Source organism: Eriocheir sinensis, chromosome 57 (assembly GCF_024679095.1).
Source record: "Eriocheir sinensis breed Jianghai 21 chromosome 57, ASM2467909v1, whole genome shotgun sequence".
Lineage (NCBI taxonomy): Eukaryota > Metazoa > Arthropoda > Malacostraca > Decapoda > Varunidae > Eriocheir > Eriocheir sinensis.
In genome coordinates this window covers 3,774,472-3,846,560 of record NC_066565.1, presented here as the reverse complement: position 1 = coordinate 3,846,560, position 72,089 = coordinate 3,774,472, and the positions used below count along the sequence as shown (strand labels likewise).

General features: G+C 45.5%; 1 protein-coding gene, 2 long non-coding RNA genes and 2 other non-coding genes across 8 annotated transcripts in view; 1 reads left to right on the top strand and 4 right to left on the bottom strand.

The window, feature by feature from the left end:
- The window catches only part of LOC126984340 (liprin-alpha-1-like), a 152,547-nt gene extending 141,784 nt beyond the window's left edge, over nt 1-10,763 (bottom strand). The window contains exon 1 of the mRNA XM_050837952.1: nt 9,741-10,763. Coding sequence (XP_050693909.1) covers nt 9,741-9,989 — 249 coding nt within the window. The 5' untranslated portion in view covers nt 9,990-10,763. The remainder of the gene's footprint in view (nt 1-9,740) is intronic.
- An 11,267-nt stretch (nt 10,764-22,030) lies between these two features.
- LOC126984627 (uncharacterized) lies at nt 22,031-40,640 on the top strand. Of its 4 annotated transcripts, XR_007737155.1 has the most exons (5): nt 22,031-22,398; nt 25,274-25,715; nt 26,093-26,231; nt 38,344-38,519; nt 39,884-40,030. It is a non-coding gene; the product is annotated as an uncharacterized LOC126984627 (long non-coding RNA). The 4 variants fall into 4 exon arrangements; XR_007737154.1 differs by having other exon boundaries at nt 25,494-26,231; XR_007737152.1 differs by having other exon boundaries at nt 25,274-26,231.
- A 23,486-nt stretch (nt 40,641-64,126) lies between these two features.
- Nucleotides 64,127-71,283, bottom strand: LOC126984626 (uncharacterized). The gene is made up of 2 exons (XR_007737151.1): nt 66,220-71,283; nt 64,127-65,628 (listed from the first exon to the last, which is right to left on the bottom strand). It is a non-coding gene; the product is annotated as an uncharacterized LOC126984626 (long non-coding RNA).
- LOC126984897 (small nucleolar RNA U3) lies at nt 67,369-67,566 on the bottom strand. The gene has a single exon (XR_007738199.1). It is a non-coding gene; the product is annotated as a small nucleolar RNA U3 (small nucleolar RNA).
- LOC126984933 (U2 spliceosomal RNA) lies at nt 70,152-70,344 on the bottom strand. Its single transcript, XR_007738233.1, has one exon. It is a non-coding gene; the product is annotated as a U2 spliceosomal RNA (small nuclear RNA).
- Nucleotides 71,284-72,089: the final 806 nt, after the last annotated feature.

The window sequence follows — 72,089 nt, the reverse complement described above, 5'->3', positions numbered from 1 at the left end:
TAAGGCTTCCCCTCGGAGTGCAAGGAACCCTACTCATGGCCCCAGCTGATGGTACTAACTTGTTGCCACTAAAATAGTTACATACCTGCTAGGAATAGTAACCTACCACCACTAAAATTGTAACCTCTCACCACCATGAACTGAACACTCAATGAGAAACCAGAACATTATTTTCTTTGATGTAGCGATGCCATTCTAATGAAGTCTAAAGATACTTGGGCCAAGTGTTGTTTTGGCCATGAGGTGATATGATCATTTGCCTGTTGATTCATTATGGCCTAAATGACTTACATAACAAAAGACCAAGGTCATCCACGAGCCAGCCATTGCTCAGGCAGCCCTAAGCCGCCTTGCTGATGGCAAGCCCAAGGGGCAGCTGACGTACAAATTCAAAGAAACATTTGGGGCAGGCACCTGCAAACCTGAGATGACTCAAGATCTTTGTTCATGGGTATAAAAACAAAGTTTCACAGTCTAAGTCTCCCCTTTGGTTTGTGTTGAGGAAGGCACGAGTAACTGCATCCAAGGCCTGCAGTGTAGTCACTGCTTCACTGCAGCCTGGCAGAACCATTGTTAAGCAGTAATTGGTGATGCAAACATTGTGGACCCAGCAACAAAACATTAAATAACAAACTATACACATTTCCAGGTGGCTGCCCTTCCCATGCCAAGCCCCTCTAGGTAGGATGGATCAACCTGCCCCAGACAGGAGTTACATGGGTGTGCCCATTTAGCTCAGCAGTAAAGGCTTGTGCACGCGGCCAGGAAAAGGATTGCCACATTTTGTGTTGCTGACCCCACTTTGAAAAACAGCTCATGATGAAATGCTTGTTTTGAGGGGCAGACAGTGTTGAACTCTACAGATTATAGGATTGTGAGGACAGAGGGAAGTACTGTTTCCTAAGAAATATCAAGGCATGTCATAGAAGTTACTCATGGATATTCAAATTTTAAAATTATGTTCCTTTAAGTTTTCCTGACCTACAATCCAGTTTTGTAAGTAAAGAGATCCTCAGTATAAAAACAATTAAATCAACAACAGAAGGAATGAACAATCATTCTGATGAGTATAAAATATTATTTTATATAAATATTCATATAATGCAAACAGCAGAGGTTTAAAAGTGTTTACATAAAGCAATAAAGCTTTTCAGTGACAACCAGTGCATATTTGTATAGTGTTGTGCCATCAAGATGCAATAATAAATGTGGTGTAAAGTTTATTAATATCAAAATAACTTTGGCAGCAGTGACCTAACGATGGACACTATAGTCAATCCAGGAGGAACTGGCGGATTGGGGGGTGAGAGGTGCGGGTCAGCCCTGTGAGAGGGTCATTCCAGCCGCACACCTTGCCACATACTCTCAACACTTCTTCGCTTCTTCCTATATGTCATATATTTACTACCTTTAAATGAATTTAATAAAATAATTGGATAATCCAATAAGGTCATATAGCGTTAAGATTGTTTCGTTTTTAAGATAATAACAAATATTTTGTATAAATACCACGACACTTGACAACGTTGTATTCCAACACATCCAGAGCCCAGGTCACTTCTCTCAAGGTCATGGAAGGGTCAGCATGTGGACCCATGGGTGGCCCGCTCCCGCCTCTCTCCCTCTCCCTCCTCCCCTGCCTCTCTCGTCATTCGCGCTGCAACAGCGAGAAAGAATTCATTTACAATGTAAACAAGTACTTTTTAGACGAAAAAAACAACAAAGGATTTATCATACCACTCACAAGAGTAACTGAAAGAACAGCGAGAGCCACTAATGTTAGTGAAAGAACTATTGAAAGAGTCTGCGGCAAACTGGATCATGAGTGCATGATGAACAGGTCACCAAGACAGCCTGCTTATAGCTGTGGCTGTAAGCAAGTGTTTGGCCGTATGTAACCCTCTTTATTTAGCTATAGGCAACTCTGGTTGTAAGGCAGGAAACCTCTGCATGAACACATCACCCTAAGCTCAGGGCAGCCGCGCACCTGTGCACCACACATCGCTGGGGTTAAGCGTAGGCCCAGTCCAGGGCATGGCACCTGTGCACCACACATCGGCTAGGGGTTAAGAGCATGTCAAAACTTTGCACCGATTTCCTTGAGCTTTCTACGGGGTAACCTGCTGTGACATGTTGTTAGCCAGGTCACATGCTTTCTGCTAGTTAGGTACTTAATTAATAGTGCATCTTTCTGAACTAGATGATACTGGACCCCCTAGATATAGTACTCAGCCTATATTCAACCATCTTAGAGAATTAGGCACCTGGTCCCCTCCTTTTTAAAATGGATATTATAAAAGATGTGGGCATCAGGAGGCGCCACCCCTCTCACCACATTATCTCAGCAACCACCAGACACATCGCTGCCATCACATATACACCTTCTGAGAGTGGTAGACTTGACCGATACTGACCCCTGTGAAGGTTCCCTTGATGCCAAGAACTGGGAGAGCTGGCAGTGGACCAGTAACATGGGTATCACAGGAATTTTCCACTTTCAGTAGTGTCAAAGTCAGTGTTACTCACTTGTAGGGTTAAAGCACTACCACACACCTCACAAACAACAGTTAGGAAGAGCTCCTTCATTGCACTGTTCCTTAACATGAAGAAATAAACTTCCTCACATTCTGGCAGAGGAGAGAGAAAGGGGAAGAAGGGGAAGATGACTCAATTTCTGTTAGGTGAGAGTTGTGTTGTGGTGGGCGGCTGATACTCTGAGGTTGAACAGGTTACTGGAGGTTCTACAAACATCACAGTGACGATGCTTAGGGACATATTCTTAAACTTTTCAGTGCCCAAGCATATTTGATGCAGTTTTCATAGCAGGTGTGGGCATTTCCAGGGGTACGTAGTTGTATGACTCTGGTGGTAGTTTAATGGGTAGTTGCATAACCCTGGTGGTAGTTTGACAAAGTTTCTGTAGTACTATAAGTGTGAAAGAACATTCCTGAGAACCTGATTAGTCTCCTTCTGGCCTGTGGAAATACTTAGTTGAAGTGAGAGACGAAAGTGTCTGAGAATAGCAACCTTAGTATCTCCATCCTCGCCATTAGACCACGATGCTTTTTAAAGACTTTAGGCATCCTACCGTGCGTGTGTGTGGCATTCACACCACTTCAGATAAAAGTTCCATTTTGAAAATTTCTACAAGCCGTCACTAATGTAAAGGAGTTTCATATAATGACAAAGTTTGTGAAGAAAATTGCAGTACTCACGAAAATAGCATGCGCTAACCGTGGACATTTAAATTCAGCCTACGTTTGTTTGATTAGCATTTATAAAGCCTTTGTTCATGCTCAGATTAGTTTACCTTGACAGAGGTCTACGCTTCAACTTTCCTTAAGGTGAGTGATTAGAAACGTATTTTTTGAGGTAAACTCATACAACAATATCTATAATGATATACCGTATTTGACGGCTTATAAGATGCACCCCCAACTTTGGCTGTCATTTGAAAAAAATAAAATAAATGGATTTAAACTACGAGTTTCTGGTGAAGATTTTTGCCTGACATTCATTGTCCTCACCACTAACAGGTCATTTTTAAAGTTGCATATGCATTCTGATCCTTACTAAGGGCCGCCTTTCACACTCACTTTTGTTTGTTTTGATCGTTAGTTTTATTAGTTACCAATGAGCCGCCATCGCCGCTATAGTATTTTCACGTGAAACTGGCCGATGGGGTAGTGGTGGCTGCAGAGGAAGCGAGAGGTGTTGGGTGCGTGGCAAGGTGCGTGGCAGGGTTAATCCCACAGCCGCCACTACCTCGCTGGCCAGTTTCACGTGGAAATACTATAGCAGCGATCGCCGCTCAATGGTAACGATCAAAACAAAGAAAAGTGACTGTGAAAACGGCCCTAAATCCAAATTTTACATTTAAAATGCTTGATAGTTACTGGGACCTGCCACAACTGGTCCTTCTTAGAGACTTGAGGCTACTGCTTTGAGGAGTAAACAAACATGGCGGAGACTGCAGCAGTGCCTGAGGGTTAACGGGTAAAGTTTGTACGGGCGTACCGCCGGGAACAGCAACAAATGGACCTTCCAAGGGCCTAGCAAATGTCACGCCCCGAGAGCTTATTTTCTATTTCCTCTATTTTCCCGCATGACCTCCGCGTGTATCAAACAACACACGAGAAATTAATCAACACCAGGAGAGGGTATTCGCCAGCTGCCTGGGCTGGGATTGAACCCGCGACCAGCGTTACGAGAGAGCCACTCCCTACCGAGTCAGCCAAAGAGGTACCCCACTGGCTAAGTGGGTTATGGGAGGCTTGTTCATCAGGCATAGTCTCCGCACTAAACAAACACTGAAATTAATTAATAACATATTGGATGTATATGGATATACATATATATATTAACACAAAGGGGAGAGACGAGAATTCATTAATACTTGATGGCGGGGTGGAAGATGAGCAGCACAGCGCTCTTACCTTTCAAGGGCCCAATAAACACTGATGCCACGGGCTGAGCGCCAAACTATCGTACAGGTAACTCTTGATTTACGCGAGTATTATGTCCTTGAAGAGGTCGTGTAAATCAAAAACAATGTAAATCAAACAAGAGGTAGGTTTCTATCAAAAAATAAATATTCACTTCATTCAGTGGAGAGAGAGAGAGAGAATATCCTTATCACCGAGATATCCACTCAGGCACTCAGTCTCAGCCTCACTCGTGTGAGGAAGAAATGAGGGACACCATGAGCGACTGGCTAGTAGTGGTACTGGTACCGAGCAGTCTGGTACCGGTACCGTACCGTATAGCTGGTGCCGTTAGTACCGGTACTGGTGCCGGTAGCTGCCCACCCCTACTATTGAGTAGTGTGGCAGCGTGGGTACTGTATTGTTGTTCAAGTGGCACGCGGGAAGAACTGAGCTCAGCTGTGTGGCTGCAGCACCGTGTGAGTCCAGTTGCGTGAGCCATCTGGTGGCCACTCCTTAAAATATCGCGTATAAGTGGAAAAACGTGTAAATTAAACATCTATTTTGATTTTGGACCCCGCGTTATTGCAAAAACGCGTAAACCAAACTCGCGCAAATCGAGAGTTACCTATACTCATCATTGCATTGCATTTTTTTGTAGTTTCTGACTGATAACCGCAGCAAAAAACAAAGAAATAGCAATGAATAAGTCTTAACACTACCTCTTTTAATTTTCCATCGTTATTTGTGTAGGTTACGAGAGTCTGACGCTTAAGAATGGTAAATACGATGTCCAGTACGATAATTCAGCATCACTGGCTGAGCGGGATGGAGCCGTCCACTAATTTGTTACATACAAGCGTGGTTAAGCATCGTCACTAAATTTTCTTCCTGACTGTTGTTAATTTATATGAAGTAGCAGTAAGTACTATTGTTATACATAGTTACTTTAGAAAAAGTTGCCGTTGTTTACGTAGTAGTGATCGCAGCTTTGTTTACGTTTGCGGAGAGGTTTGAACAAACATCCACTTTAATTTAAGTGCCGGTGTACCACTAAAACTTCACTAGCCAGTATTTCTGGGTCTTTTTTTCTGGAAAAAAGTGTGTCTTATAAGCCGTCAAATATAGTAAGTTTGCAAAATTTTACTTTTTATTCCTTTTTATTTGTTGTTATTGTTAGAGGAAATTGGTAAACTTTACTTTGCCAATATGGACTGGCTATTAATTGAAAAGTGTGTGGTGTTGATCGTGCCGGCACTATTCTATGGCAATAGGTTACTAAAGGTTACTCCTGAGGGAGAGGCTCATAGCCTGTCCAACCCCATAAGGGAAAATAAGGACACTATATGAAAAAAAGAAATAGGTTACTATCCATTAGGTTAGGGCAGAGCCACAGAGTTCAGTAGTCTATAAATAGTTTTAACCAGGTGGATGGGTTACTACTGGTGACCTCCACATTCAAGGATTCATTAACATGTGAATTATCCATAGATGATAAAGATTTTCTCGGCCGTATATTTGCAGCCACTGTGCTGGCCCCACCAACTCAAGGAGTCAGCCGCAGCATCAGCTGTTTCCCGCACAACACCAATTTCGCCAGCCACACCCCAACCACTTACAGCCGTACCCATTATAAACTTTCACTAATATTTTGTGTTGCATAGGCTGTTTTTAATGGTTTAGCATGGACTGAGATGTTGAAATGGGTTCCAGTCATTTCCAGGGGTCATTTAGGCTGTGTCTGTGGCCTGCATAATTATTGGCATAAAACCAACACTTGCGCTAGGGTCCCCTAACCTCACCAAATGTGGAGGGTCACCTGTATGAACTACACTCTAGGTAACCACAAAACACTTAACAGATTACTATCCAACACACAGCAGGTAACTATCCCACATGCTGTAGGTTATCAGCCAGCACTGAGAGGATCACTATCCAACATGCAGTAGGCTACCATCAAACACGTGTAGCTACATGTAATCCTCAAGTTACAACAGAATTTGGTTTTGACGGAAAGGTCTAAATCAAATTGGTCGGTAGTAGATGTTTGCATTAAAAAAAATCAAATACTAATCAAATATCCTGCTGCATCTCCTACCCCCTACCCCCTACTCACTTTCCTCACCCTAGCCTTGCATTGTTGATTCATTTGTCATGCCCCAGGATTTTCTTTTTCTATTTCCTCTATTTCCCAACACGTCCTCTGCGTGTATCGAAACACACGAGAAATTCATCAAGATCAGGGTATTCGTCGGCTGCCTGGGATTGAACCCGCGACCAGCGTGACGGGAGAGCCACTCCTTCCCGAGTCGGCCAAAGAGGTACCCCCCTGGCTAAGTGGGTTATGGGAGGCTTGTTCATCAGGCATAGTCGCCACACTACACATTAGCCATGCAGGGTTGTGCAATGTTATGCAAAAAAATATGCAGAAACAAACAATTTACATTGGAAATGGTTATAAAGAAAAATTCTGAATACCATGATAAGATCTATCAGAAAACACTGGAGCTGTTGAGTGATAAATACGGTACGTACATTTTTTGGATTGGGTCATCCTCCTATTTTGATGACAAAATTATCATTCCTGATGGTTTTTGATGGGTTTCAAATTCTGACATTTGTTTTCCTGCAGATCACTAGTTCTCCCCTCCCCCTTCCAAAAACTATGGTAGTGATTTCTGATAAATAGTTGTGTAATGCGGATCAATAGCAAACAAAGCAAAACTCATCAAAATAAATTTAGTCCTCACAATATATAAATTATGAAAACAAGCCCTTGAGGCCTCACAAAACAATGAAGATGGCAGACAACTGCTGACAACAGCACAACAGTGCAGTGCAGGGACTATCACACTTATATATTTATTAAAAACCATTAAAATTAACTAATCTAATCAAACTAAATCTAACATAACCTAACCTGACCTAGTATAATATACTAAATCTAACTAAACTTAACCTAACCTGACCTGTCCCACGACCAAAATGCAATGCAGAAATAAGTCCCTAATTCTATTACTATCAATCACTGAACGAGACAATGAGACAGGTAAGAACTGTCTAGTTCAAGGATGACCTCAGCCAAAATGAGATATTTCTTTTATCACCATTTCCTATTTTTTTTTTTTTTCCATTTGATCATTTAGAAGCTCTTTTGAGTGTTTTGAGATATCAATTGAAGTGCAAATGAATAATAGCCATAATATGACCATGTCAAATATACCATAGATACATAGGTTAGGTTAGGTAAGTTAGGTTAGATTTAGCTTGGGAAGATTTGTTAATGTTTTTACAATAAATCTGTGTGATAGGCTTCAAGCTGCTGTTGTTGTTGCTGGCAGCAAAGTAGGCCGTGGGAGTCCGTACACACATTTTATGGCTATTTTCACAATAGTTTTGATCTCTACACTCTTCCCTATGATTTTCCTGGAAGTTTAAAAGTAAGCAGAACATATGTGACAACAAAAGATCAGTTGGCTATGTAGGAAACAAGATATTGGGCCTGGCACATAAGTAATACAGAAACAATCTTGACTCAACTGATGAGGTCATATTATGGTTATTATTCATTTGCACAACATAGGATGTCTCAAAACACTCTTAAGAGCTTGAAATTATCAAATGGAAGAATAACCACAAAAAATAGGAAGCAATAATAAAGGAAAGATTTGTGCCAGAAATAATACCATTTGTTGTTGGCATATACAAATCAGTAATATGTGACCCCCTATAAATCCCACATCACTCAAATGTTCCAATTTTGTAGGTGGTAGCAGAGGGACTAAAAAGAAAATTGATGAATTTATTCCTCAGCTTTACCAAATACTGAACAATGCAGTGTGCTCTTGTTCTTAACGATTACAGTCAACAATACTCTGGTTCTGCTACACACACACACACACACACATACACACGCGGTTCGAGCCCCGCTCAGGCCGGATTGTTTCTGTTGACTAGGAGTGGTTATTGTCCTCCCTTGAGCAAGGGGGATGGGGTGTGTGGTGTGAGGTCCTGGCAGTACCCAGAGATCGACGATAAAGAGCACTTGCTCGTGTCGGGAGGGTACATGTTGGCGATTACGAGTCCAACACGTGATCAGGCCGTGGTGAAATTATATATATATATATATATATATATATATATATATATATATATATATATATATATATATATATATATATACACACACACACACACACAGTCCATTCATGTGTATCAAACTTCCTCATTATATATACGCAAATGGCTGTTATTTATTTCTCATTATCAAACACAAATTATATTCGAAGCGTAAACAAAAGACAGAGAAGGGGAGGTACAAAAGGAGAGGTAAGGGAAAGTGGGGAGAGATACGAGGAGAGGGAGGGAGAATGTTTATTTGAGCAACTGATAGGAGGTCCAGGCGAGAGTAATCCATCTCGCTCCTTCGGTCCTTCCTCCTCTTCTTCCTCCGCGCCCCGTCTCTCTGCCCCTCCAGCCTTCCCTCCACGCCCCAGCACCACATAAGTCATCAACCACCAACAAAACATCCACACATGCTGAAAACACACCAACTTGTCGGCAAAAGTAGACGTGTCAAGGCGAAAGGAAGTGTGTCTGGCACTCGCCGCGACCCCCACTCCCCTCCTCCTCTCTCGGCCTCACCCCCTCCCTCTCCTCCCACGCCCAATTCGCTTTCCTCTCCTTTCTCTCCCTCGCCGATTACTACATACTGGGGCAGTGGAGAGAAAAAATTGGAGGAAATGGAAAGGATGTGAAGATAAATGGCAAATGTTACTAATTTTATCAGTACGGTAGTCTTAATTTCCTCCCCACTCCCTCATCTCTCCCTTTTCTCCCCCACATCAAGTTCTGCTCATCTTTGCTTCCCAGGACGACACACGACTTCAGAAACGAGTGAAAGTAAAAAATTGGAGCAAGAAACGTGACCACATAAGCTACTCGATGTGGCTGTGCTCTTTTTTCCCTCATTACCTCACTTCTCCTCCCTCTTCCTCTCTCAGGTGGTCAAAACACCTCACTGTGACCTCTTTTGACCTCCAAGACATACACGAGAGGAGGAAAATAGCCCTAAACACACGCCCAGCCTTCAAAATGGATAGGGAGCTTTTTTTTGCAGCCTAGCCTCGTCCCTCTCCCTCGTCCCCCTCCCACACAATCATGTCACTGTGACCTCTTCTGACCTCCAGGACGGGCCAGAGACCATAATACATGCATGGGCGCAGGAATATAACCCTACCTAGGTCCACGCCCAGCCCACAAAATGGATAGGGATCTTTTTTGCCCTCCCTGCTTCGTCCCCTCCCACACACTCACCTGAGGCAGGTTAGCGTCGAGCTGCCGCTGTAGGCTGTCCCGCTCCTTCTCCAGCTCCTGGTATTTGGTCTCTAGCTCGCTCAGCCTCTCCTGGGTCTCCCTAATCGTGTCCAAGAGCTTGTCCCTCTCGTCCAGCATCGACACCATGAGCTGCTCAAAGTTGGCATCGTCCCCGCTGAACTGGGAGCCCCGCTGGGATATGCTGTCCTCCGCTATGGTGGGCATCACATCACACATCATATTCCACATCTTGCAACCGGGGAGAGGGAAATGCGAGGCTTTAAAACGATCTCCTCCCGTCCCACTCACTCGGCCCAACCACTGTCGCCGAGCCTAACGCGCCGCTCAGGCCTGCCCCGCGCTCGTTCCCTGACTCGTGTTCATCTCGCCGGGTTGTAAGGGGCACGAGCACACACTGGACACCGTATGCAGCACGCCATACTCAGAAAATTGATCGAAAACTGCAAAAAGGTAGCTGCCTGTCCTGAGGAGCGGCTATCGAGCGGCCGCCATTTTGAACACTACTTCAGCCCTGCCTGTCCCGACCCGGCCCTGACTTAGGCCTCTCCGCCCTCCAGCCAGCCTCTTTTCTAGGAGCCTTGCGGCCTTCTGTCAGCCCGCTCATCATATTTAGGTAGTTTTTGTCTAATTTGGCATGATAATTGTGACCTGTAGTGGTGAGCGTGAGGCAGAAGTGAGGGTGTGTGGTGGTGAGCGGTGGCCCTGGCCGTGGTGGCCTGGCGGTGTACTACAGCGGCCTGTATGAATGAAGGCGGTGTGTGTGTCTGCCGCATACCTGGCCTGCATGACAGCCGCGGGTGGTGGTGGCCCCAGGTGCACCAGGCATGGGCCCAGCACGCTTACAGCACCCCTGGCCAGCACGCCGGGGCCCTACACCTCACCCACCACAGGAAGCACAGGGGAGGCCCCGCACGGCCCAATGGGGAGCTTGCCCCCCCTCATGAACGCGACAAATAGTGCACTGTATACACTACTAAGACAAATTTCCCGGAATGTTTCTAGCTTCGATCTAGTTTCATATTAATTAAGCACTATCCTCAGCAGCCTTTGAGACCGCTTCCTTTAGTGTCAGATTGACTCAGGGACGCATCTCCGTCAATGACAGGACTGGCCGCGCCCCCTCCGTGGCCTGCACCGACGGCGACGGGCCAGACTTGAAGGAAGGCCTTAGTGTTGGCACCCTACCCTTCAGTGCCACAGGCCACGCACCCACTTGTTTTCCCTTTCCAAATATACAGGCAACGCCTCCAAACGTTTAACTATATATGGCGTAACCGGTGCAACGGATACGTCAATTAACACTAGCTTCATCCACACTGTGGCATCAGCCGCATCACCCATACAATGACGTAACTCATACTGTTCTTCACCCATACTACGACGTGACTCAAACTTTGGCGGGACTCATACTGTGGTACGTGTCACCCATACTGTGCCGTCACGTACCCATTCTGTGGCGTCACCCACACTGTGACGTCACCCAAACTGTGGCGTCAACAACAGACCTGACATCACCCATACCATGGTGTCACCCACACTGTGGCGCCACCCACATTATACAGCGTCACCCATATTGTGGCGTCACACACACTGTGGCGCCACCAACACTGTACGTGGCGTTCCCCACACTGGCGTCACCCATACTGTGGCGACACCCACACTGTGGCGACACCAATACTGTGGCGCTACCCACACTGTGGCGTCACCCACACTGTAATATCACCGACACTGTGGCGTCACCCACACTGTGGCGCCGCCCACACTGTAATATCACCTACACTGTGGCATCACCCACACTGTAATATCACCTACACTGTGGCATCACCCACACTGTAATATCACCTACACTGTGGCATCACCCACACTGTAATATCACCTACACTGTGGCATCACCCACACTGTAATATCACCTACACTGTAATGTCACCCACACTGTAATGTCACCCACACTGTAATGTCACCCACACTGTAATGTCACCCACACTGTAATGTCACCCACACTGTGGTGTCACCCACACTGTAATATCACCTACACTGTGGCATCACCCACACTGTAATGTCACCCACACTGTAATGTCACCCACACTGTGGCGTCACCCACACTGTAATATCACCTACACTGTGGCATCACCCACACTGTAATGTCACCCACACTGTAATGTCACCCACACTGTGGTGTCACCCACACTGTAATGTCACCCACACTGTGGCGTCACCCACACTGTGGCATCACCCACACTGTGGCGTCATCCACACTGTGGCATCACCCACACTGTAATGTCACCCACACTGTGGCGTCACCCACACTGTGGCGTCACCCACACTGTAATGTCACCCACACTGTGGCGTCACCCACACTGTAATATCACCTACACTGTGGCGTCACCCACGCTGTGGCGCCGCCCACACTGTGGCGTCACCCACACTGTAATATCACCTACACTGTGGCGTCACCCACACTGTAATATCACCTACACTGTGGCGTCACCCACACTGTAATATCACCTACACTGTGGCGTCACCCACACTGTAATATCACCTACACTGTGGCGCCGCCCACACTGTGGCGTCACCCACACTGTAATATCACCTACACTGTGGCGTCACCCACACTGTGGCGTCACCCACACTGTAATATCACCCACACTGTGGCGTCACCCACACTGTAATATCACCTACACTGTGGCGCCGCCCACACTGTGGCGTCACCCACACTGTAATATCACCTACACTGTGGCGTCACCCACACTGTGGCGTCACCCACACTGTGGCGTCACCCACACTGTAATATCACCCACACTGTGGCGTCACCCACACTGTGGCGTCACCCACACTGTAATATCACCTACACTGTGGCGTCACCCACACTGTGGCGTCACACACACTGTAATATCACCTACACTGTGGCATCACCCACACTGTGGCGTCACACACACTGTAATATCACCTACACTGTGGCATCACCCACACTGTAATATCACCTACACTGTGGCGTCACACACACTGTAATATCACCTACACTGTGGCGTCACCCACACTGTGGCGCCTCCCACACTGTGGCGTCACACACACTGTAATATCACCCACAGTGTGGCGTCACCCACACTGTGGCGCCACCCACACTGTGGCGTCACCCACACTGTAATATCACCCACACTGTGGCGTCACCCACACTGTAATATCACCTACACTGTGGCGTCACCCACACTGTAATATCACCCACACTGTGGCGTCACCCACACTGTAATATCACCTACACTGTGGCGTCACCCACACTGTGGCGCCGCCCACACTGTGGCGTCACCCACACTGTGGCGTCACCCACACTGTCATGTCACCTACAATGTGGCGTCACCCACACTGTGGCATCACCCACACTGAGGCATCACCCAGACTGTGACATCACCCACACTGTAATGTCATCTACAATGTGGCGTCATCCACACTGTGGCATCACCCACACTGTGGCGTCACCCACACTGTGGCGTCACCCACACTGTGGCGTCACCCACACTGTGGCGTCACCCACACTGTGGCATCACCCACACTATTGCATAACCCATACTGTAATGTCACTCACACTGTAATGTCACCCACACTGTAATGTCACCCACACTGTAATGTCACCCACACTGTAATGTCACCTACAATATGGCATCACCCACACTGTAATGTCACCCACACTGTAATGTCACCCACACTGTAATGTCACCTACAATGTGGCATCACCCACACTGTAATGTCACCCACACTGTAATGTCACCCACACTGTAATGTCACCCACACTGTAATGTCACCCACACTGTGGCGTCATCCACCTTGTGGCATCACCCACACTGTAATGTCACCCACACTGTGGTGTCACCCTCACTGTGGCGTCACCCATACTGTGACGTCACCCACACTATAATATCACCCACACTGTAATATCAACCACACTGTGGCATCCCCCACACTGTAAAGTCGCCTACAATGTGGCGTAACCCACACTGTGGCATCACCCACACTGTGGCGTCACCTACACTGTGGCGTCACCCACACTGTGGCGTCACCCACACTGTGGTGTCACCCACACTGTGGTGTCACCCACACTGTGGTGTCACCCACACTGTGGCGTCACCCACACTGTGGTGTCACCCACACTCTAATGTCACCCACACTGTGGCATCACCCACACTGTGGTGTCACCCACACTGTGGCATCACCCACACTGTAATGTCACCCACACTGTGGCATCACCCACACTGTAATGTCACCCACACTGTGGCGTCACCCACACTGTAATGTCACCCACACTGTGGCATCACCCACACTGTAATGTCACCCACACTGTGGCATCACCCACACTGTAATGTCACCCACACTGTGGCGTCACCCACACTATGGTGTCACCCACACTGTGGTGTCACCCACAATGTGGCATCACCCACACTGTAATGTCACCCACACTGTGGCGTCACCCACACTGTGGTGTCACCCACACTGTGGCGTCACCCACACTGTGGTGTCACCCACACTGTAATGTCACCCACATTGTGGCGTCACCCACACTGTGGCATCACCCACACTGTAATGTCACCCACACTGTGGCGTCACCCACACTGTGGTGTCACCCACACTGTGGCGTCACCCACACTGAGGCGTCATCCACACTGTGGCATCACCCACACTGTAATGTCACCCACACTGTGGTGTCATCCACACTGTAATGTCACCCACACTGTGGCATCACTCACACTATAATGTCACCCACCCTGTAATGTCACCCACACTGTGGCATCACTCACACTATAATGTCACCCACCCTGTAATGTCACCCACACTGTAGCGTCATCCACACTGTGGCATCACCCACACTGCAATGTCACCCACACTGTGACATCACCCACACTGTGGCGTCACCCACACTGTAATGTCACCCACACTGAGGCATCACCCATATTGTAATATCACCCACACTGTAATGTCACCCACACTGTGGCGTCATCCACACTGGCATCATCCACACTGTGGCGTCACCCACACTGTAATGTCACCCACACTGGCATCACCCACACGTAATGTCACCCACACTGTGGTGTCACCCTCACTGTGGCATCACCCACACTGTGGCATCACCCACACTGTAATGTCACCCACACTATGGCATCACCCACACTGTGGCATCACCCACAGTGTAATGTCACCCACACTGTGGCATCACCCACAGTGTAATGTCACCCACACTGTGGCGTCACACACACGTACTGTGGCATCACCCACACTGTAATGTCACCCTCACTGTGGCATCACCCACACTGTGGCATCACCAGCGCCAGATAGAGCTACCATTGGGCCCTGGTGCTGCAAGTAATTCCGGGCCCCTAAGTATCAACATTTACACATTTACACATTAAAAAAATTTACACACATCATGCCCGGGCGGCCGGGCCTCCTATGAGGCCGGGCCCTGGTGCTGAGATACCAGCTCCCCCCCCCTCTCTCGGGCCCTGGGCATCACTGTGGGGTTCTTGAATGGTTTGGACTTCCAAAAATCCCGTAAATTCTCAGCAATAAAAAAATATAAAATAAAATATCTGAAAATTGAGTTATCAGACTCACAGCCCCTCCTAGTCCATTATTATTTAAATATCTGACCAGTCACATCTCTCATAGTACAAGCAAAGACCAGATGAACCAGCTCTTAAGTTTATTTAAGCAACAAAGAAACTAGCTGGAAATTAAAAATAATTAATTAATACCAAGCACACAGCAACCTAGCTATCTATCTTAATACATCCTAACAATTAGATTACTTAGCTGTAGGTGGGAGAAAGCCAAGCCACACCTTGTCTTCCTCGTTGTCTGGAGCCCTGGAGTCCTTTTTTAATCCTCTCTGCAACACGCCGTGCCCTCCTTACCTCCCACGGGCTTCCCTCACCTGAGTACACAATCACTCTGGACTTGTGGATACTACAAGGCTGGAAAGACCACCACGATGAGCAACGTGGCGCGGGAGGATGTGATGGACGTCTAGTCGCGGTGAAGTCTGGGCAGGAGATGCTTGGAAGATGGCGGCGGGACCACAATGCTCCGCTCCCCGGCCGCGGACAAGATGCCAGCTCTCGCCATACTGACATCTCGTTTTCTGTGCAACACTTAAGCTAAAACGCCCTAACGGCTATGGATTTATTATTTATTAATAACCTAACACATGCACTTGGTCATAGTGGGTCATGCATTTCACCCATAGCTCAGCTTTGGCAGTAACAACGAAATGATTTGAAAAAGGTCCTGTTTCCCGCCCTGGTGAGGGACTGAGTTCCCGCTCTCTCAATCAAACTGGCGGTCATTTCCTCGGTATTTTTCCACGGGCCACTCCCTGAATAATGAAATTATGACATTTCACTCCCCCTTTAAGAATACTTTTGTCTTCAGAGAAAAGTTTTCTGACTGTGATAAGCTGCCAACACTGGTAACAAGCCCTACACCTGCACCTACAGAATTAGCATGTTCCTGACAGTACTTTCTCACACTTTTCACACACCCTCTCATATTGTGGTGTATGTCAGTTAACCTCTGCTCAGGAAATTGACGGTTCGTCTGTGAGTGAAAAAACCTCAACATTTACGTTAATACTCAAACTAGAGGGAAAACTCCACAGCGAGGCGCCAGCACCTTTTAGAGCGGGCTTGGCGAACTTCGCTACATTTATTCATAATATGTAAGTGGTGTTATGTTTGTATACATAGTGTAGGTGGGACAGATGTGGAGTAGCGGTAGGTAGGTGTAAAAATGGTGTAACTTATTGTATAAATTCCTGGCTAACTGCCTAATTTTTCTTACATTATCACACCATGCACCATACCATGCAACTTAAATTTTAAGCATGCCGCAAAACTCTCCTCCAGCCATCCTCGAAAGCCACCTAATCTGAACACTTTCGTCACTTGGTTCCTTGACTCAGCTGAATCTTAAATCCCTTAAATACACTGCCGAATTTTGGCTCACGAATGTGCGCAAATATGCAAGTCATCCTGTGTCGCGAACAAGTTCGGCATCTTTCTTGCCTGTTCTTGGCCGTTCGGGGACATGTCTGCGTCCACCACGCGACTTTTGACAGTTGGTCACGACCGCCACGAAAGTTTCATGTTGCATGAAAAATTCGCGGCCGTTCGCCGAATGTGCACGAATGCAAAATGGACGCCAAATTGTCTCCGAAATGTCGCCGACATGTCGCAGACAATTCGGCGTCCGATTCGCGGTGTTCGGCGAATTGTCGCCGAATTTTGACCGTTGAAATTTTTATTTTATTGGCAAATTTGTCGCCGACATGTCGCCGACTATTTGGGGACATGTCTCCGACATATCACCGAATGGCCAAGACTATTCGGGGACATGTCCCCGAATATTCGGCGAATTATTCATGACACGGCAAACGGGTCGCGTGGGAGGTGTACACGGGGGTCTGTCTATCTATCTATCTATTTATCTATCTATCTATCTATCTATTTATGTATTATCTCTCTCTCTCTCTCTCTCTCTCTCTCTCTATATATATATATATATATATATATATATATATATATATATATATATATATATATATATACGGAATAAAATAATACTATAATAATAAATAGTAAACAAGAAAATATGAAAAACAAGAAGAATCATGAATATATAAAATAGGTATGGAACTAACATTTTAATTTATTTCATAATTAATTTACTATTTATTACTTTATTTATCTCTTAATATTATTATTCTGCCATTATTTAACCTTTGTTTCATTTTCAGTTATTTAGATTTATTTCTTCTTTCAGTTACTGGTTTGTTTATTATTATTACTTAAACATTCATCCATTCTAAAATATTTGTAGGAGAGCAAAACAAAAACAAGTCACAATTATACATTTTATTATACATACTATCGTACATATTACCACACATGGTATTTACTCGCCCACAATTCTGTCCTGCTAGGCCACTGCCTCCCGGGTGTTGTAGTAGTCCATGAGGTAGGCTCGGATTCCCGTGCTTTTATATGCCACATGGGCATCAGATGATCAGGTGTCAGAAATCTTGGCACTGTCAGAGAATTGTCCCCGACATGTCGCCGACACTTCGGGGGCATGCGAAGACAATTCGGAGACTTGTCGCCAGTCATTCCGCGACAAAAAAAAAAAACGTTAAAATTTCAGATTTTGAGCTCGGCGACATGGACGCCGAATAGTCGGCGACATGTCTCCGAATTGTCCCCGAATTGTCTTGAGCATTCGCCGACATGTCGCCGAATGGTCACGAACTGTAAGAATCTTGGTCATGCCGTCGAACCGGTCGCCGAATTTTTTCACGAACTGATTCGGCGTCAGGTTCGTGGCCAAAATTCGGCAGTGTATTTGGGGCTTAAACTCAAAATCTTAACTGGAAACTTCACATCTCCTCTCTCACTAAATCAGCTTCCTCGAGGTTGGGCGTTCTGTATCGTCTCTGCCAGTTCTTCTCCCCCGCACAGATGATTTCCATTTATAGGGGCTTTGTCCGCCCTCGTATGGAGTATGCATCTCACGTGTGGGGAGCTCCACTCACACGTGCCTGGGGGTTGGGATGGCATGTTCCTCCCTTCTCCCTTGTTGTTTACCTGCAACAATAAACTATCAATCAATCAATCACCAAATGTGGGGTACAAACTTGGCGGAGGGACTGTTTTTTGGGCGCCATTAAGGGTAATGGCTAAAGAGTAGCTTAGCCGGATATTTTGTTTTTATTTATTAATGATTCACGAGACATCCTAGAGTTAAAGCAAAGTATGTGCTTCTCTTTGTATTCATTCATACACACACTGGTAACATTTCTGTGGAGTCTGATTCACTTATTATTAGAGTGAAATTCTATTGTGATAAACAGTCACAAATTCGTGTCACTAGTAAAAATGAAATTCGTAATTTAAGTTTTGCCACCATCAAATATACACAAATAGATAAATATGAAAGCTCACGAAGTCACAATAAGTGACATCACCTGCTTTGCGCAGTATAAGTATGCTATTTTAGGTATCTGCTGATACCCGCAATATGTCAGGCTGCTGCTGCCTCGGCCACAGATTATTGCCAGATTGTCATACTCAGGCGATTATATCTCCCGACTTCCTGCCCCAAAACTGTCTTTTGGGCTCCAAAAACGATATTAATTTATAGATATCGTTAAAAGAGTAAGATCCTGATGTTTCTTGGCAATAGATAGGCGTTAAAAACCGTTAAATACTGTTACGAATGTGCTGTATGTGAATGATTGTATGCGAAGCATGATGCAATGTTAGCTCAGCATGGTGCAACTCTACGTGTTGGGACAAGAGACAGAGGGGCCCGGAGCCCGGGGACCGCCGGCCGCCGGGCAGGGGAGTCGGCACTCGGCAGTCGAGTCTGGGCGAGCGGAAGGAATGGGACTGTGTGAGCAGATAGTCCACGCAGCACCTGAGGGAACCGTCCTTTTTCCTGACGAGCACTACAGCAGACGCCCACGGGCTGCTGGACCGCTCGATTAACCCCTGTTACTGGAGATCATCCATTACCTCATCCATCTCCTTGCGACGGGCTGGTGCCATCCTTCGAGGTGCTTGCTTTACTGGGCGGTGGCTACCTGTGTCGATGTGGTGCTCTACCAGGTCCGTACACCCCAAGTACAGGTCTCCTGTGGAAAACACATCTGCATTCCTCACGAGAAGCTCCCTGAGCTGTTCCACTTGGGGCTCCTCCAGACACTGGGAGCTCCTGGCAAACAGGTCGCGCAGGTAGTCGGGCAGCTCCTCCTGGGGCTTCGTCAGAGTTCTCCTACAGACACAGGTTCTCGGTTCCTGGTCGATCTCTTGGCACAACCCCACCATGGTCCCTTGTTTTATTTTCTTTGGGCTGAAGGAGACATTGGCCACGACGACAGGCACTTCCTCTGCAGCAGGGGCTGCCAAAGTCCTGCCTACAATCACCCCGTTTTCTACCGGGCATCGACTTCCACTCTCTACCACACCCAGGCTAGCTGGGGGGGCACCCGTAATTTGACAGGGTAACAGCATCTCTGACCTCGGAGGAATAATGATGGTGCGCTTGACCGTCACTGGCAGGCCCTCCTTGTGCACAGTCGTCAGTGGCACCCTCCTTCCTCCTACAGTCAGCTGCTTAGCGCGGAAGTCCAGCTCGCACCTGTGGGAGACAAGATAATCCATACCTAGGATGCAGGGGTCGTCCATATCAGCCACGTAGACAGAGAAAAACTCTTCCTTTCCACCGAGCTCAAACTTCACACCCACTGGGCCTCTGAGCTCTGCATAGTGTCCAGTGACTCCGCACAGTCGATGCGACGTCTTAGGAAGCCGACGATGACTCACCACGTCAGGCAGCGCCGATGTGCGTTCCGAGCCTGTGTCGACGACCAGAGGCCACAAAACTCCGTCAACCTTGCCCTCCACTTGGCAGCTCGTCATGGTGGTTCTCCTGCACATTAATATCTTCGGGGCATGTACAGGATCGACAGACTGGTCGTTGCCCCCGTGAACCAGTTCTCCTTTTTCTCTCGCCCGAGTGGTGGTCCCTCGCCGGGGGCACATTTTTCCGACACTCATTCTTCCAGTGCCCCTTTTCTCCACAGGTCCAGCACTAGGGTCCTTCCCTGGGCTTCTTCCTTGCGCCACCTTCATATTCCTTCTTTCTCTTATAGCATTCGTTCTCCTTGTGCCCAACCTTCTCGCAGTACCAGCACGTTCCTTGGAACCTCTCTGTGTCGCTGACAGCGCCCTTTCGTGCCCTAAAGCCAGAAGTCGAGTCGTCCCTGAAGCTTGACAAGCTAGACCTAACAAAGGACTCACACTCCATGGCACGTGCCAGAGCTTCCTGCATTGATGTTGGCTTAGCTTGGTTCACTTGTATCTTCAGCTGAGGGCTGTCCAGGGCATCGATGAATTGATCACGCAGCAATACCGTCAGTAGCTCAGGGGTAGCATCTGGGTATGCCTTGTGCGCCATGCTCTCAAGGTCCTGAGCGAGTTCCTGAAGAGACTCGCCGCGCCTCCTGTTGCGGGTTCTCAACCTAAGCCTGAAGAGCTCGTTCTGGTGCTTGGTCCCATATCGTTGCTCCAGCGCCTGCGCCAGCCCGCTGTAGCTGCCCTTTGTTGCATTGTCGAGCTGAGCTGTCCAGCGCCGCCCCTCTCAGGCTAGTGGCCAGTTGTACCGCGCACTCTTGGTCATCCCATCCGTTCCGGGCTGCCAACAGCTCAAACTGAGCGCGGTAAGCCTCCCAGGAGACCTTGCCATCAAACTCCTGAGGCTTTCTAACAGGCGAACCCAGCAGACTCATGGGGCTGGCGAAACTTCTTGCGGGGATAAACTCAGGCGAAAGAGGGCTCAAACTACCCCGGACTTGCGTAGGAGAAGCATCTTGGGTACAACTAGCCCCTGCAGGCACTGGCTGTCCGTTTCCAGCCAAGAAGTCTTCAAGGGCCTTCACTCTGTCACTTACGTCACAAACTGCCTGTTCAGTACGGTTCACCTTTCCCTGCACTTTTGATATTTCTTTGTGTGTCGTCTCCCGTACCACCTCCATCTCCTGTTGAAGATTTGTGTGTTCTTTCTCCACTTCTATCAGGCGTACGTTGTCCTAACTTCGTGGTCACATCAGTCATTTCTCTTCGTACTGACTCACTTCCGTCTTGTACTGCTTGTAGCTGTTGCTGTAATCCCGTGAAGCGATCTTCTAGCTGTTCTTTGAGTTCTTGGAGTGTTCCTTCTTGTTGTTGCTGTGCTCTTTCTTGTTGTTCTTTGAGTTCTTGGAGTGCTTTCTTGTTGTTGCTGTGCTCTTTCTTGTTGTTGCTGTGCTCTTTCTTGTTGTTGCTGTGGTCTTTCTTGTTGTTCTTTGAGTTCGTGGTGTGCTCTTTCTTGTTTCTCCCCCTGTAGTCTCAAAGCTCGCTTTGCTCCCCGCTCCCCTGCTCGCTCCTCCCGGAGCCTTCTAGAGGCCCAAGGACGCCGGGGGAAGCTTCCAGCACAACATTTTTTTTTTTGGGGGGGGGAGGTATTTCGTTGGGGATATGCCCCAAGGGAGGAAGTAAGGCGGAAAGATAATTATATGGCATTACTGTAGTGGACAAAATAAATGCAATAATTGAGTAACACCAAAATAGAGGCCAAATAACAAGCCATATAAATCGCTTGACTGTCTTGTCACTTTCCGCGGCAAATTCCGCCTCGTCCGAAACCGTGGCCGGCAACTCCCTAGGACTGTGCCCTGACAACCTGCTGCCCCGCCTCAGTGGCTGCCCTTTTCTGCCTTATTACTTAAAAATCAGCACACGTAGTTGTAGCACGGAATTAGTAACTTGTTTGTGCCGCCGTGACACACAGACACATCTCACCTGTCTCCACACTACTCACTTTCAAACCTCCCTCCCGGAAAACAGTCAAATGGCGGTAATAGAGGAAGGAAAAGATGAAACTAATGAAAAATTTAAAGAGCCCTGAATAATGTCCCGTTAGGAAAGCCAGAGTCATCCTCGGCAGGACACTGACTCGCTCCTCCACGTCTCCTCCGTCAGGGACATATTTCCTCCTTTTTCCTCTTTCCCACGCTGGGGCTGTTTTCTAAGAGTCCCTCCACGACCCCAAAGGCCAGGTGAGACATTAAGGCTGCATCCTGCCGTGGTGTGAATAGTGGAAATAAGGAGAAACTGTCACTCCCCAACACTCGTCTCGATGATGTGTGAACAGTATTTCTTTTTGCCGCTTAGATATTGTTGGCCTTGTTTAAGGGACGTATTATTAGTGGTCTGGGAAGCTGCTGCAGGCGGCACATCACGGTATGAAGAGTAGAAATGAGAAGAAACAGTCATGCCTCACAGCTAGCCCAAGGGTGGTCAGTTTTGCTTCCTGGCGCTCAGATATTGGATTTAATGGAGCACTTGGAGGACGTGATGGTCGGCTAGGAGGCGTCAAGGCTACAGGGAACCATCCTGCCAGGGTGGAAATACTGGAAATAAGGAGAAGTAGTCATGGTTTTGCCTAACCTAACGTGGGTAATATGTAGGAGGAGTAGGCGTGGTCTGTGCAGCACAAGGGGCAATATTCTATATTGTTCATACCTCAGTGTATTCAGATTGATCTACTGAGCATCGGAAATGGTCTAGAAAATATGTTCAAATTGGAATAACAACATACGTAACGGAAGCGCAATCAATCCCCCCCCCTCAATGCTCAGCACACACTGAGTTAGGGGCCGAGGAAGTGTGGACGACACGATTGATTATTGCCTAGATGTGTGTGTTCTCAGGTTAGGGTGGGGGGGGTCGAGAAGGGGGGTTGAACCCCACCCCCCAGTTAACCGTTAGGTATGTTAGGTTTGGTTAGGGTAGGTTTGGGGGGTCGAGAGAGGGCAAAGCCCCCCGTTAGCCACTAGGTTACAAGTTGCGGTTGGTTTAGTTTAAAAGTAATTTTTGACAAACTGACGTTTTCATCCTGGTGTTAGTAAAATGACTGTGCATAATAAAAATAATAAAACAACATATAATTAAAACCACAATACCTGATGAAACTAAAAAAGATTCACAAAAAACACTGGTTTTATTGATGTTTTTTTTGTTTAAACCAGGGGTGTCAAACTCTTGGCCCGCAGGATAGTCATAAATGGCCCGCGGTATCACGGTAACTTCAATCTTGTCAATGTATTTTCTACCCTTGTTGGCCCCCATGATGACACTTCAGAGCATGAATTGGCCCTCCAAGGGTTTTGAGTTTGACACCCCTGGTTTAAACTGCCAACCCTGCTGTACATAATTGAAATCTTACATATAGTTAAAACCACAATACTGATAAAACTAACAAAGATACACACAAAAGAAAAAAAAAAGTTTTATTAGTTGGTTTAAACCACTTTTTTTTTATTGGTTGAAACCATTTGTGGCTTAGTGCAGTACAGTATGTTATATGCATTTGCTCAGTAAGTTTCAGAAAACAATAAGTTTGAATAAGTATTGTACTACATTTGAATTTACACTAATTTAGCTACCAGTATTTTTCTGTATGCATTGTTGGAAAGAATAATATATATATATATATATATATATATATATATATATATATATATATATATATATATATATATATATATATATATATATATATATGTATATATATATATATATATATATATATATATATATATATATATATATATATATATATATATATATATATATATATATATATATATATATATATATATATATATATATATATATATATATATATATATATATATATATATATATATATATATATATATATATATATATATATATATATATATATATATATATATATATATATATATATATATATATATATATATATACACATATATTTGCCTCTTCACCAAACAGCAGATAAATTGTTTAAAAAAAACCAGGAAAGCCCCCTCTCTCTCTCTCTCTCACACACACACACACACACACATAGTTAGTGCAGGGACGATAGCTTGTTTTAAGAGTACATATATATATATATATATATATATATATATATATATATATATATATATATATATATATATATATATATATATATATATATATATATATTGGCTGACGGCCTGATGAACGAGCCTCCCATAACCCACTTAGCCAGTGGGGTACCTCTTTAGCCCGACTTCAAGGAGTGGCTCTCCCGTCACGCTGGTCGCGGGTTCAATCCCAGGCAGCCGGGGAATACCCTCACTCTTGATTAATTTCTCGTGTTATTTTGATACACGCTGAGGCCGTGTTGAGAAATAGGAAGGATAGAAAAGAAGCTCGTCGGGGCATTACAATATATATAGGGTAAGGTGGGGTAAGATGCCCCCCTGGGGTGAAAAGCCCCCCCCCTGGTTTTGTCTTTCTTTCTTTCTTTTCTTGACCAGTCACATGATCAAGTAGGCAATGCCAACTCTCTGTGCTCACAGGAACTACTGGACTAAACATTGGACAGTTGATCTGGCCACAAGGGGACATTTCATCTTTTTGACTAATTTCTTGTAAGTTTTCAGTGATTTTATTGATACCTAATTAACAACAAAGAACTGTTGAGTTAGCCTGATGGCTATGGATACTTGCTCTAAGATGTCTAGACCATATTGCATGTGATTATACTCTGCCTACTTACTTGTAGGAAAGATGGTGACATTTTGTGTATGTATGAGTTACCAGGGTAAGAGGCCCCCTGTGCCTTTGGTTTAAGTTGCCCACAGGGAGGCTGTAATGTGTATATTATAATGTACATGTGAATGTATGACTGTACATGTGGCGACACCCGGTCGGTGTCGCACAACAGGATGTCTAACAACACGTGCTTTTGGCCATGAGACAGCAGTTCGCGCTTTAAACTTATTAAACATTAAACGTAACACGTTACATTAACTACATTAAAAATGACCCTTAAAAGCCGTTAACATAAATGATGTGCAGGGTGGTTACGAACTACTCCGAATTGTTATATCTCTCTCTCAAACGTAACTTCAGTGACAGTGTGTGGGGGCAGTGAACGGTTTCGGACACAGCAAGCAAACGCTGACCTCAGTGCGCGGCTTTTCCTGCCCCAACGAGTCGAGTCAGCACACAGCCGCACCTGAGAGCACACTCCGCCCCGCACCTCCACACAACCAAGTTTCCTTGGAGGTGTCTTGACACTTGTTTCTTCCTACGACACAACTCGTCGTAGGTGCGCACTTATCTTCGCCAGGCAACTCGGACCTTTGAGGGTGACTGGTGGGCGTATATTGTCTGCCCGAGCCAAACCCTCCCCGCTACCAGACGGGGGACAGCAGACCCTGCCACCCCTGCAGCCCTGCCCTTGTCACCGGTGAGGCGAAGGACGCGAGCGTGCTGAGTAGTGTGGTATCGAGTTGCTGTCTTCGAGGTTTTTTAACACAGTATAGCTGACACTCTTGCAACATTATTTCAGGTGCATTACTATTATTATGCTCACGTGTTTAGGCATGTGGTGCCGTATTTAATCTATTAGATTTTTCAGCTGTTGATTTTTCTGGCGTGTGGATGTTTATTATTTTTCTTGAGTAACATTGTTACGCATTTTATGTATAATCATTCATTTTATTTTCTCCTTTCTTTTGTGTATTTTATTGCACAGTGGAGAAGTTTTGTCTTGCTAAGCCTCACTCATTATTCTTTTTCCCCTTTTTATGCATTTTAGAAGCATCGGGGAGGAGTGAGCACATGCTTAGCGGTGAATGATTATTACTTTGATTATTTTTGCAGCAATATTTTTTTTTCTTTTACCATTTTACTCCTCATTTTACTAGTAACTCTTTTTAATGGCAGAGAACCACCGAGAACTATGAGGGGTGGGTAGAGAGAAATGACAGTGCCATCACGGATAACGGTGACTGTCATGTAAGGAGTGGTAGCAGTCTTCAAAGGGTGCTTGCTCCTCCTTCTACGCTGCATGAGCAACCAAGAGGTATTTACTTACCTTACTAATCCCACAGTGGCTTCTGCCCCTAATCACCCGCTAACAGCAACAGCAGTTAGGCCTTTCGCAGGGTAGCAAGGGAGGGAGATTAGTCGGCCAGGGACTTCTTGTTTCAAAGTGAGATTGTCATGGACATTTCAGTCGTGTCAAATCCGGGAGATAAAATATCTCTCAGCCTCTCGAAGGTCAATCCCGGGAACGGGAGCAGGGCCCTCATAAACAAGAGCACGTTCACAGGACAGAAGGATTATGATGCGTTTCGGTCACTTTTTCTTGAAACATTTGGGGAAGATGGGCAACACAGCCTCGTCAAGGGTGTAAATTTTGCTGTGGACACTGTGCAAACGAGTGGCCTTTTTAACAGGCCAGTGGACGCCTATAGGCTATCTACTGATTTGATCTCGTGTTTTAAACAAGGAAACTGGACAGATGGAGAAACCATTTCTGTAGCTAATGCTGGATTATTACTAGAGTTCCTTGTGTACATGATTGTCCTTAAAGTTCCTCTTCGAAGGAGTGCAGTATCCCTTGACTACAGCCCCACTGGCAACCTACACGGTTTTATCAGCCAACCTTTATGGCACTTAAAGTAATTTTGGGTCCTTTTTGAAGCTTCTTTTGCCGTTGACACGTTCGTCGGGAGGGGGGCCTTCGACCCTCTGACCTAAACCTTTTTGGGTGTCACCAGCGGTAATCAAAAAAACTCCATGGTGTGTTCTTTTACCCGTGGTTTAGGCATAAAATAGTCAGATAAATAGGTGGATGGAAATTTGAGCTTTATGATCTTTTTTTGCACAGAATGGTGCATAGTGATCGTCTCCAAAGACTAGCGCCGGCTTGAGGTTCAGCCTGACGCTGCTTTGTGTATCTTTCCACCACACGACTATAACCTGCATCCTTGCATCTACTAATTTATGTTTGGTTCCTAAGCTTTTGCCTGCATCTTTTTCATGCGAGAAGGGGAGTGCTTGAGTAATACTTTTCACTCTAACCCACTATTTTCTTTTATTGCTGAGTTGATGCAAGGCAGTCAGTCTTCTTAATTTAATTGGAGCTGTAATAACCAAGGGTGTAGAATAACATAGGGAGAGGTACTTTTTAACCTTGAACCTCATGTGCTTCTGCTTTAAACAGACTTTTTCTCTGCAATGACAGATTTAACTTGAGCAGATGCTGTCCCTAACTTTTATTGTAACCAGCATGTGAGTACCTGTAAGCTTTGGAAGTAAGCAGACAAGTCTTACTTACCCTTACTTGACATACCACTGTTACCCGTTACGGGAATTATTTTTGGTGTCACAGATGTCAGTCATCCACGTTCGTTACAATCGGGGGATAGGTGGAAATTTGTCTTTTAAATTTGATTTTTATTAATGCTGGAATTACTTTAATCAATTATGCTGGAATTATATATTTCAGTGAGATTTGTTACAACAGTGATTTCACAACTTGGTGACAGGATTTTCTTTAATAGTACTGTAGACCTGTAAAACGGAGTATTAGGAGTTAGTGGTGCTGACACAGCCGATGCTTCTAAGGTTCTCCAGACTTGTCCTTGTTATCACATTGTAACTATTAGGAGACTCTTCGGATAACATTACCTCTTTTCACACAACCTTATCTATTGTTGTAAACCCCACCCGTCTCGAAGGCGTGCCGAGGGTAACGACACTGGCAATTAATTGTCACGCAATGGATGAGTGATTCTCTGCGACAGTTTTGTGTCCAGGTGTGACTCGAAGGTTCAGTGTGTAGCAGATCTTCTTCAAGGATTGTTCCTTTTTCTTTTTACTATTCCAAATAGCTCCATTACCATGTATCCCAATGACAGTTTAGTCAATTTAATTTTTTTAGGATGTATCATGTAAATAATTTTTCGAGCTATTATTTTGTTTTCTCGGAATAGTACTGAGCTTCCATGTCCACGACTCTAGCCCTGTTTACCTCGCCCTGTATGTACTTTGCCCATTTCTTGTTACTTCCATGATTATTTTTATTATCATTGGCATTTCCTGATGTTGTATCGTTAGGCGGGCTCTGACTTGTATATATTTTTTTTAATGCAACCATAACAGGATCTCGTTTAACTAGTACACATTGTGCGACTGTAACATGGGTAGGTACACTGCTTTTAAAGGTCGGGTGAGTCGCGAGGTCGTGACTTTTAGAGAACCGAGCGATGTAATGTGTATATTATAATGTACATGTGAATGTATGACTGTACGTGTGGCGACACCCGGTCGGTGTCGCACAATAGGAGTGTCGCACAATAGGATGTTTAACAACACGTCGTGCTTTTGGCCGTGGGAAGCTGTGATGAACTGACACTAGGATCAGCAAATGATGACTTTCATCAGCCGTCATCAACTGGAATCCACACCCTTCCGGATGAACTACAAGCAAATAAAACGGGCAAACAACGCAGAGAAGCGGGAGAAGACGGGTGACGGGCAGGCGAGCGGTGCTCTGCCGCCCCGCGCCCTGTGGTGTGGCTGGCTCTCAAATCGTGTGACTCGCTCACGTAAACTGTAAATTTTGTATACAACTTAATATAGTTAAAATACATTTGGTATTTGTATTAACCTGAGAGAGAGAACTAAAGTGAACTAAAGTGAACTTATAACGGCTACTGCTTGGCCACACATCACTTAAGTAAAGGCTCTTGTGTTGTCTCAACCACTTCAATCAACTGGAGAACGCAGGCAACGGTACACCGGACCTGACATGAGACAGCAGTTCGCGCTTTAAACTTATTAAACATTAAAAATAACACTTAACACAAACCACGTTAAAAACAGCTAACAAAAAGGCTAACAAGGCCTTTTACCCTACATGTAAGGTTATCTTGTGTAATTATCTCAGAGCTCTCATTTATTATCAGCAACTCGTCCATTATCAGCAACAAAGAAAAAAACTCCATCTCCAGCTTCGTCTGATGAGGATGAATGGCCTTGTTTGGTGTGTGGGGAACCATTTGCTAATAGCAGACCTTCAGAAAAATGGGTCCAATGTCAGGGTTGTAGAAATTGGTCACATGCAGAATGCACAACTGGAGTAGGCCTAGATCTGTATGTAAGTCAAAACTGCGAGTCTGATTAGGCATTACAGTATTGCTATAAATAAAAATAAAAAACAGCAATACTGTAATGCCTAATCAGACTCGCAGTTTTGACATACATACAGATCGAGGCCTACTCCAGTTGTGCATTCGGCATGTTTAAGTTTTTGAAAGGCATCCATAAGTGAACACCTTTGACTTTGAGACTATAAGGAAGTTGGTGTTTTTAACTGTTTCAGATATCAATATTCATCAGAAAGGACATATTTTATCAAATTATTTGAATATTTAGTTCCATATATTTTTCATGAAAGTAGATGTTCCTTTTGTTACAAAATTTCAGAAGAAAGGGAAGCTAGTTTAATATTACTAGTCTAAAAGAAGGGGATACCTTTTAGAAAATTAATTAATTGTTTAGTTTTACATTCTATTCATTAGGAGACACAGATCTGACTGTGTTCCTATATTTCACATTGAGAGATTTATAAGCTATACTTTTCAAAAAGGGAATACATTTTATATTTTTATAATGTGAAAAAAAATTTTTCCTTATGTTTCTGTAAGTTTTATTATTGTAAACCAGAGTGGGGTAAAAGGCCTACCCAGTGGGCTTCTTACCCCACATGTGGGGTAAGAAGCCTCCTTTATTATTATTTTCTTTTTAATGTCAATATAATAAAGTCAGAATCATAATGACTGAATATAATATATTCCATAGATAGGCCTTAGCCTAAGCTTTCAACAGAACTTTTTTTCAAAATTCTATTGCAAAAAATGTGGCTACAACAGCCAATCTCCCTGAAGGGGGGCAACTTACCCCACCTTATCCTATATATATATATATATATATATATATATATATATATATATATATATATATATATATATATATATATATATATATATATATATATTTATATATATATATATATATATATATATATATATATATATATATATATTGTTATGCCGGACGCGTTACTTGGGTTCCGTGTCGCCGTCAGGAGACTCCGTGGGAGGGAGATATGTAAACACCTTGCACAGCTTCTGTAGTTTAATATTCTTCCTTAGTAGTATAATTCACTCTTGACTTTTCACTGGCCACTAGCTTACTATGACTGGGACTGACTCCTCTCGCCCTCTTCTCCTTTATATATACAGAACAGTACAGTCTAGAATGTTACAGTATGTATTAGATTATACAAGAACATGAAGCAAAAATATGTGCGAGTTGGCAACACTTCCTGCCTGGCCTGGCTGCAGGGCGCGGGTGGGGCCTTGCTCCCTGCCCCCCCTGCTCGCTCCTCCCAGAGTCTTCCAGAGGCCCATAGACCTCGGGGGAAGCTTCCAGCACAACACTATTCCGCCCTCTTAATTGTGATCGTCCCAATCACACACTTAACTATGTACAAACATAAGAAAATTAATCAGAAACATAATAATCATCGTATCGCTGTGGACGCCTGCGTTGTCTTTGTCTTCTGTTTGCTGCCTCCTGCGTGTCTGTCTCCTGGTGCGCCTCGTCGTCGTCTGCCTCTTGGGGTGTCCCTGGAACATCTGCCGAAGTCGGGAGGTTATCTCCCTCGGCTGAAAGGTCCAGAAGGCCTATGTCGTCGTCGACCTCCTCTCGGTCTGGGACATGCCTTGCATTTTCGTCGACTGCTGGGTGTCTGTAGTTGTTCCAGGTGTAGTTTCCCGGACCGTGGTACCTCCACAGCCAGTTGACGTGGACAACTTTCGGCTTGGTCTTTTCCGTTCTCCGGATTCGGTAAGTCACGTCAGAGAGGTGTTCTAGCACAGTATAAGGGTCTTCCCAGGGGCTCTGTAACTTCCGAGACTGTCCTTTCTTCCTCTGCGGGTTGTAAAGCATGACTTGGTCTCCTTCCTTGAAGTCAACGTGGCTTGCCCTCATATTGTAACTGCGCTTCATGGCCTCCCCAGAGAACTTCAAGGCACCACGGACTTGATGGTGCACCTCTTCCAGCCGTTCCTCTAGCTGACGGGCAAAACTGGAGGCATCCCTTAAAAGGTTTTCCCCAGGAGGCCTTCCTGTCAGTAGGTCCACCGGCAATCGCAGCTCACGTCCAAACATCAGCTTGGCCGGCGAATACCCCGTAGTCTTGTGGGCGGCAGACCTGTAGGCCATGAGGAGCGCAGGCAGCTTCTGATCCCATGAAGACTGATCATTGTTGCACTGCTTGGCCAACTCCTGGCCCAACGTTCAATTAAACCTCTCCACCATTCCATCTGACTGTGGGTGCAGAGGGGTGGTCCGGGTCTTCTTGATACCCAGAAGCTTGCAGCACTCAGCAAGGACTGTTGACTCAAAATTCCTTCCCTGGTTGGAATGGAGCTCGTTAGGCACACCGAAGCGACAGAAGAACTCCTCCACCAATACCTTAGCGATGGTAGTGACTTCGTGGTCAGGGATGGCGTAGGCTTCCGGCCACTTGGTGAAGTAATCCATTGTGATGCAGATGTACCTATTCCCGTTCGTCGTCAGAGGCAAGGGTCCTGCTATATCCACTGCCACCCGTTCCATGGGGGCTCCAACCTGGTACTATAGTTGCAATGGGGCACGGTGACGCTTCTTGGGGCCCTTCTTTGCACAGCACACCTCACACGCGTGACACCATTCTTCCACATCCTTCCTCATGCCAACCCAGTAGAACCTTTGGCGCAGGCGACTCAGTGTCTTCTTTACCCCAAGGTGTCCGCTGGTGATGCTGTCGTGCATTTCTTTCAAGACGCCTTCCCGGGACTTCATAGGTAGCACCGTGGACCAGTAGTGGTCAAGACCATCATGAGAGACCCAGCGTCGTTGCAACACCCCGTTGTCCATCCGAAGAGTGTTCCACTGAGTCCAGTAATTCTTGGTGGTAGGGCTTTCTCTTGAGATTACTTCCCACCCAGGTCGTGTTGACGACTGACTCAGCCACTCCATAATTGGTCGCAGATCTCGGTCTTCCCGCTGCAGTTTTCCCAAGTCTTCCCATGGCACCTCCGCTGTCTGTTCCACTGTAGTGCGGCGGCACATGTTCTGGACGCTTTCCCTCTGGAGGCAATGTTGACACTCAGGTTGGCAGGGGCGCCGGCTCAAGCTGTCCGCGTTACCGTGTGTTAGCCCATATCGGTGCACAATAGTGTAGTGATGCTGCTCTAGTTTACCTATCCAGCGAGCAAGCTGGCCCTCAGGGTTTTTCAGTGACTTCAGCCACCGCAATGCAGCGTGATCCGTGCGGATGGTGAAAGTTGCACCGTACAGGTAAGCATGGAAAAAGTCAAGGCTCTTGACTATTGCCAGGAGTTCTTTCCGGGTCACGCAATAGTTTTTCTCGGCTGGGGTGAGATGCTTGCTGAAGTAGGCCACAACCCATTCCATGTCGGCACATGCCTGGGACAGCACTCCACCAATCCCCTCATCACTGGCATCACAATCCAGTATAAAAGGCTTAGAGGGGTCTGGGTAGGTGAGTACGGGCGAGCTGATGAGGGCCTCCTTGAGCTTCTCAAAGGCAACCTGAGTTTCCGCTGTCCACTCAAACTTGTGCCCCTTCTTCGTCAGGAGGTGCAGTGGTGCAGCAATCGTAGTGAAGCCTTTCACAAACCTGCGGTAGTATGAGCACAACCCGAGGAAGCTCCGCAGCTCCTTTACGTTGGTGGGTGTCGGCTCCGCAGCCACCGCAGCCACCTTCTCAGGATCAGTGCGTACTCCAGCCTCGCTCACGATGTGTCCCAAGTATTGGACCTCCTTTTGGAACAGACAGCATTTCTTCGGGCTGAGTTTAAGGTGTGCAGCTCTAAAACGGGGGAAAACCTCTGGTAGCTTTTCCATCTCCTGCTTGAAGGTCTGGCCAAAGACAATCACGTCGTCGAGGTAGATGAGTGCCGTCTTCCAGTGAAGTCCCTCCAGCACCCTCTCCATCTGCCGCTCGAACATGGCCAGCGCGTTGCACAGGCCAAAGGGCATGACCTTAAACTGCCACAGGCCTTGACCGTAGGAGAAGGCTGTTTTCTCTTTGTCCTGCTCCGCCATTTTGACTTGGTGATACCCAGACTTCATATCCAGTGTTGAAAAGCACTTGGAACCCACCAAAGCGTCGAGCGTGTCGTCGATCCGTGGGAGTGGGTATGAATCCTTGATGGTGAGATCGTTGAGGGCTCGGTAGTCCACGCAGCACCTCAGGGAACCGTCCTTTTTCCTGATGAGCACTACAGCAGACGCCCACGGGCTGCTGGACCGCTCGATTAACCCCTGTTGCCAGAGATCATCCATCACCTCATCCATCTCCTTGCGACGGGCTGGTGCCATCCTTCAAGGAGCTTGCTTCACTGGGCGGTGGCTACCTGTGTCGATGTGGTGCTCTACCAGGTCCATACATCCCAAGTCCAGGTCTCCTGTGGAAAACACATCTGCATTCCTCACGAGAAGCTCCCTGAGCTGTTCCACTTGGGGCTCCTCTAGACACTTGGAGCTCCTGTCAAACAGGTCGCGCAGGTAGTCGGGCAGCTCCTCCTGGGGCTTCATCAGGGTTCTCCTGCAGACACAGGTTCTCGGTTCCTGGTCGATCTCTTGGCACAACCCCACCATGGTCCCTTGTTTTCTTTTCTTTGGGCTGAAGGAGACATTGGCCATGACAACAGGCACTTCCTCTGCAGCAGGGTCTACCAAAGTACTGCCTACAATCACCCCGTTTTCTACCACTCTCTACCACACCCAGGCTAGCCGGGGGGGCACCCGTAATTTGACAGGGTAACAGGATCTCTGACCTCGGAGGAATAATGATGGTGCGCTTGACCGTCACTGGCAGGCCCTCCTTGTGCACAGTTGTCAGTGGCACCCTCCTTCCTCCTCCAGTCAGCTGCTTAGCGCGGAAGTCCAGCTCGCACCTGTGGGAGACAAGATAATCCATACCTACGATGCAGGGGTCGTCCATTTCAGCCACGTAGACAGAGAGGAACTCTTCCTTTCCTCCGAGCTCAAACTTCACGTCCACTGGGCCTCTGAGCTCTGCAAAGTGTCCAGTGACTCCGCACAGTCGATGCGACGTCTTAGGAAGCCGACGATGACTCACCACGTCAGGCCGCACCAATGTGCGTTCCGAGCCTGTGTCGACGACCACAGGCCACAACACTCCGTCAACCTTGCCCTCCACTTGGCAGCCCGTCATGGTGGTTCTCCTGCACATTGATATCTTCGGGGCATGTACAGGACAGACTGGTCGTTGCCCCCGTGAACCAGTCCTCCTTAGTTTCCCGAGTGATGGTCCCTCGCCGGGGGCACATTTTTCCGACACTCATTCTTCCAGTGCCCCTTTTCTCCACATGTCCAGCACTTGGGTCCTTCCCTGGGCTTCTTCCTAGCACCACCTTCATATTCCTTTTTCCTCTTATAGCATTCGTTCTCCTTGTGCCCAACCTTCTCGCAGTACCAGCACGTTCCTTGGAACCTGTCTGTGTCGCTGACAGCGCCCTTTCGTGCCCTAAAGCCAGAAGTCGAGTGTCCCTGAAGCTTGACAAGCTAGAGCTAACAAAGGACTCAAACTCCATGGCACGTGCCAGAGCTTCCTGCATTGATGTTGGCTTAGCTTGGTTCACTTGTATCTTCAGCTGAAGGCTGTCCAGGGCATCGATGAATTGATCACGCAGCAAAACCGTCAGCAGATCAGGGGTGGCATCTGGAGATGCCATGTGCGCCATGCTCTCAAAGTCCTGAGCGAGTTCCTGAAGAGACTTGCCGCGCCTCCTGTTGCGGGTTCTGAATCTAACCCTGAAGAGCTCGTTCTGGTGCTTGGTCCCATATCGTTGCTCCAGCGCCTGTGCAAGCCCGCTGTAGCTGCCTTTTGTCGCATTGTCGAGCTGAGCAAGGACCTCCAGCGCCACCACTTTCAGGCTAGTGGCCAGCTGAACCGCGCCCTCTTGGTCATCCCATCCATTCCGAGCTGCCAACAGCTCAAACTGAGCGCGGTAAGCCTCCCAGGAGACCTTGCCATCAAACTCCTGAGGCTTCTTTCTAACAGGCGACCCCAGCAGACTCATGGGGCTGGCGGTACTTCTTGAGGGGATAAATTCAGGCGAAACAGGGCTGAAACTACCCCGGACTTGTGTAGGAGAAGCATCTTGGGTACAAGTAGCCCCTGCAGGCACTGGCTGTCCTTTTCCAGCTAAACAGTCTTCAAGGGCCTTCACTCTCTCACTTACGTCACAAACTGCCTGTTCTGTACGGTTCACCTTTCCCTGCACTTATAATATTTCTTTGTGTGTCGTCTCCCGTACCACCTCCATCTCTTGTTGAAGATTTGTGTGTTCTTTCTCCACTTCTATCAGGCGTTGTCCCAAGTTCGTGGTCACATCAGTCATTTCTCTTCGCACTGACTCACTTCCATCTTGTACTGCTTTTAGCTGTAGCTGTAATCCTGTGAAGCGATCTTCTAGCTGTTCTTTGAGTTCTTGGAGTGTTCCTTCTTGTTGTTGCTGTGCTCTTTCTTGTTGTTCTTTGAGTTCTTGGAGTGTTCTTTCTTGTTGTTGCTGTGCTCTTTCTTGTTGTTCTTTGAGTTCTTGGTGTGTTCCTTCTTGTTGTTCCTGTGCTTTTTCTTGTTGTTCTTTGAGTTCTTGGAGTGTTCTTTCTTGGTGTTGCTGTGCTCTTTCTTGTTGTTCTTTGAGTTCTTGGTGTGCTCTTTCTTGTTTCTCCCCCTGTAGTCTCAAAGCTTCCAAGAGTTCAGTCAACACGTCGTCCCTCTGGGCAAGTTGAGAACGAGTCTCCATGGCGAAAAAACAAATGCCTACACTCCTGACGCCAATGTTATGCCGGATGTATTACTTGGGTTCCGTGTCGCCGTCACAAGACTCCGTGGGAGGGAGATATGTAAACACCTTGCACAGCTTCTGTAGTTTAATATTCCTCCTTAGAAGTACAATTCACTCTTGACTCTTCATTGGCCACTAGCTTACTATGACTGGGACTGACTCCTCTCGCCCTCTTCTCATATATATATATATATATATATATATATATATATATATATATATATATATATATATATATATATATATATATATATATATATATATATATATATATATATATATATATATATATATATATATATATATATATATATATATATATATATATATATATATATATATATATATATATATATATATATATATATATATACAGAACAGTACAGTCTAGAACGTTACAGTATATATTAGATTATACAAGAACATGTAGCAAAAATATGTGCGAGTTGGCAACACTCGCACCCCCGCCCCCCTGCGCGCTCCTCCCAGAGTCTTCCCGAGGCCCATAGACCCCGGGGGAAGCTTCCAGTACAACAATATATATATATATATATATATATATATATATATATATATATATATATATATATATATATATATATATATATATATATATATATATATATATATATATACACACACCGTATTTTGCGGCGTATAACGCGCACCCCAAACTTTAAGACAGCAATTTTGGAAAAAAAAAAGTTAAAATGCTCAGAAATATGTACGGGTTAAAGAACATTGACAATGTACAGTTTCCCGAAATTTATATATTTTTGGTGTAATCTTTACTGCTTGAATTGACAAGTGTCCTTGAGTAAAGCAATAAAAATGGCGGCTGGGCTGGTGTTGTGAGAAATACATCCCCGTAGATACTGATGATGCACAGCTTCTGGTATCATAATAAGCATATTATTCTCACCATCACTCGTAGGTTATGACAGACAAATAGGGAAGACACAATTCACACGGTTCTGGTGACACGCGGCATGCAGCTGTTTGTTGTTTGGGTGTGGTTGTGTGGTTTGCAAACAATGCAAATGGCGGCCGGGCTGGTGTTGCGAGAAATATCTCGTACATACTGATGATGTACAGCTTGAGATCATAATTAGCATATTATTCTCAGTCACTCATAGGTTATGACAGATAAATAATGAAGACACAATTCACGCGGTTCTGGTGACACGCGGCATGCTGGTGTTTGTTGTGTGGGTGTGGTTGTGTGGTTTGTAAACAATGCAAATGGCGGCCGGATTGGTATTGCGCGAAATAACTTCTCATACAAGACTCATAATGTACAGTTATATATATATATATATATATATATATATATATATATATATATATATATATATATATATATATATATATATATATATATATATATATATATATATATATATATATATATATATATATATATATATATATATATATATATATATATATATATATATATATATATATATATATATATATATATATATATATATATATTCTCACAAATATTGATAATTAATAATGAACACATGGATATTTCTTTCCAATATGATTTTTTTATGTAGCTTGTACTGGTCCTTAATCATGCAATCGTAACCCACCTGTGACATCAAGATCAAGATCATACAAATGGCGCCCGACGGAAAAACGGGATAACAGCAAGGCATGGGCGATCCTCCACCGATTTAATTTTTGTATAGTAGTTATTTGATCGCCCTGTATTCTTTGGTAACATATTATAAGACAGCTATGGATTATGAAGGATTTTAAACAATTATAAAAGTAAGTTTGCAGTTGTTATTGGATAAGATGAAAAACAGACCCTTAAAAACACCCCAAAGAAAAAGAAAAAAGAAAAATTTGTACATTCGGCGTATAACGCGCAGGGCTAAACTTTCAGGCATTTTTTATGTTAAAAAGTTGCGCGTTATACGCCGGAAAATACGGTGTGTGTGTATATATATATATATATATATATATATATATATATATATATATATATATATATATATATATATATATATATATATTACTCATCTCCAGTCCCTTGACTCATCTCCTATGCTCTTTACTCATTGTCTTTACTCCTTACTCATTTCTAGTCCCTTGGCTCATCTCCATTGCTCTTTACTCATTTCCTTTACGCCTTCCTCTTCTCCAGTCCCCTGGCTCATCTCCTTCACTGTTTACTCACCTCCATTGTAATGTGCAAGTGTTGTTTTGTTTCCCCGATAGACTGTGGTGAGAGAAGTCCATCGTTAGCACCCTGTCAGCATACTGTCAGCACATTATCAGCAGACTGTCACCACATCATCAGCACACTATCAGCACACTGCCACCCCGTCATCAGCACTGTCAGCACACCATAACCACACTGTTAGCAAGTCATCACCCCCCTAAAAGTCTGCCTGGTAAGCCATTTTCGTGTATTTCCAGATATTTTGCTCAGCAAGTGTCCCGCCATGGTGCGGTGCACACCTTTGGGCAGAGTTGCCTTTGTCCTTCTGTGTGGGGTGTGCGTGTCCTCAAAGGCGCCTTTCTCAACTCTTCTGCCCATGACTAGAAGATTACCAAAATGAGATGGCTTTTTTCAACTTCCTAAAGTCAAAAACATGACAGGGAGTTTGTTGATGAAGGTGGCGATAAAACAACAGCTCTTGCTAGTTTGGGTTTACATAAGAACATATAAGAACGTAAGGAGTCTGCAAGAGGCCGGTTGGCCTATACAAGGCAGCTCCTGTACACTCAACCCCACCTTACCTCACCATCCATGGCTTTATCTAACCTCTTCTTGAATGTATCTATGGTATTGGCACCCACAACATGGCTCCCAAGCCTGTTCCATTCTGGTTTATGAAGACAGTGTGTTCATTTTGTAGTTTTTCTATTGTGAGGAAAGTGATCGGCTTAAATAGCTTGTTGAGCTGTGCGTCCTTGTTTAATAGGTACTACTTGTTATGTCTAATTCTCTCTCTCTCTCTCTCTCTCTCTCTCTCTCTCTCTCTCTCTCTCTCTCTCCCCAATATTTATTAATGTCTTGTTGTTTTGGCAAGTGTTTGTTGCATCCATTGTTTTGCTGTGGACTTTGTACAGCACAAGTGCTTGCATTATTTTGTCTCTTTATTGAGCCAGATGCCTTCTAGTAGTCATGGAGGTCACAGCATCCCAGGCAGTGAACAGCCAGGGTCTGGTCCCCTTGTCCAGCACCTTTGCTGCGTCTTCACAGAGAGCAAGAGGGAGCTTTCTTCCTCACTTTTTGGCCTCCGAGAGTGTTTATTTGTCTCCGTGGTTGTTTGTTTCCGGAGTTTTTGTCTCCTTTAATCTTGTTGGTGACGATTTGATTCTTTCATGTTTAAACGTGTCCGGTTTTATTTCATTTTCTCCTTTTTTTTTCTTTTTTTTTGTTTGTTTGTTTTTGATTCACGTTATCTTGTTCTTCTTTCTCTGAAAGTGATGGCGCTCTGTTTTTTCCCTTCCTTGGTGCTCTTTTCTGTGGTGCCTGTTCTGCAGCATTGTTCTGTCTCTGTTTTCCTCTTCCCATATCCACAAGGTACTTTTCAGCTGCCTGCTGCATGGTTGCCTCCAGGTTGTCAAGGGCAGCTAGTTCACTGCCCTGGGTCTATTTTGCCGCTGTTTCTTTGATGCAGTTGTCACAATAATGGGGTTGAAAACCAGTAACTGTGATGTGCTCTGTTACGTTTTATGGAATTTGTAGATGCTTTTGGTATTCAGTTTGAAGCATGTTTCTATGAGGCTGTGATCTTTGTCCCAACAGCCACCCCTGGTGCTGGTGCAGCAGCGAGGGTCTGAGGCGGGTGATGTGCTCAGCGCTCGCTGCATCCTCACTGCCGCTGACTTCTGTTGCAGTGGAGGCTGCAGGGCTGGGCAGCAGCCTGAGGAGCCAGGACCAGCAGGAGCAGCCTGCCACTGCTGTGAGGATCAGTGCCAGATCATGCAGTACAGTACAGTGCAATTCGTTCATCATATTTTGTGCCAAAGAAATAATTCAGTGCCATAACTTTGAACAGCACCTTGCATGCTTTGATCAGGGGTGCTCAGGTGAACCACCACCACCACCACCACCACTTTGTTGCTGGCATCTCCAGCCGTAAAGGAAAGGGAGAGTTTGAGTGAGAGAATGTTTGAGACCGAGAGCAAGTTCACCAGACACAGCCTTGCACACACTGCTGAAGGGAAGCATGAGTGCCAAGAGTGTGGGAAAAGACTCCCTAGGAAGGGTGACCTCAACAAACACACCCACCTACTATGGTGGAAGACCTCATGAATGCCTTGAGTGTGGCAAAGTGTTCAGTACGAAGACTAACCTTAAAAGACACACCCTTACACACACTGGTGAAAGACCTCATGAATGCCAAGTGTGTGGCAAAGTGTTCAGTTTAAAGGGTAACCTCAACAAACACACCCTTACACACACTGGTGAAAGACCCCATGAATGCCAATTGTGTGGCAAAGTGTTCAATAGGAAGAGTCACCTTAAAAGGCACACCCTTACACACACTGGTGAAAGACCTCATGAATGCCAAGTGTGTGGCAAAGTGTTCAGTACGAAGGGTGGCCTCAACACACACACCCTTACACACACTGGTGAAAGACCTCATGAATGCCAAGTGTGTGGCAAAGTGTTCAGTGTGAAGAGTATCCTCAACACACACACCCTTACACACACTGGTGAAAGACCTCATGAATGCCATGAGTGTGGCAAAGTGTTCACTCAGAGGAGTACCCTCAAAGTACACACCCTTACACACACCGGTGAAAGACCTCATGAATGCCCTGAGTGTGACAAAAGGTTCAGTGTGAAGAGTGAACTAAATAGACACATACTTACACACACTGGTGAAAGACCTCATGAATGCCTTGAGTGTGAGAGAAGGTTCTTTTCAAAGTCCGAGTTGAACAGCCACGTAATCACACACTCTGATCTGAGAGAGTTCAAGTGTGATGTTTGTGGAAAACATTACAAGACCAAGCAGAATATTGCCAGGCACATGAAGATCCACTTCCCCTGAGGTGTTGTGTGGTGCTGCTGTATGTGATGGCGGTGGAGGACAGTGTTTGGCAACCCTGCCCTGGCTGAACAACAAGAAGAAAGAGAAGACGAAGAAAGACAGACAGGGTTGGAGGAACAACAAGAACAGAAAAGAAAGAAAGTAATGAAGAGACTAGTTAAAGAAAGAAGAAAAAGATGGACAGGAAAATATGAAAAAGCACGAACAGAAAGAAAAGAAATGGAGGAAAGGAAGAAATTATGAAAGAGGAAGAGAATAGAAGGAAGCCTGGAAGAAAAGGAGGAAGAGGAGCAGCATCAAGATGGGGATAGTTAGAAAAGGGTCATCAGCATCGTCTTGGCTTATGGTCCATCTTCTCCCTTTCCTGGGGTGGGACTTGCCATGGTCCTCCTCCATCTTGCTGGTCCGGTGCTAATCCTTCCTCTATTTCCAACACTCCCAAGTCTTGTGTCACTATTCCTCTCCATGCTCTCCTTGGTCTTACAACTGGTCTCCTCCCGGGCACCTCCATTCCCTCCACCGCCCTCAGCACTCCGCCCTCTGTCTCTCTCCTCACATATCCCAACCATTGCAGCCTTCCCTGTCTCTCTCTCTCTGTGTCTCCTTCACACCACATCTCTTAGCCACTTCCTCATTCTTTCCACTCAGTGTACATATGTGTGTGTAAGTTTGTATAATATATTTCTGCCTTACACAACGATTTTGTTTATCCAGAGAGAGAGAGAGAGAGAGAGAGAGAGAGATGGCTGTCTGCTCGGCCCATGTGGTCACTTCAAGAACTTGCCATCCCAAGCCCAGGCAATACACATTAATAATTTTTAATTCCAAAACAAACTGTACAATCCACTCATGCCGATAACTCTCCTGTGCATTGCTCAGCATTTCAACAGAAGACCCTCCCAACGGGAAGCATGACTCAAGGCTGGACGCTGCAGAACATTAACCTCTGACCTTGCTGTCATTTCTGAATGGGACAGCGGTAACTTGGTGTCCTTCAGTGCCTCAAAAACTCAATTTCTCCACCTGTAAGCTCAACACAATCTTCCAAACACCTATCCCCTATTCTTGGACAACACTCAGCGAGGTCCATGATTTACTACCAAGCAAATGAGTGACTGCATCAACTGTAGCCGATGTAATGACCCTCATTTTGTGTCTCAAGAATGCCCCTCAGCCAGCCACTGTTGAGTCCACACCACTACCCAGCCTTAGACTCAGGTGACGAAAGTCGAGAAGATTACCAGAAAAGTGTGGAAATAGTTAACTATAAGAAAGAAACCTCGAGGGCAGCAGCTGATAGGGGATTTGCAGGAGTTGAAATGGACAACAACTACAGAGCGGCAACTTATCTGGTATAGAGGTCATTTTTATCTTCTTTACACATTGCAGAGCAGATGCAAGGAACAGTGCTCGCCTCTGTGGTGAGTTTGCAAGTGTCGGTGTGGGTGAGGGTGATGAACCAAGGAAGAGAAAGAGGAATGATGAACCCAAGGCCAAAAGCACAGACACTTCTAAAAAGTGCAATGGCACTGATCTTAGCGTCCAGTAGTGACGGAGAGACAGAAGAGAGACAGTAGACAGTAGAGCGCTGCATCAGCGGCGGAGCTGGGCCTGAAACCTCATCAACGGTAAACGGTAAACAAACGCAGTGGACATGGTTCATGAATGCCACAAGGGTAAAAGGCTGGGCCGGGGCAGATGAAGAGTCATGGAAATGGTCGGAAGCAAACACCAGAAAATACCTCAGATTAGGAAAACTTTCCTACCAGTACCTTCATGAGTTCCCCTCCAAGGAGTGTTACAAGCCAGCAGTTAATTGAGTAAAATTATTATTTAACCTCCTGGAAAACCTTAAGAAAAAGTGTAGGGATGAAAATGGTTGTGGAAATAGCCATGAAATGTGTGCGAGAACCGTGAGGCCATGGGCGGCCGTGACCCGTGGCTAACTGACGAGGCCTGGAGTCCCTTGATAGAGAGCTCTGTCAAGGGTCTCCACCGCAGCCTAGAAAGCCTTGCTTTAATCACGCTTGTTCTCGTGCTGTCAAAGATAGAGAGGCAGCTCACAAAAGGTACCAGAGCCTTCGAACTCCCGCTAACCATGATCTCTACATTTCTGCCCGGAATTGTGCCAGATCTATTCTCCAGATTACCAAAAACTCTTTCATCAATAGAAAATGCCAAAACCTTGCTTTCTCTAATTCTTCCCGTGATTTCTGGCATCTAGCCAAAAACATCTCCAACTTCACTTCTTCATCTTTCCTTCCTCTCCTTAGTTGTGACTGTAGCACCGCCGTCTCATCTAGCTCTAAGGCTGAACTCTTCTCTCAAACTTTTTCTAAAAACTCCACTCTGGACGATTCTGGGCATATTCCTCCTACTCATCCCCCTCTGACTTCTTTATGCCTGTTATTAAGATTCTTCGTAATGATGTTTTCTATGCCCTCTGTGGCCTCAGCTCTCAGAAGGCTTATGGACCTAACGGTTTTCTGTTTAAATCTTAGATTTAGAATATAGATAATTCTTTTAATGGGTAACCAAAAGAAATATATGAAAAGAACCTACATTTTTCTGTTTTATTTCATGATGACTAACATTTGTTATTTCACAATCCACTGAAAAAGTAGTTTGCAAGGAAGCACATATCATACATGCTATATAGAGGATGCAACAGTCAAATAACGCGGAAAAGAATTGTTTTGTGCGAAATACGGAGACTACGTAACGAGTGTTTTTTCCATAAACCAATAAAAAGCTAGTAGCTAGGGGATAGAAAAATTCAATAAATTAATAACTTCGTAATGAAGTGTTTTACCACGTGCTACTGCCACTTAGCGAGCGTTGATGCCGATTTTTTTTACATATACGTATGCCTCGGCCCTTGGGAATCTTAAGATGGCGGCTGCGGGCTTCAGGAATTGCACGGAGTCAACCAATCCAGTTATATTAGAGATCAGTGGTGGAACCCCACACACGTGAGATGCATACTCCATACGAGGGCGGACAAGGCCCTTATAATATATAGAAAGCATCTGTGCCGGGGAGAAGAACTGGCGGAGACGATACAGAACGCCCAACCTCGAGGAAGCTGATTTCGTAATTAAGAGAGTTGTGAAGTTTCCAGTAGAGATTTTGAGCTAATTAAGGATAGACCGAGGATATTTAGTGTTGAAGAAAGTGACAGAAGGTGTAATACCAACACTCGATGATCCTCGTTCCAGAAGACCTTCGGGTTTCACTTCTAATGCGGCCGCAACAAGACCTACCCACCTGGTTACTCCAATTATAGATAAGGACACACATATGTGACCGTCTCTGACACTTCTTTTTGTGGCCACAATTTTCCGACCTCGGAAGAAAAAAACCGACTTGCTGGTGGCCGGGTTTCTGGTAGAATTTTGCCGAAAATCCCGAAAAATTCTGCCGACTTTGAATCTCGGCAGAAAACTACGGAGAACTAGTTTGTGTGGCCGCACCTTAAATAGAAGGAGGTGTAGGGCAAGAGAGTAACAACTTAAATATTTAAGTGAGGAATGGTGCAATTATGACAGGAAGAAGAAAAAAAGGGGTTAAATAGTGTTACGCCAGGGGGTATATTTTCATGTGTATTTGTGTATTTGTGTAGGGGGGTGCTAGTTTGGGGCGCGGAGGGCTGGTGATGGCCGGCGGCGTGGGGTGCATCGCGGCGGCCCGGCTGGGAGCGGCCGGCGGGCGCCGCGGGGCAGGGAGAGGGCAAGGCCAAGAGAATACAAGGTCCCTTCAACCTCGTACCAGAATTCTTCTCTTCTGCGCAGTGACGTCACGGGAAGTCACTTAGTCCCGCCCACGGTCCCACCCCACCAGTCTTCGCCTGACCATTGGTGGGGATGCATCTCGTTTGCTCCATTTTCTTTTATTTCCATGGGTGACTTTAGCATTTAGGCTCCATTTTCTTTTATTTCGATGGGTGACTTTAGCATTTAGGATTAAGGAACTGAAGCAGTCACACAATTAATGGGCTAGAAGTCGGTACTGGGTATAAGTGGTTAAGGTGTTACAGAGGGTGTCAGAGGGAGGACAGGTGAACTGTTCAATAGAGGATGATTGCGGCGAGTAAGAATATGTCAAAAAATACTTGGATAAGAAGGTTAATCACACACACACACACACACACACACACACACACACACACACACATATATATATATATATATATATATATATATATATATATATATATATATATATATATATATATATATATATATATATATATATATATATATATGACACACACACACATAGTGTATACGTTATATATGATAATGATAATGATGCTTTTATTTCGTTCATAGGAACATTCGTGGAGACAGGGAATATAGATTGAAAAGCAAGTAGTACGGACATAAAAAAAAAAAAATTATAATGGCAACAACAATGATAAATTGTATTAATAGTAATAATAACAGTAATAATTATAATATTACTAGTAATTATAGTAATTGTACTACTACTACTAATGATAATAATAATGATAAGTAATTAGTGTAGTAGCAGTAGTAATAATAATAATAATAATAATAATAATAATAATAATAATAATAATAAGAGAGAGAGAGAGAGAGAGAGAGAGAGAGAGAGAGAGAGAGAGAGAGAGAGAGAGAGAGAGAGAGAGAGAGAGAGAATAGTTTACGCTAAGAATCGATTCCTCGCTGTACCCGGTACCGGTACCTGGTACCGCGAAGCCTCATGATCACTTGGGTGCCGGGAAGCGCCATGATCACTCGGCACTGCGCATTGCCGCTAGTACCGGTACCGTTTGGATCTTAGTGACGCTCGGCGCTCACCCGCCCGCCTCCATGTGGTATCACGCGGTATGGGCCCTGTATGGAGACGCTGAGTCACTGCCTCGCTGACCGTCCCCCCAAGTTCCCACCATTTTGTCCTGCTTTCCGTTTCCATCACAGCTCCCGTTTCCATTACTTTATTATTTTATTTATTTATTGGAGTTACTGGATAATTCTTCATGTCCGATTCTTTTTCTTTTTTAGGTAGCTAATAAATATTGTTATTGTTATTAGACTATGATCGAGTACATCCATAATAACTATACATGCTATTTTTTTATCGAAAAAATAAATATTCACTTCATTCAGAGAGAGAGAGAGAGAGAGAGAGAGAGAGAGAGAGAGAGAGAGAGAGAGAGAGTTTTCTTTACAGGAAATTTATTTGGGAATTTCATCAGAAGTCATTAAGAAAAAAAAACTCCTTCGGGTACCGGTACCGGTACTAACGGTACTTGAGTTTTCAGTACCGGTACTACCGGTACTCAAATTAACGGTACTTGCCCATCCCTAGAGACGAGGAGGCGGGCAAGGCCGAGGCTGGTGCGAGCGAGTTTACACCGAGCGAGGTGGACTTGATCGCTGCTGTGAGGGCTGTTGTGAGGCAGGAAATGGCAGTGGCTCGTGAGGCACAGGCTGAGAGGGAAGACGAGCTGGCCAGAAGGCTAGACGAGCAGGCACGTGAGCAGGCCCGCCATCTTGCCGAGCAGGCTCGGAAGGCAGACGAGAGGGCAGACGAGCTGGCCACAAGGCTAGACGAGCAGGCACGTGAGCAGGCCCGCCATCTTGCCGAGGTTTTCCAGTGCAGTTTCTCGTCTCTGAAAGTGGAAACGCAGCCGGCGGGACCCCTACTTTGAGAACCTCGATCTGCGACGATAGATTATGTCACGAAATAGGGCAATAATACGTGCGGGGGTCGTCAGGGCAGGTGTGGGGTCGTCAGGGAAGACTTAGGGTAAGTGTGGGGTCGTCAGGGCAGGTGTGGGGCCGTCAGGGAAGACTTGGGGTGTGAGGTCGTCAGGGCAGGTGTGGGGTCGTCAGGACAGGTGTGGGTGGGGTCGTCGGGACAGGTGTGGGGCCGTCAGGAGACTTAGGGTAAGTGTGGGGTCGTCAGCGCAGGTGTGGGGCCGTCAGAGAAGACTTGGGGTAAGTGGGGTAAGTGTTGGACAGTCAGGACAGGTGTGGGGCCGTCATGAGGGCGCCTTCCTGTGGTCATGGGCCGTTTGTCTTGCGGCTCTTGCCCATAATTCCGCCCAGGGGCGGATCCAGAAAATCAGTTTGGGGGGTCCCGATGGTAAAATTTCACAAGTTAGCGACAGCCTCAAAACAGTGAAGACCAATGGATAGTGATGGCGATTCTTTGCTTAAAATCCGCAGCTCCCGAGCCATCAACGTATATGTGACAAATGAAAGAAACAGTTCAAATTGTACATCCGACCAGTGAAAAGGCAGATTTGAACAGGTAGAAATCATCACCATACGAGCATCCGAAGAAAACTAAACGTTTATTTCGATATTTAAGCAGCAAAGGTGATCATAATACAGGTCATATATAAATTACAAAACTAACCTTTACAAAAAAGTTAATATATAAAATTAGACACAGCTGAAGATATAAAGGAATTCTTATAGGGCTTCTTTTACATGGAATTGAGGTAACACATTTGCAAAGATTTGCTGATCTAAAGAAATATATTTACAAATTCCCAAGTATTCAACAAGTGCCTCACTAAGCAAAGAGTAGTCGGCGGTTTTTTTCACCAAATTTGCCAAACTCGACTGAAATGGGGATATCATAGTGGACACAGAGGAGGGCAAGTCCGTTCAGGCGCTCTTGGCCGACGGTACTCCTCATAGGTAATGCCCAGTGCTCCGCTTCCGCCTTCACGAGTGTCGGGGATTCGATGTCTAGCTCGTAGAACTTCGCTGCTTGAAGCACAACCGCAACATCCGTGTCGGGGCCCCTGCACTTGGCCATGTCCAATCCGAGGTCTTCAACGGTGCCCAAAAGGAGCCAGGCTAAACCTTTACCGGTGAGGTCTTGGGCGTGCACAAAGGCAAGGAAGTCTTCCCTTATTTCCTCTCCGAAGTGCCGAATGATGATAGTGGCCTGCACTAAACTTCACTTTCTGCTTGCATGTGAGGAATGAGGTCACAAAGATTTTTGCCTAGGCCTTTAAATCTTTGCTCTATAATATTGAATATACGATTCCGTAAATTAAATACTGAAAATAAATAAAGAAAATCCTGAGTTCTCCAGAAATGCAACAAAGGTACTAGTTTTCGTTTTCGTTTCGTCTTCGCAGATGGGGGGTCGTCCGACCCCCCTGGATACGGTGTACTACAGCCCTGTACGAGTATATAGATTGTTAGATGTAGGCTATGCGGGCCCCATAAGAGCGCGGGGCCCTGGGCACGTGCCCGTTGTGCCCTGGCCCTGCAGGAGAGTGAAAAATTACATCAGACACCGAAAAATTTTACATCTTGCCTGGGCATCCCGTCCACCTCCGCATAGTAAAGCCCAAGGAACCATAGAAGATGATTTTTTTAAAGTTTAGAGGACAGCGTCCAGAGCTGTCTAGCGGCGGCCGGCTTCGCTCCCCAGCTCTCTACCTTTTCAGGGGTATCATAAATATATTTTATATAAAGGAGGAGGTAGGAAGACACCTACCGAACGGGCGTGAGCTACTCCCGGTGAGGATATATGGGAAGCGAGGAGGGTGCTGAAGCCCTTCAAAGACCCTTCCCATGTCCTCACTAACCGTTTCCCTTTTGTCTCATCAACACCAGAGAGCAGTTCAGCATGCTCTCTACAGACAGTTCCTCTCTCTTTCTACACCACACTACATTCACACAACACACACACCTTTTCCCAAAATTCAAAATTCAAAATGGCGAAAAATAACACTGCCTCGGAGACCCCGCCTGGGGGGGGGAGACCATAATTTCCCCCAGGGAGGACTCCCCTTCTGGCTGCCGACTTGAGAGGTGTCCTGATAACTCCTCGAACCTCCTCCTTATCAATTTCTGCAACATTCGTGGTCTTCGTTCTAATTTTCATTCTGTGGAACACCATCTCTCCTCCTCTAAACCTCATCTTCTCTTCCTCACTGAAACACAGGTTTCTGAGGCTACTGACAGCAACCTCAACTCTGTTCCCTCCTACCATCTCTATCCTAAATTTCAATCCAAAGCTGGATGTTGCGCCTACGTGCGCAACGACATCACTTGCTCTCATGCCCACGACCTTGACTCTTCTGAATTTTCCACCATCTGGCTAAGACTTCATTGTCATTCTATTACTAAACACATCTGTGCTGTTTATCTCTCACCTAACTCTACTAACTATGTAAAATTCTTTGACTATTTGAATTCTAAAGTGGAGCACATCTTGACTCACTCTCCCTTCGCTGAAATCTCCATCTTGGGAGATTTCAATGTTCACCACCAGCTTTGGCTTTCATCCTCTTTCACTGACCAGCCTGGTGAACAAGCCTACACTTTGCTCTCCTCAACGACCTAGAGCAGTTGGTTCAGCACCCTACACGTATTCCCGACCGTCTTGGAGACAGGCCCAACATTCTAGACCTCTTCCTTACCTCTAATCCTTCTGCTTACTCTGTCAAACTGTTCTCTCCGTTGGGCTCCTCCGATCATAACCTTATTTCTGTTTCCTGTCCTATCGTTCCTGTACATCCTCTGGAGCCACCGAAGAGGCGATGCTTCTGGCATTTTGCTTCAGCTCGGTGGGACGACCTGAGGATGTACTTTTCCGATTTCCCGTGGAATGATTACTGCTTCCAGGAGAGATACCCCTCTGTGTGTGCCCAGCGCATCTCAGAGGTGATTGTCTCTGGAATGGAGGCATACATTCCACGTTCTTTCTCTACTCCTCATGCTAAAAAGCCTTGGTTTAATCATGTTTGTTCTCGTGCTATTAAAGATAGAGAGGCAGCTCACAAAAGGTTCCAGAGCCTTCGAACTCCCGCTAACTATGACCCTTACATTTCAGCCCGGAATCGTGCCAAATCTCCTCTCCGAGTAACCAAAACTTCTTTTATCAATAGAAAATGTCAACACCTTGCTTCTTCTAATTCTTCCCGTGACTTCTGGCATCTAGCCAAAAATATCTCCTCCAATTTCACTTCTTCCTCTTTCCCTCCTTTCCTTAACCCTGACGGCAGCACTGCCGTCTCATCTGTTTCTAAGGCTGAAGTCTTCGCTCATACTTTCTGTAAGAACTCCACCTTGGACGATTCTGGGCATATTCCTCCTACTCATCCCCCCTCTGACTCCTTTATGCCTGTTATTAAGATTCTTCCAAATGATGTTTGCTGTGCCCTCTCTGGCCTCAACTCTCAGAAGGCTTATGGACCTGATGGAGTGCCTCCTATTGTCCTTAAAAACTGTGCTTCCGTGCTGACACCCTGCCTGGTCAAACTCTTTCGTCTCTGCCTATCAACATCTACCTTTCCTTCCTGCTGGAAGTATGCCTTTGTACAGCCTATGCCTAAGAAGGGTGACCGTTCCAATCCCTCAAACTACCGCCCTATAGCTTTACTTTCATGTATATCTAAAGCTTTCGAATCAATCCTTAACCGTGTACTGACTGTATTAGATCACTACAGTAGGTACACTAAAATGTTTCCCCTGAAGACTAAGGCCACAGAGGGAGTATGTGAAGCTTTCTCGAGTTATATTGCAGACTTTGGAGCTCCTAAGGCTGTCCTGGTGGATAATGGTGGCAAGTTCAGTTCGGCCTCCTACCAAAACCTCTGCTGCACTAACCATATCACCCTGTGCCACACCACCCCATACCATCCCCAAGGAAACAGCATCAGCGAGCGCTACCACCGAACGCTCAAGTCTGTGTTGGCCACCCTATGTCAAGGACACCCTCTTCGGTGGCCAAGGTTGCTCCCAGCATGCCAGAAGGTACTGAACATGGCAGTGCACACCACTACGGGTGAGCAGCCGTACTTTGCCTTCTCGCGTCGTCCGCCACGCCAGGTGAGTGTTCGTCTCCCAGAAATTGAAGGTGCAGAGGAGGGCATAGCAGAAGCTCATGCTATCCTCAGGGAGACACCAGAAAATGGCAAGGAAGTTTCGGGCAGTAGCTAACCGTGGGCGCAGAAACCAAAAGGTCGGTGTGCGTTCTCTGGTGTGGGTGAAAAGAGAGGGTAGCCTACCTGGTACTTGTAAGAAACTTGATCTAAAATGGTTGGGCCCTTACAGAGTGGTTGAAGTGATCAGGGATGGTTCTGCTTATGTACTTGAGAGTGTTTTTGATGGACGAATACTGCAAAGGGCTGCAGAGAACGTGAAACCTTATTGTGGTAGTGAGGAGTGGATCACCGCTCCCAGAGAGATAATAATCCCTGAAGAAACTGAACCTGAACCTTTCCCGCCCCGAGTGCGTCGACCACCAAGGCGATATGTGGAGGAATGTTGTGTCCATAGTTCATAACCTTGTATCTGTGTTAGCTCAGGATTTTTACAATGGTACTACAATGTACCTATGTTTTTTTAGGATTTTGGGTTTTACAAGGTGTTAGCCGGATATGTCGAGGGGGAGGGGTTGTTAATTGAGGGACACCTAGGCAGGAGAAGGGAGAGAGAGCGAGCGAGAGGGAAGAGATATGGGTGTTGAAACAAAGAGGCCTGTTGGGCTCCCATATCTCTCTCTCTCTCTCTCTCTCTCTCTCTCTCTCTCTCTCTCTCATGAGAAACCCACATACATATATAACTGGTTGCGCAAACACCCCAGGTTAACTCTATTTACATGGGAAAAAATACCATTACAATTGTAGTACATTTCGGGCCATTACAACCGGAAGATTCAAAAGCACCTTTCCACTTTTAACCTTCTATCTGATCGCTAGTATGGGTTCCGCAAGGGGCGTTCTACTGGCGATCTTCTTGCTCTCTTAACTGACTCTTGGTCATCCTCTCGTAGCCGTTTCGGTGAAACTTTCTCTGTTGCGCTAGACATATCGAAAGCCTTCGATAGAGTCTGGCACAAGTCTTTGCTTTCTAAACTGCCCTCTTTCGGGTTCTATCCCTCTCTCTGTTCCTTTATCTCCAGTTTCCTTTCCGACCGTTCTATCTCTGCGGTGGTAGAAGGTCACTGTTCTTCCCCTAAACCTATCAACAGTGGTGTTCCACAGGGCTCTGTCCTATCACCCACTCTCTTCCTGTTATTCATCAATGATCTTTCCATAACAAACTGTCCTGTCCACTCATACGCCGACGACTCCACTCTGCATTATTCAACTTCTTTCAATAGAAGACCATCACAACAGGAAGTACACAACTCCAGACTGGAGACTGCAGAACGCTTAACCTCAGACCTTGCTATCATTTCCGATTGGGGCAGAAGGAACCTTGTGTCCTTCAATGCCCCCAAAACTCAATTTCTCCACCTATCAACTCGACACAATCTTCCAAACACCTATCCCCTATTCTTCGACAACACTCAGCTATCACCTTCTTCAACACTAAACATCCTCGGTCTATCCTTAACTCAAAATCTCAACTGGAAACTTCATATCTCCTCTCTCGCTAAATCAGCTTCCTCGAGGTTCGGCGTTCTGTATCGTCTTCGCCAGTTCTTCTCCCCGCGCAGTTGCTATCCATATACAGGGGCCTTGTCCGCCCTCGTATGGAGTATGCATCTCACATGTGGGGGGGCTCCACCCACACAGCTCTTCTGGACAGAGTGGAGGCTAAGGCTCTTCGTCTCATCAGCTCTCCTCCTCATACTGATAGTCTTTTACCTCTTAAATTCCGCCGCGAAGTTGCCTCTCTTTCTATCTTCTATTGATACTTCCACGCTGACTGCTCTTCTAAACTTGTTAACTGCATGCCTCCCCCCCTCCCGCGGCCCCGCTGCACACGACTTTCTACTCATGCTCATCCCTATACTGTCCAAACCCCTTCTGCAAGGGTTAACCAGCATCTTCACTCTTTCATCCCTCACGCTGGTAAACTCTGGAACAATCTTCCTTCATCTGTATTTCCTCCTGCCTACGACTTGAACTCTTTCAAGAGAAGGGTATCGGACACCTCTCCTCCCGAAATTGACCTCTCTTTCGGCCACTTCTTATGATTCTTTTTAGGAGCAGCGAGTAGCGGGCTTTTTTTATTATTGTTTCCTTTTTTTGTACCCTTGAGCTGTCCTTTGTTGTAAAAAAAAGTCTTCTCAATTCATGGGTATTTCAAATATTTTAGTTATCCTAATATTTTTTTGGGGGGGCCCGGGTTATCTGGCTCCCCACCCCCGTATCCGCGACTGCATATGCCTACAGCCGACGACACATTCCGTATTATAGTTGCAGCACATTATAAGCGAGTCAGTTCTGTACCCACTATCCGCATACACTCGAGATTTTCGGGGGGTGGGTGGGGGGGAGAGAGATTTTTTTTGGGGCCCGGGCCCCTGCCCCCCCCCGTATCCCGCTACAATCTTACCTATGATATTTTACACATCCGTGTAATGAATGGCATTGAATACATTATTGTGCTGCCAAAACATATTGTGTATTGTAGGATCGAGTTGAGGAGCTGAGATCGAGCTGCACTGCCGGATTCGTGTTACCTTGGGTACCTGGCTATATAGTAACCAGCAGATAAGATATCAGGATGTGGAAATATATTTTATAATGTTTGTGGTACAACGTAGCTTGTTTGAGGGTCGTGTAGCGGAATTATAAAGTTCCAGTTGGCAACACTGCACTGCCAACACGCCGAGGCCCGAGCAGCCTTCTGGCCCTGCCCAACCAGCCCCCTAAAACACCCCAGAAGAAGAAGACGACGAAGGCTCCACACCCACGGGCCAGCGACACCCTCAGCCCCAACACTGCCAGGACAACACCTCCACCACCGCCGCCGGGAAGTCCACTCCCTCTGCACCGGCCTCACAGCATCCCTGGCCAGGCTCCACACCCACGGCCCTGCGACACCCTCAGCCCCAACACTGCCAGGACAACACCTCCACCACCGCCGCCGGGAAGTCCACTCCCTCTGCACCGGCCTCACAGCATCCCTGGCCAGGCTCCACACCCACGGCCCTGCGACGCCCTCAGCCCCAACACTGCCTTCCAAGCCCTCAAGTGTACACAGACCTTCCTGCAGAAGTCCGGCCAGCCTGACAGGATCCCCACCCTGGTGACAACGACACACTAACAACAGCCTACGGTATTTAACACTGACGGGGCTCAGGAGGCCGTGGTCCCACAGCCTAACGGGCCCTTTGAAACACTCCAGAAGAAGAAGAAGCATGAGTACCCCGGACAAGCAGGAGCAGACTGCTGCAGGGGGCAGGAGGGTCAGTGGTCAGCAGATGAAGCAACTTGCTGCTGGCAACTCCAGCAACAAAGGAGAGAGGAAGTTTGTGTGTCTGGAGTGTGGAAAAGAATTCACCACAAGGGGAGGCCTCGGATATCACGCCCATACACACACTGGTGTGAAGAACTATGAATGTAAGGAATGTGGGAAAAAATTCATCCTGAAGGGTAACCTTGATACACACACCCTTACACACACTGGTGTGAAGAACTATGAATGTAAGGAATGTGGGAAACAACTCGGCAAGAAGAGTGACCTTGATAGACACATCCTTGCACATGCTGGTGTGAAGAACTATGAATGTAAGGAATGTGGGAAAAAATTTGGCCAGAGGAGTCACCTTAATATACACACCCCTACACACACTGGTGTAAAGAACTATGAATGTAAGGAATGTGGGAAAAAATTCATCCAGAAGAATAACTTTGATAGACACACCCTTACACACACTGATGTGAAGAACTATGAATGTAAGGAATGTGGGAAAAAATTCATCCACAAGAGTGACCTTAATACACACACCCTTACACACACTGGTGTGAAGAACTATGAATGTGAGGAATGTATGAAAAAATTCATCCGCAAGAGTGACCTTAATGCACACACCCTGATACACACTGGTGTGAAAAACTATGAATGTAAGGAATGTGGGAAAAAATTCATAAAGAAAGGTAAGCTGAATAGACACATCCTTATACACACTGGTGTGAAGAATTATGAATGTAAGGAATGTGGGAAACAATTCAGCCGGAAGAGTAGCCTTGATACACACACCCTTACACACACTGGTGTAAAAAGTCATGAGTGTGAAGAGTGCGGGAAGAGGTTCAGTGGGAAGCAGGCACTCAATCGACACGTCTTCAGGCACTATGGCATTAGAGAGTTCAAGTGTGATGTTTGTGGAAAGCTCTTTAAGACAAAGAGAGACATTGCCAAGCACATGAAGATCCACTTCTGAAGTGTGTCTGCCTACAGTAGTTGTAGTGACCAGGATGAGGATCCACTTCTGAAATGTGTCTGCGGTAAAGATTTGTTTTAGTACCGTGCCAGTATATCATTACCTAACTTATCAAACATCACTAGCTCTTCATATATCTTTTCAACAAACGTTCAACAATCATGGAAACGCTTTCAAAATCTAATTTAAGGACTATTTATTGTTGAAAATAGGGGATAATATTCACGAAAGCATAGCCTCCTCTTGCGGCGGCCCGGCGACTGTGCCGCCACCGCAGCCACTAACTAGCTCAGCTGTTGGTGGGATTGGTCAGCCCTGGCCCGCACTGGGCTGCCTGACAATGATGCTCCATCCCCCTCCCTTGGGCTGTGTCCCCAACAAACAGTGAACAAGTATGTGAGGGAATAAACAGCTCTGAACACCACAGCCATGCAAGGACGACTGAAATTGTCCAGGAAAGTTGTTACTTAGTGAAAATTGATAAGAAATAGCATAGAGGAAAATATGAATATTTAATGGAGGAACATGAACATGTCAGAAGTGGTGCTGCCAAGGCAATACTTGGGTCAGCAGCAACAGTCTCAACTCTTCCTGACCTTGTTGGCAGGGTGTGCTGGTCTGTGCCTCCCTCCCCTGCTGCCTCCATGCTGACTGAGAGAGAAGCAGACGGCCCATGCAGTGACACAAGGCCACAGAGGTGACAGCATCAGGAAGGTTGTTGCTGCTGCATGGAGGCAGGGTGTGCTGGTCTGTGCCTCCCTCACCATGCTGACTGAGAGAGAAGCAGACGGCCCATGCAGTGACACAAGGCCACAGTGGTGACAGCATCAGGAAGGTTGTTGCTGCTGCATGGAGGCAGGGTGTGCTGGTCTGTGCCTCCCTCACCCTGTTCCCGCCAGGACTGCCTCTGAGTGGCCGTGGCAGTACAGTTTCCCGACGTTCCTCACGTAAGCTTGAGACCAGTCAGCTTGCAGGTTCCAGTTGTTGGCGGGTGGAGTGCCCGGGTCTCCACAACTCACGTAGGTTCATACACTGTTCATATTCCTTTGCATGGGTCACCTGTTACACGAGAAGCAAGTTTTGTAGACATCCTTGGATTAAGCAGTGACTGTACAACCATCACATGGTTTACATAACTAGACAGGGCAAAAAATAAAGTAATAAGGGTGACCAGTTCAGTAAGTAACACAATGTTTACACCACTTGTTACTTGTCATCGTTATTTGCATTGGTAATGGAATCAGGTTAGGAAGATAACATTTTTTTGTACACACAGTCCTGCATAAGATGGTGCTTTGCAACACAAGAGGTGGCAGTGAAGGCTGTGCAATAAGTGGTATAGACATTAAATGATATTCTCTCAGTTTTACTCACCACAATTACTTATTTTTTACCCTATCTAGTTTTGGAAATCGTGTTACAGTTGTACAGTCACGACTTGATTCAATGATGTGAACAAAACCTGCTTCTCGTGTAACAGGTGACCCATGCAAAGAAACATGAACAGTTTGTGAACCTACGTGAGTTGTGGGTGGAGGAGACCTCAGACATTCCGCCCGCCACTAGCCAATCAGCAGCATCCTTTCCTGCCTGGCTAGGGGTGGGCAAGATTGGGACAGCCTCTATATTGTGCAAAGATTGGGAAAGTGTCTTTAGTTTTGCAAAGATACATTAACAAAGTCTCCCCTCCATGCCAAATTCTCAGGGCCAGCTGCAGCATAACTAATATATAAACAAAGTCTCCCCTTGCCATGCAGAATGTTTAGGTCTGGCTGCATTAGTGGTAACAAATACACATACTAACACAGCCTCCCCTCCTCACAGAAAGGGTTCTTCAGGCGCGAGAAGCTGGAGGAGATGAAGGCACACCGGGCGAGGCTGCAGAGTGCCCCCACCGGCGTCAGTAACCCAACAGCCACCAGAGAGCAGAGTCACAGCCGCCAGTGTACGTACTGTCTGTGTTGGGCTGGCCAGGTTATCGTAGACACAGCACCACACTAAAGATTCCCAAGTGTTGTAGTGACGTGTAAGTCTGTATGGAGCTGGTGCAGTGTAGAGTAGTGTGGTGTAGTGCGTCCTCTTGTGCTGAAGGAAGAGTGACTTGAGCCTTATTATCTTGCCCCTAACTGGAACCTTTTGATCTTGTGAACTTTAACTTTTCCATCTGGTCTTGTTATTGATGTGTGTAGCGTCACACCTCCTCTTAGACTGATGGAAGAGTGACTCGAGCCTTGTGACCAAACAGAATCTTACGGCTGAGAACTGTCACTAACTTGGAACTCAGGTGGTTGTCCTTAACTGTCATCATCATCATCATCGTCATTCCCATTGTGTTACACCAGAATCGTGGTGTTGGTAGGATGATGATGTCATAAATGACACTTGTGTCATTTATGACACGAGTGATTGCGTCACTGAATAATTACTTTGAGGCTTAAATAGTGTTTTTTTATCTTAATTACAGTACTATCTCCAAATTTGCAATAAATAGGTCGACGTTGCAGGTCGCAAACTTTGAACCATTATTCTTATGGGGAAAATCAAAAACCGTCGACATCTTGCACTTGGCCACCCATCCGGGTGGCCAAGTGCATGTGTGCAGACAGCCCCGGCCGCGCACTGGGCCTGAGCAGCTGACAGGCGGCTGATGATGGTGATGGTGATGATGAATGTTGGCGGCGTGGCCTTTGCATCAGCACCGCCTGAATGGTGTATTTGTCGGGGCCTGCATTTACCTAGTTGTAATTTTACAGGGCCTGGGCTTACGCTTGTGTGGTCCCGTCTCCGTATCTATAATTATCCAACTTTTCCTTGAAACTTTGCACACTCTTCGCCGATACTATTTCTTCACTTAATCTGTTCCAAACCTCTATACAGGTAACTCTCGATTTACGTGAGTTTGGTTTACGCATTTTTGAAATAACGCGGGGTCCAAAATCCAAATAAATATTTAATTTACACGTTTTTTCACTTATACACGATACTTTATGGAGTGGCCACCAGATGTCTCACGCAACTGGACTCACACGGCGCCGCGGCCACACAGCTGAGCTCAGTTCTTCCCGTGCGCCATTTGAACAACAATACAGTACCCACGCTGCCACGCTACTCAACAATAGGGGTGGGCAGGTACCAGTACCAGTACCGGTACTAACGGTACCAGCTATATGGTATGGCACCAGTACTAGACTGCTCGGTACCGGTACCAGACGGCTTGGTACCGGTACCAATACCAGCCAGTCGCTCATGGTGTCCCTCATTTCTTCCTCACACGAGTGAGGCAGAGTTTCTGAGTGGATGTCTCGATGATATGGATATTCTCTCTCTCTCTCTCTCTCTCTCTCTTCACTGAATGAAGTGAATATCTATTTTTCGATAGAAACCTACCTCTTGTTTGATTTACATTGTTTTTGTTTTATGCGACCTCTTCAAGGACACAATACTCGCGTAAATCGAGAGTTACCTGTATTTCTTTGTGGGAAGCTATATTTCTTTATGTCTCTTGAGCATCTTCCCTTCCTCAACTTTTTACTATGTCCTCTAGTATTCCTGCTGGAATGTTCCTCTCTTAGTAGCAATTTCTCATTATCTACTTCTTCCATTTTACTCAATAGCCTATATATTTGTATTAGGTCTCCTCTTTCTCTTCTTTGTTCTAGTGTTGGCAAGTCCGTTTCCTTTAGTCTCTCTTCATATGTCAGTCCCTCCAGTTCTGGAACCATTTTTGTTGCCATCCTCTGTATTCTTTCTAGTTTTACTATGTGTTTCTTCATATGTGGAGACCACACTGTTTCCGCGTATTCTAGTTTAGGTCTGATCATAGTAGTTATTAATTTTTTCAGCATTTCTTTGTCCATGTAGTGGAATGCTGTGCCTATATTTCTCACCATGTTATATGTATCACCGAAGATCCGATTTGTGACTGTGTTTGTTGTGGGTTTGGGCTTCTCAATTTGCTGATTCTTGTTTTCCACATGTTGCACGGGACCCCTTTCTTTTCTTCAGTCTCTTCTTTTTGAAAAAGAAGAGATGGAAGAAAGGAAAGGGGTCCCGCACAGCATGTGGAAAGTGAGAATTGACCAATTGAGGAACCTGGGGCCACAATGGGCACAGCCACACACACGTGGGCTCTAGTGAAAATGCTGTTTGGGTGGCGCCGATGCAGGGGCTGTGCCGCCGACGCTCATCGGGGGGGGGGTTTCCCCTTCAGGAACTCCTTTTTTGTGGGTTTGTTGGAAGTTCTCGAGAATGACATGCCGTGCATGGCTGTGACCGCCCAAATAGTGTAGATCAGCAGTTCTTAACCTGGGGGTCGTTTGGGGTTTCTTGAGGGGTTGTGGAGGGTTTGGGAGAAAATAATTTATTTCATGTATGTGAAGTGGCCAGCTGCTGAAAACATCAACCACAATCAGTCAGTCAGTCAGATCATAGCGACGGGGGGGTTGGGAGTGGGGGGGGGGGGGTCTGTATGTGCTCCACTCCTGGCTGTGACTCCCAAGGTACAACAGTTGCACCAAGGTTTTGAGTCATGAAAGTATGAGGCCCAGCAAACTGAAGGTTCATTTTGAGTCTTACCATAGCCAACTGGTGGACAAAAGCTTGGACTACTTCAAGTGAAAAGAAGCTGCTCTGAAGGCCAGTCGCATTGATTCCACTGGTCAGTTTGCCCGTCAGAACAAAGCAGTGCGCTGGAGGCTTCATACAGAATTGCTCTGAAAAATCACGCAGATCAAGAAGCCTCATACCATTGGTGAAAATCTAATTGTCCTACGGTTGATCGCGAGCGACCGCCCTTACTTAAGCAGATGACACCACGTGGATCACAAGCGTGTATTCAGAACTGCCAGCCAATTGTAAGGCAGCCGCCTTCAACTGCGGCTTAAAAATGAACTGTTCTTACTTCCCATTCTCTGCCTATTAACAAGTTATGTATTTTGAGATAAGGGAATAAAGTAAAAAATATTGTGATAACAAGAAAGTAAAGTCGGAAAAAGTCATTATTTTCCACGGGTCGGAACCAATAAGCGCTTTTACATGGATTTCAATACCTCGAGTTTCGCGATCCTCAAGTTTAGCGCCATGCCTACGGAATGAAGCCAGCGCGAAACTCGAGAGGGTACTGTATTTCTGCCTTTCCTTCTCCATATACTACTGATTTCACTAATAACTCCTTCCTCATCATTATCATCACTCCTCCACCACCTTTACCCTTCCTATCCTTCCTCCATACATTGTAATTATTATTAAACACTATTAGCATGACCTCTTTTAGCTTTGTTTCTGTTAAACACTCAATCTTGGGCTCTTTTTCCTTTAGGTAATCTTGTAGTTCCAGTTTTCTAGATAGTATCCCATCTACATTGGTATACATCACACTTAAACCCTTACTTGTTCCAGTCTTGTCTAGTTTCTGTTCTCTTTCGGCTTTTCCCTTACAGTACACCATTTCTTTACCCTGTCTCCCGTAACTCTCCAAAAAAATGATTTTCTTCCTCTTCTGTTCTTGCACTATTCTTCTCCTTTACCTCTGCTTGCAGGTCATTCCATTTTTTCCTTTCTTCATTTTTATTTTTATTCATATATATTTCCTCACATTCATCTATTTCCCTTAGTTTAGTTATTCTATACAATATTTCCTGTTACTTGTGATTTTTGTCTTAATTTAACTTGCCTCGTTTTACCTTCTATGTAAGGACCCAGCCTAATGATTTCTTCCACCTCCTCCTCCAGATTTTGCAGTTCTTCATCATTCAGGTTCTTCAGTAGGTCCTTTACTAATTTCAGTTCCTCCTTTTCCCTTTTTGGTTTATACGTTATATTCTTTTCCTTCATTCCAAATATAATTACACTTTCCTTGTCCACCACATCCCTATTAGATTTTTTTTTTTTTTCTCAAAACTTTGACTACTTTTCCTACATTTTCCTTCTCTTCTGTCGGTTGTCTTTCAATTATTTCCTTGAAGTCTACATTAGCTTTTTCATGTTCTACTGTCCAGGTCTTCCTTTCATCCAACACTTCCTCCCTTACTCTCTTTTCTTCCTTGCCCATTATCTCTTTCAGGTCTTCATTTTCCTTTCTTACCACTCCTAGTCCTTCCTTCATCATTTTTTCATATTTTGCCAACTTCTCTCTCAACTCCTCATTTTCCTGAACTAGTTTTTTTCCCTGTCTTGAAGACTTCTCACTCTTGCCTGTAAGTCACTGTGCATCTTCTTACCTTGCATATCTTCCTCCTCCATGAACTTGACTCTTCCGATCCACAAATTTAATTTCTTCTCCATCAACAACACTTCTGTTCAGAGCCAATTCTTTATTACCAAATCCAGAAAAGCTTGGCTCAAAATGTTCATAACATTCCTCTTCGCTATCCTCACAACCTCCCACAGCTCCCTCTCGCACTTTCTGTCTTGTTCCAGTTCCTTTTCCTCTTCTTTTTGGTGTCTGCCACCCCTCATCCTCCTCACTCATCCTACACCAGGTTTAAATGCTATAAATGGGAGACGGGCCCACTCAGAGCACCCCCAGACCCTGTGAAAACTCAAACCAGTTTTTGCAGACGACACAACCCAGGAGGGAACTCCCCAGACCACGTCTTTTTCATACAGCTTCTCAGCGGTGTGTGTACTTACCTAGTTGTATTTACCTTGTGATTTACAGGAACGGAGCTATGCTCATGCTGTCCTGTTTGATAGTGACCTTGATAAAGAATATATATATAATCGATAGTGGTAGCTTGAGTGGTGAGGAAAGTGAGGTGCCGACGCCTCGCCACTCGCTTTATGCCCAAGCAAAATCGGGTTATCGGCCATCCGCTACTTATTTATGTTTATATCGGTATCTTCGTTACTTTTGTAACCAAACTAGCGATAATGGCTACTTTTTTCCGCCTCTCATAAAAAACGTTGTCTCCTCCCTACTGCGCATGCGTGGCCCAGGCGCCCAGTGTTGTATGAAAAATCTTCAGGGTATGAAATATCTTCGGTGAAGAGATTTCATACTTAGATCATCAACGTTAAAACACTAGGTTATTTTTTTTGTTAGACTCAAAAATCACTATATCAAAGAGAAAAATCATTTAACTTTGCCCCCAAAATGATTATTCACTGCCTGAAATTTGTGATCTCATTGTAAAGAGCGCAAACAGAGACCAGCGGCTTGTGTTACCACGTGGCGGTGTGGCGCGTGGCCTCTCAGCTGGGTCTCGAGTGGCGGAGTGAATGCCAGTGTTCTGGTTCCCAGTGCTTCAGTGCTTCTTTACTGAAGTGACTGTTAAAGTGTTAATGGTGATAAGTAAGAATAACTGAATAAGTAGTGATGGGCCAGTTCACGAGAGACCAGTGTTTGTTTTGACGGTGGGGACGCCAAACAGCACAACACCGGTTCAGGTGTTTCTAGTATTACCATCTATATGTTCGTGTCAACGTGTGGTTTTCTGGTTTTGGAAGTTTTCTAAAATACAGATAATGAAAATTTGAATTCATCTATGTTTTTTATTTGAAATATCAATATAGTATCGTTTTCGCCTATCGGACTTATCACTAACTAGTATCGGAATTGTGGATTTATATCGGGTATCGGTAATCACCTATATGTGTCTTCAGTTAACAAATATCGGTTATCACCGATAAGGTTGTCCATTGTCAGTTATCGGGTACCGGAAATAAGGTTTTCTGTTTTCGTGCCCAGCTATGCTCCTCTCTCCCTTCTTTGTTCCAGTGTCGTCAAGTCCATCTCTCTTAATCTGTCTTCATACGTCATATTTGAGAGTTCTGGGACCATTTTAGTTGCCATTCTCTGTATCCTTTCCAACGTTCTGATATCCTTCTTTTTGTAAGGTGACCACACAACTGCAGCATATTCAAGTTTTGGTCTTATTAGTGTTGTTATTATTTTCTTCATCATTTCTTTTTCCATATAATGGAATGATACCCTTATATTTTGCAACATCCTGTAGGTTTCTCCAAATAACTTTTTTATGTGCTTTTCTGGGGATAATGTGTCTTGCATCGTTACTCCCAAATCTTTTTCTTCATGTACCACCTTTAAGTTTTCTTCTCCCATCCTGTATGTTTTCCTCGGTCTTTTTTTACTTTTCCCCACTTCCATAACATGGCATTTGTTTGCATTAAATTTCATCTCCCAGAACTGGCTCCATCTATACACTCTATCCAGATCTTTTTGCAGTTCTTCACAGTCTTTCTCCGTCTTCACTTCTCTTATTAACTTTGCATCGTCTGCAAAAAGACTTATATAACTTTTTATACCCATCGGGATATCGTTTATATATATTATGAACAGTATTGGTGCCACAACTGAGCCTTTAGGAACTCCAATCTCTACTCTCCTCCAATTTGAAAACTCTTCTCTAATCACCGTTTTCATTTCTCTTCCTGTTAACCCTTACATTACGGCGATCGTATATATAAGTGCGCTGCCACACGCCCCACCCGTACGGGGATCATATATATAATCATCACTCTACGCTCCCTGCGTTTCAAATGTACCACCAGTTCTTGACGCAGAAGAATGGTGGAGGCATCTGGCATCCATACACACTCATTCATCTCCAGAACGCAGCCTACCGAAGGCCACAGATCATTTTCTACTTTTGTTCAGAATACACCTGGCATGTCTCGTGATGCGTCAAGCAGTTCTTCTGCTCTGGGCTGAAGTAGAGCGCGGGAGAATCAAAGTGACAGTGACTCTGATGACTGCTACGGTAGTGACATTGACAGAGGAGAAGGGGGCAAGTAGAGAGAGAGAGAGAGAGAGAGAGAGAGAGAGAGAGAGAGAGAGAGCGAGTGGGGTGCTTCCACGCGACGCATCACGGCCACAAGAAAATGCGCAATATTTTCGGCTGTCATAACTTTTTTTTATTTTATTAGGAGAGAAGTTTTATTACACCACCATATATACTAGATGAGTATACAATTATTGGAAAGAAGAAAGACACCATTTCCACCTCTTTTAAATGTCTAAATTTTCCCTGTGCACACCATCCATAGAAATATCTTGCCACCCGTACTCTAAGGGTTAAGTAATCCTTCATCCACTCAATGACCTTTCTGCCCATTCCTCCCCATTTCTGTAATTCCCAGATTAGCTTTTTGTGCAGAACCTTGTAAAAAGCTTTTTCAAATTGTGATAAACACACTCAGCCCAGCCTTCTCTCTTTTGCACCACGTCTATTGCTCTTGAGTAGAAACATAGTAAATTGGTGACACACGATTTCCCTTTTCTAAATCCAAACTGTCCTTCATTTATCATGTTTCCCTTTTCTAAATGTTCAACCCATTGTTTTTTATTATACTTTCACAGATCTTGCACATTACACTTGTCAAAGAGACTGGTCTATAATTTAATGGTTCAGTTTTATCTCCACTTTTATAAACTGGTACAATGTTCACTCTCTTCCACTCTAAGGGCACTTTTCCTGTATTTATAGAGCATGTTATTATGTCATGAAGTGGAATGGAGGCATACATTCCTCGTTCTTTCTCTACTCCTCACGCTAAAAAGCCTTGGTTTAATTACGCTTGTTCTCGTGCTGTCAATGATATAGAGGTAGCTCACAAAAGGTACCAGAGCCTTCAAACTAATGCTAATTATGAACTTTACATTTCTGCCCGAAATCGTGCCAAATCTATTCTCCAACTAACCAAAAATTCTTTCATTAATAGAAAATGTCAAAACCTTGCTTTCTCTAACTCTTCCCGTGACTTCTGGCATCTAGCCAAAAACATCTCCTCCAACTTCACTTCTTCATCTTTCCCTCCACTCCTCAGTCCTGACGGCAACACTGCCGTCTCATCTATCTCTAAGGCTGAACTCTTCAGTTAAAGGTATATTGCACATAAATCACATACATTACATGATAATAAAAAAAAAAAAAAATAAAAAAAAAAAAAAAAACATATACAATATTATATGCAAAGCGGGCACCAGCCCGCCGGTGAGGGAATCAGAGTGTCGGTGTGGGCGCTGTGCTGCTCACAGACTTCTTCCTGTGGTGGTGAGCGTGTTGCGGGCAGGTCAGGTCAACGGGGCGGGGGTGCCGCCCTGAGCACCCGCAGCATCACTTCCCTGGGCGTGTGGCGGACGAGATGGGCCGCCCTGGCCTCGCGTCTGCTAAGGAGGACGCCGCCTGCAGGCTGGGCGAGTGTTGGCGACTGTGTTCTGAGGGTGGCGGTGGCCGGGCAGGACAGGAGGTAGTGCAGCAGAGGGTGGCGGCTGTTTCTCCCGCAGTGGTCGCACTCCTGCCCCCGGAAGCCGTCGTACAGCTCCTCCCTGGCGCAGAAACCCAGCCTGACGCGCTGCAGCAGCACACAGCACACAGGCTCCACACGCGCGCTCCACAAAATCTTCCTTATGAAAAAGTAAGTTATTCTTCAATCACTAAGCCGCACGCTACTACCCTCCGAATAATAGCAAAATTCATATTTGTATAACTGTCAAAAACTTTAAAAAGCTCTGCAAGTAAGTACATGAATCAATAATGTAAAAAGAGTTCCATGGGCCAAGTGAGGCCGCTGCCTGCCTGCACGCCCTCTACCGCCAGAACAAACCAACACAGGTTTATCATCCCGACATTTAATTCGCGTCTCAAACAAGATTCCTGAGAATCTACTCCTTAAACGACTATCAAGTGAAACTGTTAGTTGGAAAAGCATATATTTAAGTCTAAACTTACCATAGGCCAACTTTACTCGTGATGAAAAATATCAAAACATTTAGTTGAGAACACCATCAAGTTCATGAAGTGACATAAAACGTGTGGTATGTCTACACATACGTCTTCGCGGTGAAGTGAAGCTACTGTATATATATATATATATATATATATATATATATATATATATATATATATATATATATATATATATATATATATATTCTCTCACCCATTCCTCTTCCTCCTTTCTCTCATCTCCCTCTCTCTTCATCCCTCGCTCCTACCTGTTCCTCCTCGTTTTCCTCCTTCCTCTCTTGCTAATCCCCAGGTCAGACACAGGTGTTCACTCGCGGTCTACCGCCGACAATCCCCGATCTTACAGCCGGTCGACCGGTGACCGGCTTATCGGGAGTCGTCGGGGACGGTCGCGACCGGGACCGGGAATGTGTGAGAGCCCCTTAACTCATGAAGAAAAGAGAACAAAACATTTTAGTTGAGCATACCCTGAAGTTACTGATGGGACAAAGGTATTTCTTGATCAAGAAAAGATGACACTTGAAAAAAATGAAGCTATATATAAGGTGACGAATCAGTATGAACACCGAAAACACTTGTGGTATGAGCGAAGCGCAGGGAAGGAATCGGCACTTAAAGAAAAAAAATCACAGATGCAGCTTCAAGGTTACTTTCTCTAGACACTCACACCCCCACATCTAGCAATACCCAGATCAACTATGCTGAGTTTGCACTAATCGGGAGAGAGGTAGCGATAAGTCCAGCTCGTGATCAGGCCGTGGTGAACAACACACGATGGACTAATATCCGTATTCATCTTGTTTCTTTCACCCCTGGGGAAGTGAAAATGATCCCGGAGTTGCGAGACGACCGGGCTGACTCGTGACAAAGGTGAAGCAACCCCACTGCATATGGCCCTCATCTTAGCATAATATATGTCACGTTTCTGGCTACCCCAGAGACACGAAATTACAGAGCTGATCCGTGCAAAGCAAAGCCCAAGCACTAACGCATGAATCATGCCTCCTTCATTCACCTCATAACATTATCATGAGTTTATTCCTCCCGTGGGGGAGTGGACCGATCCCGGAGGTACTGCAATACCGGGCCGATCCGCAGGAAAGGTAAACCAAGCCCAAAAATCAGATTAATATCGTAGATCCCACCAACCGCGGCGCCGCCAGCTACACACACGCTTACCACGAAATACTCCTCATACTCTGATCTGACTGTTACACTGCCGACACCAGGCCGTGCGCTGCCACCCTCCGCCTTAAATCAAATTTCAAGCACGAGTGCTTGAAAGTCGAAACACCCAAAACTGCCTAGAGATAGCTCGGGGGAACGAAGATATTAGGTATTATTTCCTCCCATGCGGGAGGAGTATCAAAAAAAAGGAAGATCCTCTATAGTCCTCCACCACTCAGCCTGTGCTCGGCCCGCCACGCCCCGCGAACGGGTGGTGGACGGTCCTCAAGCCCCTGGCCAGGCCACGGGGCAGCTTCCCGCTCAGGGCCGGACACTTAGCCTCGCCATCGTGGCGTGAGGTCACTCCAAGTTTCGGTCAGGGAACTTGGCTGTCATACTATAGAAGTGATCCTATGAAGTATGATCATACCTTCCCCGGGCCGCGGCGGCCCCCAATACGCTACGGCGCAACAGGAGGCAGGTGAAAAAATTACCTGTGTGCATTATAACCCCAAGCCGGTGTTGAGAGGGACTTGTGGGGATAAATTATGGAACTAAAGTGGACTTGCTGTATAATCATATGCAAATTTTGGAATCATAAGCACTGATTTGCAAACAAATCAACATTTTTCGCAAAACATATTATTTAAAAGACTTAGTTACCCTGAAAAGCGCAGGTTTTCTGCCATGGTTGTCAGCTACAATAAAGAACTTTCCACCGCAGTCTGTGCTGTTGTGCAGTTCCGCCGTTTTCAACGCCTAAACCATAAATAACTTTCAATCTGAATTGTATATTGAATTTTTATTGCTGTTAATATTATGATACAACAAGTGTGTATGTGTGTGCTGACGCCGCCAGCTCCACACACGCTCATCACAAAATATTCCTCATTCGCCTGACGGTCACTCTTTACTCAACGGGTCGCGCGGCGCAACCAGCCGCCAGAGATATAATTCGGCTCAATGTCTCTGAGAGGAAAAGCTAAAAAATCCTAGCAGGAGTGTTCGCAGCATCCCAAAGCTCCGGAAGGGCGGCTCCCCGGGCCAGCCGAGAGCCTCTGCGGCTTGGCCTGCTCCCCGCTTATAGGCGCTGAGACGAAGATGACTTTTCACCCCAACCTTCCTTGTCACTCAAAACGTTTTCACAGGAACCGACTCGCTGAACAAGTGCTACATGGACACTGAGGTACAGGGAACACCTCTTTTTGCTCAGCTGCATAATTGTATTTGTTTGTTTGCACAATGTAAGTTGAAAAGAAATTCACTACTTTTGTAAATACAGTAAATAAATTCACTACTACTACCTAACCAAACCTGGAAAATATAGTCTAACCTGCCCTGGCCACGCTGGCCTATACCCAATGATTAGTATAACCAAAATCTCCCCGGGTGAATAAAATACATACAGTTGATATGATGGAGAATGGAATGAGAGCTTAAAGGAAACTAATACTGATTATTCTTTTTTTATAGTGTCTGCTTCCTACATTGTAGTATTTAGTGTTCCATATTTATTAGTCTTTAAATGATGATCTTATTTGTCATTATTACTGAATAATCTTTACTAAATACATAGCACAATGTATATTTTGCAGAATGCAGTATTGAATATGCTACCTTCCCTGTAAATAGAAAATCAATTATTGTAGCAATACTAAATAAATCTAACAAATCCACATTCCTTAGTGAACTAAAATAAGGCTAACATAAAAAATAAAATAATAATAATAATAATAATCTCCAATGAAAGGTAGGTAAAGTTGGCCTCAGTGCTCATCTGTCACACTGAACAAACAAACCAACACAGGTTTATCATCCCGACATTTAATTCGCGTCTCAAACAAGATTCCCGAGAATCTATACTATCATAAAATAACAAAACATTTAGTTGAGAACACCATAAAGTTCATGACTTAACAGAAAACGGTTGAGGAGATACTTAACTACAGGTAAATATTTCCAAAGAAACTTGCTGATAAAGAAAAAATCATATTTGAAAATTTGAGCTAAATGTAATGTGATGGGAGTCAGTGTGAACACCGAAATCACTCTTGTATCCGGTATGAGTGAAACGCACGAAGGAATTACCACTCGAAAAAAGAAACCCATTTTTCTCTTTTTTTTATGCACTGTTTGCTGGTTGGTGTATGTAATAAGTTCGCAGACTGGCAGCACAGCGTCTGGAGTCTGACTCGCTGAGTTGCCACTGATTGTCCAGATTGATACAGGCTTTACAGATTTTTTTCTCTACTATCCTATTGCAAATGGGATATTGTGAGTACAGTGGTGCGGCGTCTTCCGGAGTCATCAAGGTATTTTTCAATGAAAAGTGTTCATGTATACTTCCATTAAGTATTCGTATTTCTATATGATTTAAAACCTTTTCAGTGTATTAGAATTCGATTCGTATTCGTTGGAATTTGAAGTATTCGAATACACAATTTTGTATTCACTCCACCCTTGATTACACGAACCGTGATTGATTAAAGAGCCGATTCGTGCAAGGCGAAGACACTCACACGGATCATATACCTACCCGATCCACAGTATAACATTGCAACGAGTGTTTATTCTTCCCCTGGGGGTGGAGACCGACCCTGAAGGTACTGTATTACCGGGGCGATCCCCGGCAAAGGTGAACTGATCCACGGCAGATGGAGCATGGACCCAACATTAAGGCAAGGGTAATCAATACCGGGCCGATCTCCGGCAAACTTTCTTCTTTATTTTACATCTTGCATAGTGAAAATAATCTAAAATTATGTTGATGAGCGGGCAGTGGCCCGCCGCTGGGGGAGTGTCAGGGGGCCACCCTAGTGTCCGGTCAGGTCACACCACACGCTCCGCTCCCTGCAGAAGGGCGTGCTGCAGCGCGTGGTCAGCATTTAGGAGGAGCGGTCTGCAACATCTTCAGGAGCCGTGACGTTGCCTTCTGAGCCCGCCACATCACGAGGGCGGTACCTAAGAACATAGCCTTAGGCAATTATCATGATCGAGTTTATTCCTCCCCTGGGGGGAGTGGACCGATCCCGGAGGTACTGCAATACCGGGCCGATCCGCGGCAAAGGTGGAGCAAGCCCCTAGCACTTCGCCATAGTCCAAAAATCAGATTAATATCGTAGATCCCACATGGGGATCGTATCAGATATTAAGCTGATAAGAACAGATACTACACTTTGATCTTAGCCAAAAGGCCGAGAAGCGATACCGCCCACCAACCGAACGCCCCGTTTACCGCCGCCAGCAACACACACGCTTACCACGAAATATTCTTAATGCTCTAGACTGTTACACTGTAGACACCGGCCTGAGCGCTGCTACCCTCCGCCTTAAATAAAAATTCAAATATGGGGTATTGTCAGAAAAAGTTAAACAAACCCCGCAAGAGTCCTCAAGACACCAAAACCATCTAAAGACGGCTCCATCGGCCGCCAGAGACCTGTCACCTACAAGCACGCCCTCTACGCCCCAGAAGGGGCAAACACAGGCTTGCAACTCCTACACTAAGACTGCAGCTCAAACAAGAATTTATCGGGAATCTACCCGTTACACGAGCACTACATAGCACAATCAACAGGTAAATAATATGTATGTTTGTCAGTAATACCCACTTTAATCGTGGCGAAAAATGAAGAAGGCTTTTTAGTTGAGAATACCATTGAGTTACTTATTACACAGAAAACTTTTGAAAGAGTAACTAAATTTTGGGGGGATTTAATCGATCGATCGACGCTTGACTAATAAAGCAGGAGTAATTAACATTACATTAACATTAACATTAAAGTAACTTTTCTTCAGTCAGCGAAATGAAACTCATCATCACAGTTGAAAACCATGAATTCTGCGCAACACTGGTGGCGCGGAATATGTTTATGTGTATTCTATAGCAAGCTGCCTCACCTACCGACAGATGTCCTAATATCATCTGTAGACCTTGACCCTTTTGGTTTATCTCGAGCAGGTATTAAGTACTGTGGCTCTTTGAAAATAAGAAGAAAATTTAATATTGTTTGAATTTCACATGGCACGTTAGACAGTGTGTGTTCTCACAAGATTATGAACAATTTTTCGTCTCTGGCAACCCTCTGACCCCCCCCCCCCCCCTTCTCTCTCTCTCTCTCTCTTCCCAGGTGATATGACTGCCATCCCTGTATGATCTGCTGCAAAGTAATCCTTCAGTACTCGGTTTCGAAGAGTAATCAAAACCGAACTACTCGGTTTGCAGGAACTACTCGGTTCCCCCTTCCCTTAGTTCCCTACCACTGACTACTTGAGCATTTGACCAAAGACTATTTGAAACTATAGGAAGGACATCAGAAATTATTGGATTTTGGAACTGATTACTGTTGGACGTCCTTTCCCGACACACTGACGGAAGCGGCTATTTCTGTCATCAAGACAACAAGCGTGCCCTTCATGCCCGCAAACCCGCCGCCACTCCAGCCTCCCGTTGCTATAGGAGACACGCCAGTCCTCGTCGACAGACCGACTCGGTCGGCTAGATTTCGATCGCCGATAGAGTCGGTCTGTCGGCATTTTTTTTGTAGAGGTTTATTGTGCAACTATACAATATTTGTGATGCCCGTGATTTGCATCCATTACATGCACATGCACTGATACATAATAAATACACGGAAACAATATGGGAGAAAGCGGGCATCGGCCCGCCGCTGTCGGGGGTGTTCGGTGGCGGTGCAGGCTAGCGGCGTGGTGTCGTGGCAGCGCTGTCAGCGCGGCTCACGTCGCCCGGCTGTAGGGTGCGGGCGTTGGTCACCGTGGGGGAGGTGCCGCCCGTAGCACCTCGAGGAGGACCTGTGTCGGGGGGTGTCGGACCGTGAGGGCGGCCTTGGCTTCACACTGCCTCAGGGGCCGGCAGTCTCCTGCAGGATGGGCGGCAGCCGCTGGCGCTGGTCTGAGGCGCGCGGTCTGTCGGCATCCTGCAACGGGCCGC